We start from the raw sequence: 72,089 nt of genomic DNA, 5'->3' as shown, positions 1-72,089 counted from the left end.
ATTATGCAAGGACATTTTTCTTCGTGTTGTGGCGTGGGTCATAATGGAAAAAGTTTTTTTATTAGTCGATCAGGGAGGTCATAAACTCCAGCTAATGTGAGGGGAAGACGTCAGATTATGCACAGGCAGGTAATCTGACCTGACCTAACATGACTCATCCCTCTTAATGACGCGTTTACACAGCAAAATTGACCTCACAACCACACTACATGTCAAGCTGAGACACTTATGGTGTGGGGTGGGGGGTTGACGGGAAGCAAGAGAAATACAATGCACACGACCCAAAGACGGCACTTATGAGAGAGAGAGAGAGAGAGAGAGAGAGAGAGAGTTTACTCACGGGACTTCCTTTGTCGTAAGAGTAAGAACACACACACACACACACACACACACAATATTTAGTTCTTTACGGAATGTAATGCAGTTCACCTTAAATATAAGCAGATATATATTATCTACCTGGAATCTGAAGCGCCGAAGGTATCGGGTAGGTACGAATCACAGATAAAGAGGACAGGTGAGGATGGGTCAGAGTGGACGGTACATGAGTGTTAAGATATACAGGAACTGATAACCACACTGGGTAGTCTGGCTCAAACTAGGCAGCTATAAAATCTAACTTGGCCTAATCTCAGTTTCCCCTACAGATTCAGAATTGATAACATAACGAACTCTAACTAAACCATAAATGACCCAATCACGAATATTTAGGTGATGAACACAGTCAGTTCTGACCAGAAAGATAAAAAAAAACTTTTCAGCCTAAAAACTCAAACCAGATATATATATATATATATATATATATATATATATATATATATATATATATATATATGTATATAATTCTTTCTCAGCCAGTATGAATTAGAACATTTTTTGAACCCATAACAAATTAAGCAAGGGAAGGTACTTCTGGTGTAGTGTACTGTAATTACGTTTTCCCCTTCTTAATCCAGTACTTATGACTTTCCCCAGTGGAGGGGTTATTACCACGGTATTGTTCTTTCTCTCTCTCTCTCTCTCTCTCTCTCTCTCTCTCTCTCTCTCTCTCTCTCTCTCTCCATCTTGCTAAGGCAAAGGACCTGCCATGCAATATCCATAAAGGGGTCCTATCTGGTATATGGAAGGCCGTGAAACACTTAATCCAAGCTGGTGTATTCCTAGCCCTGACTCCAACCCCCTCACCCAGACACTCTGACTCCCATCCCCTTACCCACACCCTTTCACCCCGATCCCCTCACCCAAAGCCTCTCACTTCCACCTCTCCCTCTTCCATGATTCCTGGGTGATCCAACTGAATCTGCTTTCCCTTTAAACTCAGTCAGCATTGGAACTCTCTCTCTCTCTCTCTCTCTCTCTCTCTCTCTCTCTCTCTCTCTCTTTCTCAGGAACAAATATCATGGTAAGTCGTCCATGCATACTAATTCAGCAGCATCTATTCGTGCATCTTGTTTATATTGACATCTTGCTGTGTCCATGGCCACATCATGGCAACCCAGGCACAGGCACGATGCTGTCATCTTTATGTATATTTGTCTGTGTCTGCTTTGTTGCTAGTTTGTCTCTGTCTGTCTGTGTGCAATATATTCGCATTCGCTTATGTACTGTACTTATCAATACATCTGTCAGTTTATTTCTCTGTCTCGTAACATTCGTTTATGTACTTATCTATATTTCTGTCAGTGTATTTCTCTGTCCTTCCATGTATTCGTGATCATCTTTGTATAAGAAGCCATCATCAGCATCAGTCTGCCTGTCTGAATACATATCAAAACACTGACACACACATCACAATGGATACGCATGAAATACATGTTGATATTGCTTTGCAGATATTTATGTACAGGGCAGCAAGATAAACTCACTATGAGTAGATTTAGCGCGCGCGCACACACATACACACACACACACACACACACACACACACACACACACACACACACACACACACACACACACACACACACACACACACACACACACACACACACAAGTGGAAACTGTGGAGCGTGAACAAAAGTGAACTAATGTAAAAGCACCTGTTTATAAATTAAGGTGTCTAAAAAGCTACCCTGTCACAACTTTTCAAGTTCACTTAAAGTGCATCAGTGTGAACTAATGTATAAATACGCAAGTACGGATATTTACATCTCAACATCACACCACACATTTCTTTGTGGTCTAAGGATGACATTTCAAATTATACCCGGGGAGAGGTAAGGTCATGATATTTTGGTGTCACGTATTTGTACCTTTATATTATTTATATGATTAGCGTACTCTAAGGATCAGTAATAATCACAGCACCTTCAAAACTCCCAGACAGTTTTACCCTTTTGTTTTTGACACAGGTAATAACAAACTAAAATAGATAGGTTGAAGCAAATATCCTGACACCTGCAGTTATTACGTAAAATTACAATTTGCATTGGAAATATCATATACTTGGTTGTGGTGGTAATATTGGTCAGCCAGTCACATTTCACACTAGCTTGGTGGATCATGGCTGGAGTACGTCAGTGTTTATGTCCCAGTTGTCTGGTTACTGATTTTTAGTTATGATGGTAACTGTGGTAAAGTAGGCATGGGCTACCTATGTTTGGTTATTATGGTAACTAGGGTAAAGTAGACATGGGTTACTGATGTTTGGTTATAATGGTAACTGTGGTAAAGTACGTACGGGTTACTGATGTTTGGTTATAATGGTAACTGCACCAAATCAGGCTCGGGTTACTGATGTTTGGTTATACTGTAATGGTAACTGTGGTAAAGTAGGTACGGGTTACTGATGTTTGGTTATAATGGTAACTGTGGTAAAGCAGGCGCTGGTTACCTATGTTTGGTTATGAGAGTAACTGTGGTAAAGAAGGTACGGGTTACTGATGTTTGGTTATAATGGTAACTGTGGTAAAGTAGGTATGTGTTACTAATATTTGGTTATGATGGTAACTGTGGTAAAGCAGGCACGGGTTACTGATGTTTGGTTATGCTGTAATGGTAACTGTGGTAAAGCAGGCACGGGTTACTGATGTTTGGTTGTAATGGTAACTGTGGCAAAGCAGGCACAGGTTACTGATGTTTGGTTATGATGGTAACTGTGGTAAAGTAGGTATGTGTTACTAATATTTGGTTATGATGGTAACTGTGGTAAAGCAGGCTCGGGTTACTGATGTTTGGTTGTAATGGTAACTGTGGCAAAGCAGGCACGGGTTACTGATGTTTGGTTATGAAGGTAACTGTGGTAAAGTAGGCACGGGTTACTGATGTTTGGTTATGATGGTAACTGTGGTAAAGCAGGCACTGGTTACTCATGTTTGGTTATGATGGTAGCTGTGGTAAAGCAGGCACAGGTTACTGATGCTTATTGTGGTTAAACAGGCCTGGTGTATCACGCTGTTTATGTCCCAGCTGTTTGTTCCTACCGCCTCACTCGGAATTTAGTGCCGCTACAAACACGAAAAAAAAAAAAAAAAAACATTGTTGTTTTTACTCAGCATTTTCTTTTGTTTGACTTTTTACCTTGCCTAATTAAATTTCTTAGGAGTAATCTTTCCTCCTTTCTTGCCCAGCAAATTTTATCTTCCAACTAATGTTCATCTTCTCTGTATATCATTATCATTCTTTTTTCCTTCCTTTGATTTTCATTCATTGTTCATTCTTAAACTTACCAAACACAGGAACAACAAAAATCCCAGCTCGCTCCCGATTTCTGGGAACATATGAAAGGGCGAATTATTTTTTTTATTTAATTTTTTTGTATATCCGACTCCGGGCAAAGGCTTCAAGACTTATCCTCAAGGCCCAGTATTCCTCCTACACACCTCCACATGTCACCACTTCGGCGCTAACACCCACCGTCCATATTGAATGCATGCTAGAGGTGTCTCATACAGGACTGGTGTGTTAGAATTGTCGGGGGTATTTTTACGACATACCGGCGGGTCTCCTGGTAAGTTGGTAAAGTCTGCCTCACTAAATTCAAATCCTTAAACTGTTCCCTGCCCCAGCCGGGATTTGAACCTGGATCCATTAAGACTGCAGGCTGCCTCTCTACCGATTCGCCTGCCCCATTATACATCTGTATTTATGTCTGTTTCAACCTAACTACCAGTCTATCTGTCTAATTATATATAGTCGTCGCTGATCGAATAAACAAATGAAGCTGTTCCCCAAAAGTTCACAGATCTCCTCCACAATCATACCATCGCTAACCCACAACAACATACCGGTACAGGTGTTGACATAAACATATTTATTAATTACTGTACATTGGTGGTAATTAATTATCGACATTTTTCATGTTTATAGGTGAGCTTTGATCTGAAGGCTTTTCCATTCTGCAATTGAAACCCCAGTGAAACCATAAGTGTGTGTGTGTGTGTGTGTGTGTGTGTGCAATAATTATCCAACCTCAGTACCAACAGTACCAGCAAAACCTGCCCCAAAGAACGAGTAATTTGTAACATTACGAGTATTACATTATATTACTGTTACGTCCCCGTCACACACTGCCACAGGCTCCACCAGCAGTAGTTCAGTACAGGAAGGACGTTGCCCAACAAGTTGTTCTTCCAAGAGGCAGCCTTTCGGTGTACATTACACAAGATCAGCCCATGAGTCATAAACACTGGCTTCTTAATTAAGTTCACTGTCTTTATTTTCCAAATAATTACACTTAATGCTTGCCAACTTCACTGTTTTCACAAGCACTGGAGCTATACAATCTGCTCTAAATAACACTAAACTGACACTGAATTATACGCAAACTGATCTGAAACTCACTTAGTCCCATCTGCATCCTTATATAAGCTGTCTATGTACTAGAATTATCTACTACATTCTCGGAAAAGCAACAGTTGCCGACTTGGAGACATCTAAAATATCCAGAGTTTTCTTACGTTACATGACACTCTAAATGCTTTAGCATACAAACTATGATAAAAATACATAATTTAATAAACTGTCACATAAATATAACAATATAGAGAAAAAAGCATAAAATTCAATGCTAACTTTACAAAATACGTCCACTCACAAAATGGCAGGCTAACTGGCAACTCTGACACATAACTGAAAAATACAAGAAATACTGAGAACCTTCTGTACTTCCTATCTAGCAAATCTAGCTTCTCAACACTACCGCCTCCCTAGTCCTTTGTCGTCCCAACAGAACTATGAAATGTATACAAACATAAGCCTTAATCCAAACTAAATATTTCATTATACACAAAATAATCCCTCAACGTATCAGATCTTCTCCTATGCTGTGTCCAACGACGTCCCTACTCCTCCACACAGCCCACTCCTGGAATGTCTTGGTCCTCTTCCTGATTCACTTCTTCCTTCAGGAAACTGTCACCATCCGTAGTCCTCCTCAACATCCTCAGCTGTGGGTGAGCATTCTCAGAGACGTCCCAGCTGTACTGTCCTGGCCCATGGTACTGCCACAGACGATTCACATGTACCATATATGGACGAGACTTCATGCCTCCCCAAATCTGGTACATTACGTCTGATAGGCAGTCCAACACAGTGTAAGGCCCGTCAAAGGGGTCTGCAGCATCGTTGACTGTCCTTTCTTCCACTGAGGATTGCATAACCAAATTTCATCACCATCCCTGAAGCTCAGCTCACTTGCCTTGGCATCATATTTGTGCTTCATCACTTCACCTGAACACTTTAGAGCTTCTCACACTTGATGATGTACCTCATCCAGCCTGTCCTGATGATGCTTCTCATAGTGGGAGGTGTTTGTAGGTAGCTCCTCACCAGGTGGTCTTCTCGTACTGAGTCCCTGAAGTCATCCCAGTACAAGGACCAAGTTATACTTCATATTTTGTAATTTAATGCCAAACTTACTGTGAAATTACATCGCTGTCAGAGATTTATTGCTGGTACAGTACATTATTCTTCGATTCTGGGAACAATGGATGATCGTTTACTCGGTCATATATGAGTGTGTGTGTGTGTGGGTGGGTGGGTGGGTGTGTGCGTGTGAAGTAAAACACATCCCCACTCTATACAATTCCGAACGGGCGAAGTGACTGTGGCTGTCTACGTCGTACTACATACATACAAACTTACAAAAGAAATTCATTTAGTTTTTCCAAAGCTTTCTCTATGATAGGAAAAGATAGAAAATCACAAAAAAGAATGCTTAGAAAAATGGCGGACCAACAAGAAAGTAAAGCCGTTAGCACGAAACAAAGAAAACTTCAGAAGCGTAAGATGATTGGAGGAAGCCCATTGTGGAGAGTGATTAAGAAAACAAAAACTTGTTCAAGAGAAATGGAGAAATGAGAGGGGACAAAGATTATAGTTAATACGCAGCAAACACGCCATACTGAATTTATGGTCTGGGTAACAGTAAATCTGCATTAATGTGTGACTCAGTTACGCGCTGGGTCAGCGGGTATGACTGGCACTAGTGGGAATATGACACTGGAGAAGGGAAGGCACGAGTGGGAATATGACACTGGAGAAGGGAAGGCACGAGTGAGAATGACACTGGAGAAGGGAAGGCACGAGTGGGTTATATGACACTGGAGAAGGGAAGGCACGAGTGGGAATAACACTGGAGAAGGGAAGGCACGAGTGGGTTATATGACACTGGAGAAGGGAAGGCACGAGTGGGAATAACACTGGAGAAGGGAAGGCACGAGTGGGTTATATGACACTGGAGAAGGGAAGGCACGAGTGGGTTATATGACACTGGAGAAAGGAAGGCACGAGTGGGAATAACACTGGAGGAGGGAAGGCACGAGTGGGAATGACACTGGAGAAGGGAAGGCACGAGTGGGTTATATGACAATGGAGAAGGGAAAGCACGAGTGGGAATGACACTGGAGGAGAGAAGGCATGAGTGGGAATATGACACTGGTGGAGGGAAGGCACGAGTGGGAATATGACACTTGAGGAGAAAAGGCACGGATGGGAATATGACACTGGCGGAGGGAAGCCACGAGTGGGAATATGACACTGGTGGAGGGAAGCCACGAGTGGGAATATGACACTGGTGGAGGGAAGCCACGAGTGGGAATATGACACTGGAGGAGGGAAGGCACGAGTGGGAATATGACACTGGTGGAGGGAAGGCACGAGTGGGAATATGACACTGGAGGAGGGAAGGCACGAGTTGGAATGTGACACTGGTGGAGGGAAGGCACGAGTGGGAATATGACACTGGAGGAGGGAAGGCACGAGTGGGAATATGACACTGGAGGAGGGAAGGTACGAGTTGGAATGTGACACGCGAGGAGGAAAGGCACGAGTGGGAATATGACACGCGAGGAGGAAAGGCACGAGTGGGAATATGACAAGGGAGGAGGGAAGGCAGGCCAGAAAACAAGTAGTGCTAAAAATAAAAGTATGATTTCCTGTGGCATAGAGGTGGTAAAGGTACCTTTAATGAAATAGGGTGAGTGAGTTTATTACGGCTTGTGAAGAATCCATTACACACAGATATGTTAGTAGTTGCTGTGGTGTTGCTGCTAACGGTACCAAAGATATCACACACACGCACACACACACACACTCACACACACACACACACACACACACACACACACACACACACACACACACACACACACACACACACACACACACACACACACACACACACACACACACACAAGGTTGCTGTAAATTACACTGGGGGTTGCTGGCATCATCGATGTACAGTGATTTTACGATTATGGTAAATACTACTTTATTTCATGCATCAATACTCTGCGGTATCAAACTCACTCCCTTTTACCTTTTCCCTCCCCTCCCGTCTCACCTTTTCAGTTTCTCACGAGAAAAAAAGAAAAAGAGAAAAATGAAGATCATTCTGTAGTCTACACACGTTTACATTCGTCCACATCCTATTACGTACACATGCAATCATGTGCACATATTACAAGGAATGATTTGGTGCTAACAGTTCTGTTTATCTATTGCTCTACGCCTTAATCCCGTAAGAGGTGGCCACAAACAAATCGCCTTCATGTTGCCCTGTCCCCTGCCATTACAATGCACTGCTCCCAGCTCAAAGCTCCCTCTCTAAATTCAATGCCCTGCTCCCAGCTCAAAGCCCCCTCTCTCATATACCTCTCCACTCCATCCCTCCACCTCATCCTTGGCCTCTCCCTCCCTTTCCCCCTCCTCCACCTCACTCACATACACTCTTCTAGTCAGTCTCTCGTTCTCCATCCTCCCCACATGGTCAAAACACCACAATATGTTTCTCCTAACGCATCTTATCACAACTATATCCACGACACAACGCTCCTTCACTTCCTCATTTGTCAGTCTGTCTCTCCATATGACTCCACATGCTCCTCTCATCTCATACCCACAGTCTTGACCTGTGTCCCTTCAACAAGGTCCAAGCTTTACATCCATACGTTAGAGGTGGTATCGCAGTACTGTCATACAGTAACTTTTTCACTTCCATGTTCACTTCCCTGTTTCTTATCACTGCTTTCAAGGAACCAGCAACCTTTCTTCCTGGTTGTGCTCTTTCAAGCTCTTAACTCTCTAAATTCCCAGCCTTAAATTCACACGACCCAAGTACTTAAACCACTCACATTTACCATTTCCTTATCCAACCTCACAGTACATTCACTTACCTGATTTCTCTCGAAGACGATAACTTTACTCTTCCCTACATTACCTTTAGATTGGGTTCTTACACACCCTCCCAAACTCATTCACGAAGCATTGCAGCTTCCCTTCGTCTTCAATTAACAACAGTTTCATCTGCAAACAACAGTACAGTGAGTTTCTACACACTGCCCGCTCTCATTAGGGCCACTCCAACATCCACTGCCCTACCTTGTATCTTTTTTATAACCCCATACATATACAGATTGAACAACCATGGAGACATAAAACATCCCTGTTTCAACCAAACCTTCAAACAGAAAAATTCACCCAATTCACCGTCCACACGCACTGCAGCCTTAACACCCTCATACATACTCTTCACGGCCTTCAACATCTTCCCATTTGCTCCATATATTCTTAATACTTTCCACGGTCTTTGTCTATCCCTGTCATGTGCTTTCTCCAAATCCATGAAATCAGCATACAACTTTTTTCCCCTGTCTAAAACCTTTTCCACCAAAGACCTAAAAATGAATACCAGATCTACACAACCTCTTCCCTTCCTATAACCTTCCTATTTTACTCCAACTAATTCCTCTGTTATTTCCCTAACTCTGTCAGTAAGTATCCTACCATATACTTTTCTTTTTACACTAAGAACACAAATGCTCCTACGATTACCACACACTTCATTTTTCTCAATTCCTTTGCACAGAGGAATAATTATACCTGACTTCCAATCCTCCAAGACTTTACCTTCCTCCCAGAATAATCTGCACATCTTCCACATCCATTCATCTACTACCTCTCCCCTTTGTTTAAGCGTTTCATCACACACTCCATCAATTCCTGGGGGTTTCCCCATTTTGACGTTCTTAATTGCTTCCATAACTTCCATCCTACTGGTTTCTTCTTCTCTTTTCACATCCGTCCTTCTCCCAGCCATTTCCCAGCCACTTATACCCTCATTACTTTCATTGTCTATGTTCAACAATTCCTTAAAGTGTTCTCTCCATCTGCCCACTTTTCTCTCCTCTCTCCATTAGTAATCTTCCATTTTTATCTTTCACTCCCCTACTAGCTTCTTTAACACCCTGTCTAACTCTCTTTACCTCTTACCGGAACATTTTCTTACATTCCCTCCACTTTACATTCAAATTCCTTCCAAATTCCTCATTCACTGTCTTCTTACTCTAATATTATCAACTCTCTCTTCCTCCCTACATATACATATATCTCTCTTCCGTATCACAACTTTCGCCACACCCCTGTCTCTCCCCATTCCCTATATGCTTTCTTTTGTGCCACAGCCTGTCTCATCTCTTCATTCCACCTTGCACCCACTTCCATCTTCTCTTCACAGCACACAGCACCTCACATGCTGCGCCGATTTCTTCAGTGAATAACTTGCTCACACCTGCCGCGTCCCCTATCTGCTTCATATCGTATTTACCCAATTGCTCATCAACTTCTCTCTTATATTCTGCATTTTTTCCATCCTCTCGTAACCTTTCCACCCTCCTTGTAAGAACTATTTCCTGCTGTCCTTCCCTTCTTCTATTCCTCCACTTCATCTCAATCTTCACTTTCACCACCACCAAGTGGTGGTCAGAAAGTCCATTCCCCCAACCTCTGTATGCTCTTGCATCCATTATACACCTTCTCATTCTATCATCCACACACACATAAGCAGTTATTGCCTTCCTTTCATTCGGTTCACCACCCACCTTTTTCATCACTCGGCACGTATACCTGTGGATCATTTTGTATCTGAAGAGGGTATTGGCTATCACCAACGCCCTCCCGGCACAAATGTCCACTAGAGCACTGTCATTCTCATCCACTTCTGCAGGCACAACCTACTCACCAACTACTTCATCCACCTTCACATTTCCTATTATTCCATTCACATCTCCAATCAAAAAGACTCTCATTCCTTTCAGACATTTCCATGCATGCTACTACATTTGTCCAGAACTCTTCTTTCACACTGTTTGCATGATCTTGTGTTGGCACATAAACACAATTGCTCACATTTGTAGTCCAGCTTTCAATCTTACGCACACAATTGTTGAGCCAGCTGATCCTTACTGTCTTATATCCACCTTCAATCTCTTGTGCATGACAATACACACTCCTTCTTTTCCCCTCTCATTCTCACCCACTCCCGCGCATATACCCCATCCATACTCCCATTCTCTCACACTCTCACCTCACCATTTAGTTTCAGTTAATCTACATACATCCATTTTTGCACCGTCAAGCACCTGGACAGTCTTTCACTTCATCATTTGCACCCGTTACATTCCATGTCGCAATCCGTACCACGTCCTTTGTTCGGTCCTTACTCGTCACCCGTTGGCCATTCCTGGTCCGAGGCTTCTTGTTCGTATTTTTAGTTGATTGTTTTCCGGAGAGGGACACTATCCCTCCGCCAACCCACTTGTCACGTAAGGAACACATGTTGGTTAGTTATAAGGTACTAACAGTTACTAGTGATATTTAGCTACTTATATATTATCTCTTCTTCCTCGTTCCACATTCGTCATGAAACTGAATTTCAATTTTATCGCAATCATTGCATCCCATAAAATTCCTTAGTTTTTCTTATTTTGAGGGTTTCAGAGCTCAAAAGATGGACATTTAGCAGTTACATGCAGATATATTAATACCGCTGAAATAAGTCACGAGACGGGTGAAATACATTGTAGGGGGAGAACTTTAGTGAGAAGTATGTAACTCGGCAGAAACTCATTTCTGTAAGCGGAATGGGTGAAGCAGATACCTGTGAGAAAAAAATATATATATATTGCCAGATGGAAGAAACTACCAAATGAATGAATTAGCCACTAAATTTGTGTTTTTCTCTATTTCTTTCAGCTTACGTAAAACGTCTCACAGCGAAAGGGCTAGACAAAATCTTTTATTAACCTCCGCATAACGATGATATTTTACCTCCATCATGCTGCTCACAGACGATTATATTCAGCTTTGGGGAACCTCGTCTATCCGGCAGTGAAAGGATGAAATTACTCTGTGAGTGAAAGATTAGTTTTAAAAATGAAACACCAAGTAAACTACATGGTTGGCTGAATGATATGGGTGTTTAAGGCGGTTAATTCCAGTTGCTTTACTATTTGAAAAAGAGAGGATGACTGTGAAATGTGGACTCCTGTGAGCGTAGATACCCCAATCTCTCTCTCTCTCTCTCTCTCTCTCTCTCTCGTACCTTATTATCCAAAGCATCGGCCATTCTCGTAAAGTTATTAAAAGGCAAATATATCAGAAAGATCAGGTAAAATTGAATGAGTAAAGAGTGAAAGGGAAAAATGAGTGAAAATAAAACTAAGACGATAAGAGACAATCGACAGAACAAATAATTTAATAAGAATAACAGGAGGAGTAAGTGATATGGAAGAAGGGGTGGAGAAGGAAGACTTATATACGCAATAAGGTGTAGTAACAGGGCTTATTATGAAGGTAGTGGCAGAAAGAAAACGGGATATAAATGGATGAGAGAGAGAGAGAGAGAGAGAGTTTCACCTTTTTGTTTAAAGTGAGTAGGACATCAAAACCTCACGGTTCGGTGTATCTGTCCTTAAAGTCTGTAATTCTGTCTGTCTGTCTGTCTGTTTGCTTGGAAACTTCGCAGCGAACTGCGCTTCACCGTTTCAGTCAAGGATAGACCTACCCCCTCCATTGCTATCTCCCCCTTCCCCACCAAAACGAAAGCAGTGGAGCTTGGATAGAACCCACAAATAAAGGAAGGAAGAAAGAAAGAAAACTAAGTTTAATATGAATGAATATGAAAGGGTAGAAATAAGAGTGAAATGAGAGGGTGGGCTGGTTAAGACTGAAGGTCTGCCAACACCATATCGTCAGTATCTTGGGTGGCACGACAAACTGTGACTGACAGAAAGAAAAAGAAATGAACTACCAAAGAATTAATATGACAGGCCGAACCCATGATGAACATAAAAAAGGAATGAGAAAATTGATGAAAGGAAGCCCATAATGAGAGTGGCTACTGGATAAAATTAAATGTCCACCTACACAACATCCTCGCGCTTTCCACTGATCGCTTAGGGAACGATGAAGTAAAAGTAATATGAGGCTCTGTTCGTCTTGGATCACTGAATATAATTGGTTGTAAACACACACACACACACACACACACACACACACACACACACACACACACACACACACACACACACACACACACACACACACACACACACACACACCTAATCTCTACGTTGTCGGTAGCAGTGTGCATAACATTACTTCGGAGTGACTTAAATGCATTTTCCCAGACAACAATTTGGGTGGGAACAAAAAACTGCCAGGGAGTTGGCAGAAAACGAACAGACCAAAATATACGACAATGGACTCGACTGCAGCAACCTTGACCTTTAAAAGTACTGAACAACTATATGTATCAAAGACAGAGGAGTGTGTAAGTACGGGTATAGTAGAAATCCTGGGGAAAATTTAGGCAGGACAAAAAAGATTTTACTGCTATTACCAGGGAGACTATGATTGTGATTAACCAAACCTGCCATTCCACTGGTTGATAGGGAATGGTTGGTAGGTAGGTTGGCTGGTTGGTTGGTTGGTTGGCTGATTGGTTGGTTGGTTTATTGGGTGGTTGACTGGTTGGCTGAATTACTGCCTGGCCACAGCTGAGCCTTACGAGGTCTGTCCGAAGAGTATCCAGCCATTTGATGTAAATAGTCACCTTCAGATTACTCCCCTTGGGACTTCACACACTTCCCCCAGCGTCCCTTCCACTTTGGAAAAAAATCCTCTTTCAGGATGTCCACCAGCTGCCTCGTCGCATTCTCCTTAATCTCGTCCACGGTCTGAATTCTCCTTTTCAGTGGCGATTTTAGCTCTGGGAAAGGCCACAAGTTGCAGGGAGACAAATCTAGGCTGTAGAGGGACTGAGAGACCTGGGTGATGCGATGTTTTGCCAAAAAATAACCTGCACGAAACGTGAAGAATGGGCGTGTGCATTGTCATGATGAAACAGCCAGTCACCACTTGCCCACAGCTGTGGCCGTTTTCTTCTTACTGCATTCCTCAGCCAAGAGGAGCTTATTCGTGGTAAACAACACCTTCATGACCAAAAAATACCGCCAACATGGTCTTGACATTGCTCCGACTTTGCTGTGCCTTCTTTGGAAGTAGAGATGCTGGCGACTTCCACTGAGAAGACTGGGTTTTTGTTCCAGGGTCATAGCCATAGACCCACGACTTATCTCCGTTTATGACCTGTTTGAGGAAATGTGGGTCATTGTTTGCGGTTCGAAGCAAGTTCACTGCAACCACAGCACGAAATTCCTTCTACTCTTGTGACAAGAGCTGTGGAACGATTTTGCCTCCACACATTTCATACCAAGATCCTCCATCAAAATCTCTCTGTGCAATCCCTGGATCTTCTAATTCTCGAACTGTCAATCGCCTATTTTCGTTTATTGCAGCTCACACGCATTCAACACTTTCGGGTGTTCTGTTTGTTGAAAGCCTTCCAGAATGTTCACCACTTTCAACGGATTCCCGTCCATCCTTAAAGTATCTGTACCACAGTTTTATCTGGGATTCACTCACTGAACCATTCCCGAAAGCCTTCTGAAAATTTAAAATAGTTTCGGCGTATGAATGATCAAGTTTGTAGCAAAAGCTGATGCAGATTTGCTGATCTACTCGCTCGGTCATTGTGAATGTGATGGTCACACAGTTCCCAAACTCACTCAGCGGCGTCTGCCGGCCCACTTGGGTGTGGCTAGTCACGCAAGCACAGTACGGTCCCCTCTGAGTGCCTGTCAAGTTACAACAAGGCTACACGACCACTTCTCGAGTTGTTCACATTGGTTGGATACATTCTGAACAGACCTCGTATATTCACCCCAGTCCAGTTCAATAACACTCCGCCTTCATCAACAAACCCAATATTCACCACCTGGAGCGACTAGTAAGTGAAGACCAATGAAACAGGAAGGACGACTCTGAGCAAAAATTTTTGCTTTTTCTGGTTATGGATTAGGAAGCTCTGGTGCATTGCATGATATGTTTTTCTTAATTATTTCTGTCAGTATGGGTGCGTTACATAATTCAATATACTTAGGCTGTCAGAGACTCTGCCACACTCTCCCACACATTCGCTTGGACGTACACAATTCATGTTTTTCGATGTCCGTCACCCGATACCTCGCATTCAAAGCCTCAAGTACAACTGGTAATGCATGGACTCTAATTACACGAATGAATTCATCAAAGTGGCTGGCCAAATTTTTACATATACAGTATGTGTAACGAACTGGACAAAGCACTGTATAATATTACACCAAATAGATTCTTTATTCCTTCATGTCATGAAGTGTATGAAGCTGAAAGACCTCGTTCAGGGTTTTACGTTTTAACAAACAAAGATCATTTACATTAATGTTTTGAATTGCCACTCATTACAAAACAATAAGGAGTCTACCCTACACTGTTTTTGTTGTCCAGAATACCACATCAAAGTACATGAAATACCAATGTTCAGGCTCAGTTTACTGAAGTTACTAGTAATGATATTTAAGGCTGATTGCACAATATTGGCTGAAATAAAGTTACTGGACCAAAGTTCATTATTTCATATTATCAGCATGAATATTGTCATGGGTATTCTACTGACAGCACACAGTTGACCCACAGCATAAAGATGTGCAGTACAATACATTAATTACATAGAGTAATTTATCACCAACACTAGTTAATTATGTTTACAGATGAGCTTTGATCTGCAGGCCTTCTCAGCCCCTAAGTGAGCTCCTGTGTGTGTGTGTGTGTGTGTGTGTGTGTGTGTGTGTGTGTGTGTGTAGTTGTTGTTTTTCATGACTGCTGCCAACACGATATATCTCTTACATATTCGGCCATGAAAAGCATTAAATGATTGGTGGATTGGGGACACAAGTGTTCCCGTACGGTATATCAAACATACACACACTGGCTCCACCCACCCATCCTCCAAACCTATATCCAACCCCTTGAGTAATCAGCCAAATAGCAGTTTTTTCCTCCTCTGCTTTACTTCATATATATATATATATATATATATATATATATATTTATATATATATATATATATATATATATATATATATATATATATATATATATATATATATATATATAATTACATCGTCAGCATCACTTCAAGTAGCACTGTTTCTTTTTGTCTCGCCTGCGTTACTCCAAGTTGATTTTTTTCTTTTTTTTACTTCGTCTCAATTACTCCAAGTCGCATTTCTTTTTATCGCGAAAAAGAGAGTATTACTGCAAATTACTTAATATAAAATACAAAATGTCCACCATGCTTTTGGATGCCCATTTGCCTTGGCTAAAACAGTGAGGAGCTATAACGGAAAAAATGTAACATAAATGCTGTATACGAAAATACAGGTGAGAATGGATACATTCTCAAGACCTTCCTTCTCATTTTCGTTCCTCTTTTCCCCATCCTTCCTTCTTTCTCTTCCAACTTCTTCATTTTCTCTTTCCCAGCTGCTCCTCATTTTATCGTTCGAGTAACTATGCCGCCTCCTCTCTCTCTCTCTCTCTCTCTCTCTCTCTCTCTAATACCTTCCTTTTGTCATTCATCTCTCCCTCTTCTGTTTCTACTGTTTCCTAGTTTTTCAGTCTCTTCTACCATCCTCCACTATTTTCTTTTCTTTCTCCCATCCCTCTTCCTTTCATCTCTCTCCTTTCACCAATTTCTTTCTCTCTTCCTTAATACTTTTCATTCGCTCCTTACTCTTCCTTCCTTCACCCTTGCATCTTCCTCTCCATTCCCTCGTACACCATTTTAAGTCCAGTCTCTGCCAACTGCCACCTATAATTTCCTTTCCTCCTACCTATCTGTTACTCCTAATTTTATTTCTCGTCTCTTAAGTCTCACAGTCAAGTCTCTCTCCTCGTCTTTGCTTCCGCCTCCCTATCTTTCCTCATTTATTATCTCTTTCCAATTAGATTTCACATTCTCGTTTCTCTTTATATCTTTCCCTCCACCTTATTGTCTATCCTCTGTTATGTTCTTTCCATTATATCGTCCGTTCGTGGTCTGTTTAAATTTTCCTGGTCAGTGGACTTCATATTCGTCGTATAAATGTTTTGCTATGACCACCTCTCATCTTGTGCAAATGTTTTCATCGTGCCCTCCCTTCCATTGGCCCCTAACCTTCTCGCTCCCTCTCTTTCATTCTTGGCTCTCGCTATTTTGAACCTTTTGTTCAGTTGCACTCAGTCTCTTTTGCATTTCCCGTCTTTCCATCAACCTTTAATATAGTCAGCATTCTAACAGTCAGTTCCTTTCTCTTTCAAGCACTACGCAGGCCTTCCTCTCACAGCAGGTGTAGTTTTCATCATTCTTATTCCTCTAAAGTAATGATCTGTCTTTCTTACTTGCATAATCATTGGTTCTTATAGCCATACACTAAGGTACACAAAGTAAAGGCCACCATTTTCCTCTCGTAACAAAGATCCGTTCTCGTACAAAGAACTAGACATTGCAAGGTTCTGCGTATCTTTTCCTCGTCCCACCTTCAAAAAAAAAAAAAAAAATAGTTACGTTGTGACTCAACGTTCTGGAATTTTATAATAACGCCACTTGGAAATAATGCAAATGTAATCGAAGTGAGCGAGATGAAAGATATACCGAACTTGTAACACTGCAGTGACACGGAGGAGGAGGAGGACGAGGAGGAGGACGAGGACATAAGACAGAAAGAAGCAATACGAGGAAGAGACAGAATGAAAGTGTACAATAAAGTGCACATAAGCAAGAGGAAAGAGAGAAGAGAGGAGCGTCGGAATATAAAAGGAAGAAGGGAGTAACTGAGTTCGAAACGAATTAAGAAAAGAGTGTTCGTAGAATACTAAAGTAATGAGAGAGAAAGAGAGAGAGAGAGAGAGAGAGAGAGAGAGAGAGAGCGGCGAGGGGGGGGGGGGCAGGCATAAGTGAGATAGGAAACAGGTGACGTGAGTGGATGAGGAGGAGAGGCTGTTTAGACGGTGAAGAGGGAAGAAGCAGAGGAGAGGAGGGGAGGGAGTGATGGAGAGTGGAGATGAAAGGAGAGGATAAACGAAGTTAGGAGAGGAGGCAGACAGTGATGATAATGGGGGTGAGATGGTGAATCATTATGTTCGTAGTATAAAACAAGGAAGGAAATGAAGAAAAAGGTGGAGAGAGTTAAGAAAAAAGGGTGGATGAAAACGAATCGAAGTGAAAAGAAGAAGGCAAAAGTGGAGGAAAGAAGAAAAACAAAGACTATGATATTAGGAAACCAGGGAGCAGGGAAAGAGATAAAGAAAGAGTACTGTACAGAAGGAACGCAAGAGAGAAAAAATGGAAGAACATATGAGAGGAAAGAATATAGGAGGAAGAGAGGGAGGAGAATGAAAGAAAACTTATTACTGCACAAGATTTGAAAAGTCGAAGTTAACGGGAGAAGACATTAAAGAGATGATGAAACCAATGATACAGCAAAATTCAGATGAAAAATTCAAAGAGGTTATATGAACATATAAAATAGATAATTAAAAAGGTAATATAAATCAACTAGATTAATACAAGAAAAGGATGCTACAGAGAGACATTGGAGTAAAACGTCGTTAGAAACACTTAAATGGAGGAAAACGAAAAAGAACACTCAGTGAATGAAGACAGTGAATAATGATGAAATCAAACTAACTAGAAAACGAAGAAAAAATGCAAATTAGTAAAACTGACGAGGAACTAACATGGGCCACGGACGAGAGGAAAAAATGGAGTCAAATCAGAGAGTAGGATGGTTGAGACGGAGGGGATCACCACGCCATGCAAGGGTGTGTATTGGCTTCGTAAAAATAGCACTTCCCCTCCACACCACCTGCTCTTTATTCCATTACCTCATCCATTATTCTTTCATATCCCCACCTCTCTCCCCGAAGTTACCCCACCCCTCCCCTCCTCACCACCTGCCCTTTACTTCATCATCTCATCCATTATTCACAACCCTTACCTCCCCCTAACTTCCTGAACCATCCCCTCCCCACCATCCCTTTACCTCATCACCTCATCATTATCTTCACCATCCATCTTGCATCACATACGTAAGAACTAGAAGTGGTTTGTCACTCAACCTTGTTTCCGTGTTTGTGTGTGTGTGTGTGTGTGTGTGTGTGTGTGTGTGTGTGTTTGTGTGTGGCTTTTCCTTTTTCATGCTAGTCAGAATCTAAATAAAATCGAGATGTAAGGGTCCGAGGCTAGGCTACCGTCATGCAGCACATTTAACTCTATAAATGGGATGTCAATTAAATCCTTGCTTCCTCTGACGATTTTGTCCATTTCAAGATGGACCTTTCGTACTAAGGGAGTTATAAACTATTCCCACGAACGCCCTCCACACAAATACCTCTTTTTGTATTTTATTCCTGTCATCCCCACACATATAGTTTATACAGGTTCGGAATGACAACACATAGAGTTGTGCTACGCGTACGCACTGTGGAGGAAAAGAGATACCAAGCAAAATGTAAGTTTGATTGTGGAAGAGAAAAAGTGAGCGGGTTAAAGAAAACAAGAATATAGGATAAACATAAAGGAAAAGAGAAAATGGGGACAGAGAAAGAATGAGATATACTGGAGATGTCTCTAGAATACAACAGTTCAGACTGTGGGTTCTCTACGTAGCGGGATGTGAAGTTGTTACGGGCAGAGTAACTGGTGCACAGAGACACGGCCTGATTTGATAAAAAGAATAAAGATAAACTCAAATTTTTGTCTAATCAGTGGAAGCTTACAGTATATGAAAAATGTTTGGATAAGAAAAAAAAAATACTTTTTGTGCAGTAATGATAATCTAGTTTGTTGGAGGTAAGCTCCAGCTTAGTGCTCGCTATGTGCCATCTACTCGATTCACTGGAGCACTGTATTTACTGAGCTTTGTGAGTCACTTGCAGCAAACTTTACAGTAGCACACTCTAAGTAAATCCATATACCCTGCGCACATGGTAACCTACGTGTGAGGATATGAGGCGGCGCGGTGCGTTGTCCCAATGTGGCATCCAATATGCTAGTTGAAGTGCAAAGGCTGGCTATACGAGCAGCGAAGTGAATATAATTGGCCAATATAAAGATACACACACACACGTCCTATCAAGATCACTAGTTTTTTTTCTCCCTAGCGAGGAGGTGAATGACCATTGGTGAAAGACATGCTGATGGATAATATCGTCCAATAGTGTGTATATGTGTGTGAGTGTATGTGCCTGAAGCAACGCCAATATCTGCTCCATTGACCTTTCTCCAACGTTTTCCTACACTTCCCTCTTGCCAGGGGGTAAAGCAATTAGTGATCGCCACATACACCGAGTTAAAATGGTAGACGGATGGTACTGTACCACAGTAACACTACCCTACTGCGGTAATACCTAGAGAAACTTGTGGTGTGGTGAAATGAATCTCTAACTGTATAAAGCAGGGTAGTGTAGCATAATGTCTTGCTGTATGACGGTATTACAGGGACGCATCAGGTAATATTAACAATGCTTGACAGACATACAGACATGTAGTATGGTGTGGGGTGCTGGGGTGTACGGTAGTGTCATGTGGTGTGCTCGGAAAATTATTGGGTAGTCTAATATAATAGTACAGTATGGCATAGTATAGTATACTATAGCATAGTAAGGCATAGAATAACACAGTATAGCATAGTATAGCACAGTACTGTATGGTATAGCATAGTGTAGTACGGTATATTATAGTAGGTATGGTACAGTATGCTGTAGTGTAGTATAGCATAGCATGGTACAGCATATCACGTATGTTGTAGTATAATATAGTGTAGCACAGTATAGTACTGTATGGTGCGACGTGGACAGTATTACAGGATCAAAGTAGGCCATATCATTAGGGACGTGCTGTGTGCTATGATGCAACGTGGGGTGAGGTGGGGTGGGGTGTGGCGGGGTGGAGGTAAAGCAAGGTGCGGAGTACCGTACTTTTCTAACCAAAATTCTAATTACTATAAACAAGAGTAATGGCAGAGTGAAGGCAGGGAGGGACACAAGCAATGACCATGTCTGACCATAATTACCCCGGCATTCCGGACAACACGCAACAGATACGTAACGCAACTTCCCAGGAGCGTGCACGAAGGGCAACTATCACATCGGTACAATAAAGAATATTTAAGTTTTCATATATCATGCATAAGCAGTAATCTATTCTTCATAAATCGTTAAAAAAAGTAAATACATCACCCAAGCATATGACAAAGTAACAATAGAAAAAAATTTACTCTCCTATATGCATTAATAAGGCAAATAATTTTGTATGCACTATGCAATAACAATAATTTATCTTCGTCAGTCTGGCCTTAGCAATGGTACAACCACAGGCTGAAAGGATGAAAAGTACAACACAGAAAGAACACAAGAATAATATTATTTTCGAACCTCAGTAATCCATTCATTTGCATGAAATATAAAGAGATTATAAACAGCTACTCATTAGAATCTACATGCAATCTGAATGACCTCTCGTGCTTTATCTATTGCTCTCCTGCACGAAGCTGTGTGAAGAAGAGAGTTTTGGGGATGAGCCACAGGCGTCCGAGGTAATGAAGGTGCCAGACAACTTGGGTAATGCTTTGACAGCAGCCCTGGTAGGTGACAGGGTCAATGAGTCTTCACTAGAAGCTTCACTGGGTAGGGTTGGCTGTAATGACAATAAAAAAAAAAAAAAAGTAAATTGTCGCGGATAGGTTTGCCATATATATTTTAGCTCACTCCAGTGACCTTCACTGCCATTCTAATGAACTCTGTCACACTTAACCTTAGTAACAATGCAAAATTAAACTGAATTCTAATGCACGAGTTAAGTACCACATCCCCTTGAGAACGAGGACACCGTCAGCAGCATATTGGTTTCTGATATATCCCTCCGTCGACACCCACCAGCACCACCTTTAACTCTTTCACTGCAATGAATGATTAAATATCGCCCGATATATGGCGAAGCTTATTGTCTTCGTAAGTATTATTAATTTTTCTTGACATTTCTTTTCCTTAGATATTGATTATATTATACTGGAAGATATCCTAGGGTAACCCAAGTACTTGTGCCAAACATAAATGACCTTGACCTCTTTTTGAAAGTCATATACTCATCTGTGATGGAAAATATGCATATTTGAAATTGAAATATCTCAAGAACTAATTGAGATACAGCTATATGGTTGAAAAGTCTATGATAAAAAGTTTGCTGAGAATTGTGGCTGAATATTTTGCCATATAGCCTAATGGCAAGTACCGAATTCAAATTTACTCAGTGTTTTCTTTGTAACACGTTTTGGAGAAAGCCACAAAAGCTGTAAAGCTGTACCTTTACAGAAACATAACTATGGTCTCTCCTAATATCTGAAATGAATATGGTTACAGTTAAGCATACAGTTAGCCAGTTATTGAGACGAATGTAAAAATGTATCATACGTTCTTCCACATCTTTGTCTTCAGATCTTGTTGATATTACGCAAAAAGCTACCTTAGGTTAATTTAAGTACAGTATATTTTCCAAATATGAATTACCTTAAACTTCTTTTAAAGGCCACAGACCTGTCTCTGATGCCAAAATTTCATACCTTATATAACATAAATCGTTATAATTAAACTTCCTTAATGTGACTACACAACAAGGAAATAGGTAACTATACCCTGTTTTTTTTTTAATGAGGCGAAGGTGCACTTGACAGGTTGATGATGACTGGCTGAATGCAACATGTCCAAAAAATATTTGCTAACCCAAATTTCCCCCTCAGATATTTATTGTCAATTAATACTGCTAGATTATGAAATAATGTTGCATTCAACCAATAATCACCAACCTGTCAAATGAATCTTCGCCTCGATAAAAAAAACTGAGTATAGTTTGTAATTTTATTTTTTCTACCATCATACGATATTGTACGGGTTAGGAAAAAAATCGTAACGGAACTACGCTATTAAACTTGAATGTGTGAGTTCATATGGGGGGGGGGGATAGGAAAATCATGGTTCCTGAGATGAGGGTGGTTTGGGTAAGGAAAGATTGTGGTGTGTATGATGGCAAGTGAAGTTAACAAGGGTAGCCAGTTAGAGAGGAAACAGGGGGAGGAATGAGATGAATGTAGAGTATTAATTGTTAAGGGAGGCGATGTCAAAGTGAAAGAGTGAGAGGAATAGGGGTGAGAGGTACTGGGGTGGGAGAAAAGAGTGAGGGACATGTGGACAGAGGTGGAGGAATGAGATTTATGTGGGGCATAAGATGTGAAGGGAAGCGATAAGAAAGTGGAGTGGGAGGTTTTGGGGCGTAAGGAAAGGGTGAAAGTGGAGTGGGAGGTATTGGGGTGTAAGGAATGGGTGAAAGTGGAGTGGAAGGTATTGGGGTATGAAGAAATGGTGAAAGGGTATATATGAAGGGAAGAGAGGACAAGAAAGATTTGCTGATAATAGGTAGCTGTCATATATGAGAAACACCACAACACAGTACAACCAATAACTTGACATCTACCATTACTTTCCGTACATTTTACGTAAATGGCCAAAAACTAACTTTTTTACATGTCTAACCTGTCATTCATAAGATTTCTTCCTATCACTAAAAACTAAACATGTATACCGTAGAAATGAACTACCACAAGTAGTCATATCTCTCTCTCTCTCTCTCTCTCTCTCTCTTTCCAACGTGGCACCTCAAAACATATCAGACTTCATTTACCGTGGTAAGACTTGTATACACTTCTTATAGTGGTTTCTCTACATTGTCTCCTGTGGGAAATGATTGTTAGTTTTCCGGAAGTGGAACTTTACTTTGCTGGAGTGAATGGAAATATCAGAGATGAAGACAGTGGAAGGGAAGAAGGGAGAGGGACTACGAGAATAAGTTTATCTTATTTGTTTTTCCTCCCCCTGTTCATCTGATGTAAAAATAATAGAGAGGATGGGAGGGATGGTGATGGAGAGAGTCTGAGGGGAAAGTGGACAGTGAAGTAAAAGGGTAACATGGGGACGTGGAGGGAATTTGAGGAAGAAGGGAGTGAGAGATGGAGGTGCTTAAAGGCCATGGTAGGAAATGAAGAGGGGGAGAATGAACTGAAAGGAGTAATTTGTTGAATGGATGAATGGGAGTGAGTTTTACGGGGGAAAGTTTGCATGCAATGAGGAAGAATATGGAGAGTAAGTAATTGTTGGAGGAAAAGAGAGGATAGAGGAATACAAAAAGGAGAAATGTTGGGTCAAAGAGTGAAGAGTGTGGGGAGAGGAAGAAACTGTAAGAAAATGGAAGCATGAACACTGTGCAGAGAGGAGACTGGAAGAATGAGAGGATAGAGAAAAGATTATGGAGAGGAGGGGAGAGACCCTGGAAGAAAACATACAGTAGGACAGTTTCGAAAGGAGAGAAAAGCGTTTGACAATGGAAAAGGAAGATGTTTAGGAAAGTGAATGAGGTACAAAATGCAGCGATCGTCGTGGTTCATTACGAGGTAGATATTCACTGGATTTGACATGATCAGGCATTTCTCCCTTCTCCCCCTCCCCACTCCTCTCTCTCTCTCTCTCTCTCTCTCTCTCTCTCTCTCTGATGCAATACACCGTTCAGCATCAGACTCACGCCTCCTTCTCCCCCACTTCATCCCCCCTTCTGAGACTCTGGGGGATTATTATCACAAGCAATCAGGAGCATGGAAGGAGGCACGAGGAAACAAGGGCAAAGGGAAAGGAAAAGAAAGGAAGAAAAGGGAAGGGATGGGAATGGAGGAGAAGAGAAGAGAAGGGAAGGGATGGGAAGGGAAGGGAAGTGAAGGGAAGGGAAAGGAATGGAAGAGAAGGGAAAGGAATGGAAGGAAAGCAAAGGAAGGTGAAGGAAGGGAAGGAATGGGGAGAGAAGGAAAAAGAAGGGAAGGAATGGGGAGAGAAGAAAAAAGAAGGGAAGTGAAGGGACGGGAAGAGAAGAAGAGAAGAGAAGGGATGAGACGAGAAGGGAAGGGAAGGGAAAGGAAGAGAAGAGAAGGGAATGGAGTGGACGGGAAGGGAAGGGAAGGGAAGGGAAAGGAAGAGCAGAGAAGAGATGTAATGAGAAGACAGAAGAAGATTAGAGAAAAGATGAGAAGGGAAGAGAGGTGATGCGAAGGGAAGGGAAGAGAAGGGAGGAGAAAGGAAGATAAGGGAAGAAAAGGGAAGGGAAGGGGAATCAGAGAGGAGAGTGGCGAAGTTTACAGGGTCACGTGGGGGATTGTAGGGAAAAGGAAGAAGGAAAAAAGAAATAGGAGAAGCACAAGGTACGTGTTAGGAATGAAGCGAAAGAAGAAGGAAAGGAGAGAGTACAATAAAGAGAGACGTACGCTGGGTGGTAACCATATAACCAAATTTTGGCACCTGGTGGTTTAGTGGGTAATCATTGTGCTCCAATCGGATTGAGCCGGTGAAGGTTTATATCCAAGGGGTGGTTGGGGTTTGTTGCTCACGTAATGCCACTCAGGGATGAGTGAGGCTGGTCATTCTCATCTTAAATGTCAGAACCAACTGCTTAGCCTCGGGCTCCTACGCTCCTCATGGGGCAAAGTAGGATTTGATAATGGATGGATGGATGGAAAAAGTGCAGCAAGCAGATGTGAAGAAAGAAGGGAAGAATAGTAGAAAAGAAGGGGAGGGTGAGAAGGAGTATGGGAAGTAGGAAAAGGGAGGAGAGATAAAATGAGGCAGTAAATCAATAAGGTCACAGTAAGAAGTAGTATTATCTTAAAGTTAATAAGGCAACAATAATAATTTCACCTGGTATTATCATAAACTTAATAAGGTAGCTTTAACATGTGGTATTATAAAGTTAATAAACTGAAAATAACAAATAACACTCTTATAAAGGTAATAAGATAACAATAGCACGTGGTATCATAAAGTTAATAAGGGAAAAATAATACATGACATTACCATTGAGTTAATAACACGTTGTATTATCATAAAGTTAACAAGAGGGGCACTAAGTGGAAAGCATCTCTCCGACAAGGGCAACGTAATTTCCAACCCATTCTTCATAATGAGTTAGGTTTTCTCATCACTGATTAGCGTTTCACACAAAAAAAAAAAGTTTTCCGGATCCAGAGTCTGCCATACAATCCGGATCGGTCCCAAAAGTTAATCGGTTGTTCCCAGGGACATAGGCTATCTACCCACCAATTTTGGTTCAAATATTTCTTTTAGTTCTTGAATAATACTGCTAACAGACAAACGAACTAACAAACAAACAGGGGTGAAAACATACCATCCATGTCAGAGAGAATAAGGGAATTGACTTTAGCACCAGTCGAACAAGGCAGTACTCTGGAAGTGGATTGCAAGCTGGTGTCTGGGCGAACTGGGGCTCCTGTTTCATCAGCCCTCTGGACCTGTTCCTGACCATCTGCCTTTGCTGAATAAATTCAGCGTTTTCATTGACACAGAGAGTAGGCCAGCGTACTCTCATAATATCTCTACCTCCAACTGTCAACACCACGCTACATACACATTAGACAGTGAATCTTTTATTTACATCCCTCCTTAGTAATGGCCGCTGCATTATTATAAGTAAATTCGGTGGTATCTCGGGTTGCCATCACCAGCAGGGTAGGGTTCGCGGCACAGGGTCCTCGTGGTCACAATCAAGCGAGTGTGCCAACAGCGGTTCTTGCAAACACTGCTCATGCGCGACAGTTGACAAGTGCAGGTTCTGCCTTATATTTCACCAATATCCTTCGTCTTAGTACCGATCTGAATTCCATTCACTTTTTCCTCCAATCACTATCCCCTCTAGGCCAGTCCTTTACAGAAAGCAAAATCTTTCATACTACTGACATAATCCCATTTTGTTTTCCTGGTTACCATTTCACATACTTCCATAACACGGGTGGCACTTGTTGTTATATCAAATTTGGATTTGCAGTTGACACTCTTTTGAACTTAACTTTAGCTAATTTTGATTATTCATTATACAAACTAAATTATCTAAATATTACCAACATATCTGTGTAGTTTGTCGCTCCCTCAATGCTTCTTCTGAACCCAGGGTATTTGACTCCATATCCACACAGTTGACTAACCTTAGCTTCACCCTTAGCACTGAAATTATCGATTTGGGTGATTTTAACATCCACAATATAGAATGGTTATTGCATTCTGCCAGGACTGATGTTAACTCCATATCCGCACAGTTGACTAACCTTAGCCTCACCCTTAGCACTGAAATTACCGTTTTGGGTGATTTTAACATCCACAATGTAGAATGGTTATTGCATTCTTCCAGGACTGATGATACTGGTCTAGAATGCGAGCTGTTTGCAGCATCATTTAATCTCACGCAATTGGTAAAACAATGAGCCAAAATATCAGATAATCCTGACCATAACGCCTGTCTCGTGGACCTACTCCTGACAAATAATCCAGATCAGTACAGTATAGAAGTACTGTCACCACTTGGATCCTCCGACTACAATCTCATCAAAGCCTCATTAGTCAGTTTCCCTAAACCTCCCCTTCCTGAAACTGTCAGAGTGACGAGATGGCAATTTGATGCCCTGGGATGAATTTAGAAATTATCTTGCTTATATTCTATGGCAATCTTTATTCTCCAGTGACATCAATTCTACCCAGTTCGACATTAATGACTTAATGCAGTCTGGTACGGAAATGTTCATACCCAGTACGCACTTCACTAAATGACTGCACTCCCCAAATTGGTTTGACAGCAATTGTGCCAGAGCAACGACCCAAAAGTCTTTAGCATATAACTTTTACTTACAATAAAAAAGAATCGGAATAGTTCAGTCAATTTAAAATTGGTAGAAACACCATGCAGTTGCAGTAATAAGACTCGGTAAATCAAACTTTCTTCAGACCGAAGTATCCAAACTATTCATTATCATCTAAACCTGTGTTGCCCGATGAGGAGCGTAGGGTCCCGGGGCAAGGCAACTTGATCCTGACATTTAAGATGAGAGTGACCAACCTCACTCATCCCTGAGAGCAATTATCTATCTATCTATTGCCAGACGCCTCAATCCCGTTTGGGGTGGCCACAAACAAATCGCCTCCAAGTCGCCCTGTCCCCCGCCATTTCACTCCCCTGCTCCCAACTCACACCCCCCTCTCTCATATACCTCTCCACCCCATCTCTCCATCTCATCCTCGGCCTCCCCCTCCCTCTTTCCCCCTCCACCTCACTCACATACACTCTCTTCGTCAGTCTTTCACCCTCCATCCTCTCCACATGGCCAAACCACCTCAGTGTGTTCCTCATAACGCTTCCTGTCACATTACATGAGCAATAAACACCAATCACTCCTCCGATGTAAAATGGCACAGGTTCAATCCGGTTTGAGCACCTTAATTACCCGCTAAACCACCAGGCGCCATACTTTGGTTTCATGGTTGACACCCAGCGTAGTAAATGGTTCCCTGGTGTACAAGAAACCATTTGGCTTTTCACTTAGTGTAGAGTCACCCACCGACAGAGGACTGGAGAAAGAAGGAAAGAGGGAAATAAAAGGAAGGAAGGAAAGAAGGAAGGAGGAGAGGAAAGGGGAGCCTACCAAGGGCAACACTACTGTACATCGCGCTAGTGGATGGTGAGCATCCCCACCTACCACTAACATCCAAACTATTAAATAATCATAATGACAATAGAATATTCTGGTCAACTCTCAGTTCTTTCAGTAACTTTAACAAGTCGTCACCCATTCCCTCACTGAAATCTTCATATGGTAACACTATAAAAGACCTGCGTGATATAGCAAACACCTTTGCCGGTACATTTGACAGAAATTCTACCTTATAGGAAGTCAGCCCTAAAGTCCCTGACCTAGAACTTGACTCTCCCGAATATGCTCCACATAAGATACAGACAAGATCTCGTTATGTAAAATCACTCCTAGACAATTTACCAACCAACAAAGCTCTAGGTCCAGATAAAATCCCTCCAATTGTTTTAAAAAGGTGTTCCCAGGCCTTGCTCCTGTTCTGGCTAACTTATTCAGTCTATGCATATGTACATCTTCGTTCCCTAATTCTTGTGAAGAAGCCAATATCCACCCAAATCTGAAGAAAGGAAGTTCCTCTGACTCCTTTGATTTCAGACCAATAGCTATCACACCTTCTTTTGGTAAAGTATTTGAGATTGTAAATAATAAGGACAGTGTTAACCATCTTGAATCCAACAACTTAATTAGTGATAGATGGTAAGGTTTTCGCCATGAAAAATCCACTGTTGATATACTTAGTCTCCTGACTCATAGCATCCACCAATCAATTGACAAACATAAAAAAACTCATCCAGTAGCCCTGGATATTTCTAAAGGTTTTGACAGAGTGTGGCGCTGTTCCCTGTTATCCAAACTTCCTTGCCATGGCCTATCATCTTTTGTTTCTCTAATTTCCTCATATCTCAGCGACAGAAATGTAAGAGTAAAAATAGAAGATGTATAATCAAATTTCCACTCGATTAATACTGACGAGCCACAAGGAGCAGTTCTGACTCCAACCCTATTCCAAATTCATATTAATCATCTCTTATCTGTCACCCATAATCTCATCCATTCGCATGCAGATGACTCAACAACTCACAGTTCATTCACACATAAACACCCATTCACATACAGTAGTTTAATATCTCTAACTCGCAACTCAGTACTACAGTCTCCATAAGTGAAGACTTATCTAAGATCGCTGAATGGGGACAAAATAACATTGTCTTATTTACGCTAGGAAAACCACATGTGTATCATTTACTGACGGACAGATATTGCCTGATTCCTTTATTACCTTCAATACTGCATAAATTTTTATCTCTAAAAGTATTGAAATCCTCGGTGTGTGACAACAATGTACTTAGCTGGACCTCTCATGTTAAATCACTTGCTAAAACTGCTTCAAAGAAACTCGGATTATTGTCGAGAGTCCATAAATTCTTCACTGACGAGCAGTTAGCTATATTTTACAAGACTCACGTGCGCTCTCAGCTGGAATATTTCTCTCTCTTGTAAATTGGATGTGGAGAGGTTGCACTAAAACAACTGAACAAAATTCTGAACAAAGCTGTTAGAATTATTAATAACCCTACTGTTACAAATGACCTACCTCCCTTACAAACTAGAAGAAATGTTGCCTCCCTTGCTTATTTTAAAAGATACTTTTACGGTACATGGTCAGGCGAAGTTGCATCCATTGTGCCACCCCTCCACGCATTCCACCGCGCAACACGGGCATCTGGTAGCGTTCATGACTGTACTGTCACACTGCCATATTGTAGAACTTCTGTCTTTCAGAATTCTTTTATTCTCCGAACTGCATCTCTTTGGAACTCGCTTCCCCAGAGAGGTTTCCCCCCAGACCTCAGCCTACGGCGTTCAAGTCCAACTTTAAAGATTTTTTATGAATGGTGGACACCTGTAATCTAGTGTATGTGTTATTATATTATTCATTTCCTTTTCCTTCCTCTGACTGTTATTTAAATAAAAATAGGGTAGCCGTAACACATTATATTACAAAGTTAAAAATGTCACGATAGCACGTGGTATTATCATCCAGTTAATAAGGTAACAACAGCACGTGGTATCAGAAAGTTAAGGCGCCGTGCTGATTCACCAAACGGTACCACATCAAAGCAATGGATGGAAGGAAAGACGAGAAAATATTCACAAGACGACCGAAAGGAGGCTAAGTATGTGACAGAAATGGAGAAAGTGAAAGCCGCTGAGAAAGGTATGAGAGGGGAGCGAAGGATGAAGGGGCAAGAAAATGCTAGAGAAATAGCGGATAAAAGGGAGGGTAGGAGGGAAAACTCCTGACAGGATAAAGGTGACAGCAAGTGAATAAGGAAGAAAAATTTAAAGGAAGTAAAAAAGCGAAATATCAAGTAAAATGGTGGAAAATAATCAAAACAAGAAGAGGGGGGGGGGAAGAAGGAAAGATTGACGTTTTAAGGGAAGGATGGAAATAAAATATTTAGAGGAAAAACTGAAGGAACGGCGATAAGATACAAAAAAGATAAAAATAGAAAGATAAACAAGGACGGAAAGATAAGAATGAGGAAAAATGGAAGGAAGGAAGGAAGGAGGAAATGCATGAGGGACATTTTTTACTTTGTTTTGCAAAGCCGAGGCAAATATTGATGAGGTGCAGGGTCCGGGGAGGAAGATCAAGAGGTTAAGGAGACAGGGACGGGGGAGAAGCAAGGAAGGAGTGAGGGAAAGGAGGAGGGCGTGAGAAGAAACAGTAAGATGAAGAAGGAGGGGAAAGACAAGACAAAGGACTCCTTTGATAGCCACATTCATCCTTTCATTATTATAAAGGAAATGAAATAATCATTTACTTGAAAAGTACTTACACGGCTCCTCTCTGGTTCACAGGCCTTCCCAGTACAGCCAACTGCCCAGTGTTCTGCCCTGCACCTCAGTCATATTTTCGGCTATTTCAAAGTGTCGCAGGTACACCATTGACTGGTAGGCTACTCTTGCGCTGTGTGTCTCCGTATGTATGCAAACATGTATGTATGTAAGCATGTATGCAAGCATGTATGTATGTAAGCATGTTAAGTAATGCTTGCCTTGCACCTGCGTCATATTTACGTCTATCCTGGCATGACGTAGGTACGCGATCGACTAGTACTTTTTCAGTGTTTATTCTTGTGTGTGTGTGTGTGTGTGTGTGTGTGTGTGTGTGTGTGTGTGTGTGTGTGTGTGTGTGTGTGTGTGTGTGTGTGTGTGTTGTTTATCTTGTCCCTGTGTCATATTTACGGCTAATACAGCACGACGTTGGCACGCAATCAAAAAGGAATTTTATTCTCTCTCTCTCTCTCTCTCTCTCTCTTACTAAACCCTTTTGTTCTGTATTTGTTTTTCGTTACACTTTTCACAGTACAAGGTATTTTTTTTATTTCTGTTCTTTTAACGCCACTTTATTTTTATATCTCCACCTCTTTTTTTTTCCAGGATGCCTTCGATTAATCTCTCTCTCTCTCTCTCTCTCTCTCTCTCTCTCACACACACACACACACACACACACACACACACACACACACACATACCAGCTGAGGGTTATGGACCTGCGTTCGAATGACTGAAGAAAAGTTTGAAAAAAAGGGAACACAGGAGAGGAAAGGAAGGAAATGAGAAAATATGGGGAAGGCAGGGCCAACAACAGAGCGGGGAGAGGAAAGAAGAAGGGAGGAGGAAACATAAAGGGAAAATGAGGCGAGGAGAGCAAGGATAGAGATGCAGGAGGAGAAAGGAGGGAGTGAAAGGTGGGAGACAGGAGATTGTTCAGATGGAAGCAGGTACACAGAGATAAGTGGAGGGCTGGAGGAAGAAATATGAGAGGAAAATGAGAAAGTAATGTGAGGGAGGAGAATTGGAGGAGGGGAGGGAGTAGTGGGGATAAGGCGAGGATGTTATATGATACATTACGGGGTGGGGGGGGGGCAGTGCGAGAAAGAAGGAAAATTATTAGGTGTGCGAAAGGAGAGAGGAAAAAAAATGATTTCTAGGAAATAAAGGGAAAGAGAACGCATAGAAAAAGAATGAAAGAAACAATGAAATGACGAAGAATAGACTGAAAGGAAAAAATATATATATAGGGAAGAGAAAATGGTACATAAACAGGATAATATGGATAGAATTATGGCCGCACTTTGAGCGAGAAGGACTTGAGAATAAAAATATAATGAAAAGGGAACGACTACACGAGAACGGCAGAAAAGGCTGGAGATGAGTGGGAAGAAAATGAAATTAGGTGGAGAATGTGAGAAAATGAGTAGGAGAGAGGGAAATGAAATGAGTGATTGGAAAAAATGAGAAAACAACTTTAGTTCAAAATGGGATGAGGGAAGTAAGAAAAAAATGAAATAGCTTGGAGAGTTTGGAAAGGAGATGAAACAGAGAAAAGGAAAGAGACGGGAATGGACAAAATTTTAATAATAATTGAGATATTAGGAAATCAATGAGAGGCAGAAACAAAACAGTAACGTAGACGTAGACAGTAATGTAGAAATACTAGCCTGAAGGAAATTAAAAACTGAAACAATCAGTGAAAGCAAAAGGAAACTTGAAACAAAGCTATCGAGAACAAAATAAGATACATAGTCAAAAATTCAATACAACAATTTCATCAACACAATGAGGAAGAAAAAAAACGAAACTTGAGACGAACAAAAGAACGAAGAATTAAAAGAATATAACAAATAATTAACAAAATTACCTTTAAAAAATACAAACCTAAATGTAATTAAAGTTTAGGTTATCCAGTATCATTGTCATTAAAAAAATAATCTGTTTGTGTGTGTGCGTGCGTGCATATGTGTGTGTGTGTGTGTGTGTGTGTGTGTGTGTGTGTGTGTGTGTGTGTGTGTGTGTGTGTGTGTGTGTGTGTGTGTGTGTGTGTGTGTGTGTGTGTGTGTGTGTGTGTGTGTGTGTGTGTGTGTGTGTGTGTGTGTATGCAGCTTTTGAATGCGTCAGATTGCTCTCGTGGTTTATGCTTTTCAGGTGTGTGTGTGTGTGTGTGCTTCCACCATTTAAAACAATTAGTTATCCATTCACTCTCTCTCTCTCTCTCTCTCTCTCTCTCTCTCTCTCTCTCTCTCTCTCTCTCAATAAACCCCACTCCCCAATACACACAACTGGCAAGTCGATATGTTTTGTTTCAACGCCACACATTTTCCAGTCGTACTGCACGCCATTCACTCTGTAAAGAAGGACTCCAACTCCCCACCCAGTTGTCACGAAACTTCTCTATATGAAACTGCTGGGGACACATTGCACTGTTTCGTGCTTGATTATAGGGTAAGAGGGAATCCTATAGGGCTGTATCCTATTCTCACTGTCTCATGTTACTGCGTCACTGTTACCGTTCTCTCTCTCTCTCTCTCTCTCTCTCTCTCTCTCTCTCTCTCAACACAAATGTTGCACATCCACTAGGTCCCAAAAAGTCACCATAAGAGGTAAAATTTCAATCTTATTTTTCTTCTTAAGTTTCTCTTTTTCCCAGTACCCACCCACAGTGTCCCGAGAGAGAGAAAAAAAAGCGATGAAAGGTTAGGACACATCTTCGGCGGAAAACTGATACCACCACCAGCCTTGGTTTATGATATTTTCATTAGTTTCCGTTTTGTGGGGGTGGGCGGGGGGAGGAAACTGAGGGATAAAGAGAGGGAGGGAAGAACAGGCGAGAGGGAACGGGGAGATAATAGGACTATAAGAGAGAGAGAGAGAGAGAGAGAGAGGTCCTCACCTGTTGTGTGTGTGTGTGTGTGTGTGTTTGTTTTACCAATTGTTTTTGTGTGATTTTTTAATGTGTGTTACCAATTGTTTTTGTGTGATATTTAATGTGTGTGTGTGTGCGTCATTTTCTCACCCTCTGTAGCTTCTCTGCAGTTGCACCATTTATCTATTTTTGTCGCGTATTCGCAGGTGGCATAATTGATTAATCTGGCTGAATTAATCACACACACACACACACACACACACAGATGTATGTACAGGCATTGCAACACACTATAACACGACAGACCGCACAGAACACCCCCCCCCCCTCTCTCTCTCTCTGACCTCACCTGCCGTCACAGCACTCACAGTAATTGGTATCATTTCCCTGATGCTCACAATCACCACATTCATTTAGATCAGTGGCAAATAGCCTGCATAATTGTGAATCTACATGTGCAGAAAAAGGGACAAGACAGCAGACAGACCTGAAGGCAGATACACTAAAATTACATGAATAAAAAAAAAAAAAAAAAAAAAAAAGAGGAAAGACATCACACATTGCAGTCTGAAATCAGGAGAGCGATATTTTCACAAAGTTCATTATTTCGAAACCAAAGTAACGATGACCCACCAAAATCAAGGAAGAAGGTTAACAACAGTGATCATCTACACGGCGCCTCAGTTAACGAAGTCACACGGAGCAATAATTTAGTCTAACGACACTACGCGACGTCAGGTATCTCTTATCAAGGGTAAGGAAATGCCACTTAAACTAAAGAAGCAAGTTTTTAAAAATTGTGCAGAGTAACGCGTTGAATGAGTCGTCGCAGAGAACAGGTGGGTGAGCCATGAAGGTGTGTGGTGGTGTGGCGGCGGAAAGTAAATATATGCACTTGGAAGTCAATTGTGGTGGGTGAGGCTGGACTTTGTGAGTCATCAGGAATCGGGGACAAATTGCACTGTTAGGTAAATGGAAGAGTGGGGAGAGGAGAAGGTTTCACAGAATTGGATATAGGTCGAGAGTAATCCAGAGCTACTGAGAACAGTTTGAGGGAATGGGAAAATGTAGAAGGGAAACGACTTAGGAAGAGGAGAAAGGCAGCTATCAAAATGAAGAACTATTTTGAACGTAAATATCTATAACAAATAAGGGTAAAAAGTCAAGAGGTACGGAAAGAGTGAAACGAAGCAAAAAAATGGTGGAAATGAAGGAAGGGGACTGTCATGCTAACGAACAAATTTGTGTGTGATTGGTAATGAGGAACAGTTTAAAAAGTTGGGAGAGAGGAGGACTGCAGGAGGTAGACAAGAGGGGAGATGGATGGCAATGACAGAATTGAATATTTGTGTATGGGGATAATGAACACAGAGAACGAGAAGTGAATTATGGAGGAAGGATGAAAAAGGAAGATAATGGATTAATGGAACTAAAATTGATGAAGAACAATAATTAATCACAGTTTTTAATGTGATATAAATGAAAGAGTGGGAACACAGCTAAGGGACAGTTATATATCCATGTTCACTGGTATATCTCTCAGTATTATAATTATGTCTATCTATTTGTCTACATTGCTGTCTATCCATTAACCATATTTACTATAGCTTCCAAAACATGTATATACGTTTTCTCCCGTCCGTTGACATAATTTTTGTGTTTCTTAATATTATGATGTGCATTTATTTGTTTATTCTTGCTACCTTCAATCATTTTATTTAGCAATGAAGATATTTTTGGAAACCATTTTTAGTCTGTACAGCCTCGTCATTATCAACCACTTCATTACAACACTGCTGTTCTGTGCCTGAATAAAGTAGCCCAGTAGTGGCAAGAATAATTGTAAAGTAGGTCACCAGATTAAAGGGGGTGGTTAGACGGGGTTACTGTTGCCTAAATCTCTCTCTCTCTCTCTCTCTCTCTCTCTCTCTCTCTCTCTCTCTCTCTCTCTCTCTCTCTCTCATCTTAGCTGCTTTTTTTTCTATGACCGTGTTTCCCATGTAACTCCTTCCCTCCCCTGACTGCAGTAATGGCAGCGCTTATCAACTGCTTCTGATGAATTCCTGCATTAGTGGAATTACCGGGAGACGGGCCGCTAATTCTGCTGGGTTGGATTACACAAGATTGGTTTATGTGTTGTGGGTTAGGGAAAAATACTGTACAATCCGCCGCCTGTAGTTCATCTTCACCCTCACACTTACTTTACCATCACTCTCATCTTCATTTATCACATCAACACTCTGACCTTCACCCTCACTGATCACACTTACCATCACCCTCACCATCATCCTCACCTGCACCTTCACTTGTCACACTCACATTCATCCTCACTCTCACTCTCAGTTAACAGATTTAACTTCACTTATACCTTCAATTACCACATGTTCCTCCTCACCATCTCCGTCAAACAACGACAGCATTCATTGCGTTGTTATGATATAAAAACTCTTAGAACCCGTGAATATGAGGCAGCTGAGGTCACCTTCGTGAGTGTAGACTTGTCACAATATGGTGTTGTCACAATATGGTGTGGTCACAACATGGTGTTTTGCCTGAAAGACCCGCACAACGCGGCCTGAACGTGTATAGCAGAGTTGCCAGCCTATGACAAGGATTTGTAAGCCTCCTTCTACTATTTATTATTTTTCATTAACTCATCACCAGGTTTCAATCACCATCACCACCACCACCAATCATGCCTGTTCACGCAGTCATTGACACACCAACACATATACCTTCCCCAGCTCGTGTGTGTGTGTGTGTGTGTGTGTGTGTGTGTGTGTGTGTGTGTGTGTGTAAAGAGAGAGACGACACCATCATGTTCCTCCTCTGCCTGGCCATCTTTTCATGCTACACACGCAGCCACCAGCCAAAAATGTGCAGTGTTGAAATGTTTTTCTCTTTTTTATTATCACCTTTCCTTGCCCTTTTATTCCTTGTGACAACACAATTATACCTTAAAATGTGTTATTGATTCACAGGGGAGAGAGAGAGAGAGAGAGAGAGAGAGAGAGAGAGAGAGATCATATACATTAGCCTGACATCGTGATAAATATGAAAGAAAAATTAACGCAAGAATAAAAAAAAATCTAATACTATAGAAATTCAAGATGCCATTTCATCCATCCATCCATCCATCATCCAATCCTAGGTTGCCCCATGAGGAGCGTAGGAGCCCTGGGCAAGGCAAGTTGGTCCTGGCATTTAAGATGAGAGTGATGCCATTTCAAACAAAAATAATAATAGAATAAATCCAACAATACAGAACTCAGGCAAGACAATAAAGAACATAAATTTCTTACTGGTATCTAGGTACCTTTCCAGTTCTTTTACATGATTACGTGCGGCGCTTTGTTGCATTGCCAAATACATACTGGATTCTACCTTCCTTACATTTATTTGAAAAATTTCTCTTACTTTACTCTGTATCGCCTGTCTTTCTTTTTCTTATGGGATCACACACACACACACACACACACACACACACACACACACACACACACACACACACACACACACACACACACACACACACACACACGCTTCCTTCCGCTCTATCCCTCTGAAGCACATATTCTCTCTCTCTCTCTCTCTCTCTCTCTCTCTCTCTCTCTCTCTCTCTCTCTCTGGTGTAGGTACTCGTACAATGGCAGCAGTTCCACCCAACGGCCTTCTCCTCCCTTTACCCCCACGCCTCTCCTCCCCTCCCCTCCCCTCACCAACTCTCAGGAGGGCTGTTGGATCGGAGTATCTTGTGGTGGTGGTGATGGGGAGGGGTGATGATGAAGTTGGATGGGAATGAGGTGGGGATGTAAGAGGTATTACCCCTGTAGCCTAATATTCTACCGTATATTATCACTGTCCTTCCTTCAGACAAATGGAGGCGTTGGTTGCAGCTTTTACTGGCCACTTAATTATCAAGGTTCTTTCCTGGGCTCAAAAAATCGTTTGGATGTAGCACCAGTAACCATAAAAATGCGTCATCGGTGTGAAGGGTTTAAGTGATGGTGGTGGTGCGGTGTATAGGGCAACTCAGTCACCTACAGTGGACATTACCAAACACCTCATGGGGGTGCTGGAGGGGTGGGGGCTCAGGGAAATACTAAGCCTGAAATCAAAGTATGAAACCTGAGAACGGAAGCAGCTGACTGAGAGAGAGAGAGAGAGAGAGAGAGAGAGAGAGAGAGAGAGAGAGAGAGAGAATCCCACTTTTATCAGTCTGCGACGCACGGGGCTGAATAATTAGACTTGAGCAGGAATGATATCCATTTTTTTTTCTTTTAGGTAGCAGGTGGTAAAGGTTGTACAAGTTTGGATGAAATCATGTGCGTGTGTGTGTGTGCGTGTGTGTGTAGGATATCACATCGATGACCTGAAAGATAAAATTATTAAAGGTACAATTAAGGTACAAGTCAAAACAAGAAGCTTAAACAGATGACAAAAAAATTTTGAAACCACAGAAAAATAAAACAAATTATGGGTATAAATAATAGTAAATTTTGTTGAAGAGTGAGCAGGAAACGGAAGAAAATTGGAGAGGAAAAAAAATAAAGGAAATCGACAATGAACAAAGAATTTATAAAATGAAAATGATGTACAGAAGAACGAAATAAACGAGGATACTTGTTAAAATTAAGGGCCGACCAACACGACATGGCGGGCCTTTCATTTACCTCTTGGGGTACAATAATGTGGAGTTAAGTGTGACTCAGTACGCCCTTGACCAAAAGGCAGGAGTGGCCTCTGTGGAAAAAAAGAAACTGGGGAAGGAGGTGCAGACAATTATAAAACTCTGAAATAAAAAGTACTATTGGCCACGCCACAGAGAAGACAAATCAACGTATCGTTCATGAGGCCACGCGGAACTGTACTAAGAATAATAGTAAAATAGATTGTATCGTAACTTTTCTTACGCAAAAACCACCAACCACTTTTGTTGTCAAAAAACTCATAATTCCCGAGTTATGCAAAGTGAGGGTGATGGGTTTGGGATGTCCTTCTCTGACTTACGTCCCATAAGAGACCAATGAGTTTGGCTTTATATCTCCCTCAGCCAATGTGTACCTGATAAACAGACCCAAGATGACAAATGACTTACTATGCAAACCATAGTCTCCACTTTCTCCTGCAGGCAATAAATTCCAATCCAACACACCAGGTATTAAAGGATAGTGTGGGTGTTGGGTGTGTGTCTGGAAATATCCATAAGTGGGTACTATAACGTATAGAGTACAGTGGCTGTTTATCGGCATATACATTTTTTGGTCTTAACTTCTAACAACCCCCTTTCTCTTTTTCACGATTTTATTTCCCTGCTTTCCTTAATGCCATCCTTTCACTTTCTCAGCACGTCACTCTTCTAAACCAAACACCTCTTTTCATTCCCTAGCACTTGGCAATCCCCTTCCGGCCTTCCCCAACATTCATTTCTCCCTCCCATAGCTTTAGCTCACCCGTCCACTGGCTTCTGAAGACACTTTCCTTGCCCTCTCTTTCTCAACATTATTCTTTCCCCAGCATTTCATTTCTCTTCATTCCTCAAACTTCTTTCTTCATTTGCATCTGATTGTTGCAGATACACATTTTGTTGGTGTTAAAACACACACACACACACACACACACACACACACACACACACACACACACACACACAAACCATTTTGCTCCATATTTGTTAGTTTTCTTTGCCAGGAGGTGGTGGCTCAATCGGTAGAGAGTTGGCCTGCAGTCCTAACAGACCCTGGTTCAAATCCCCGCTGGGGCAGGGAACAGTTTTAGGATTTGAATTTCACAAATTCAGACTTTACTCTTCTGCCAGAAGACTAGCCGACATGTCGTAAAAATACCCCCGCTTATACCAATACACCAGTCCTGTATGAGAGAGCCCTAGCATGTATTCAATATGGACGGTGGGTTTTGGCGCCGAAGTGGTGACATGTAGAGGTGTGCAGTACGTAGGAGGACTACTGAGCCTTGAAAGCAGGCTGTGAACCCTATGTCCAGAGTTGGTCACACACAAAAAAAAAAAAAATAGTTATGTTCCATAATTAGTGATGGATTGTATCCTTAATAGCATTATACTTGGTGGATGCTGTTTTACTGATTTATTCCTCATAAAATGAACGGCTCTTATTCAGTCATAAAACTTTGAAAAAAAAAAAAAAAATGGGTCAGTGCGTTTTACGTGCGCATCATCAGCTTCTTCTACACCAGCTGTTTTAGTTTTATTTTCGTGAATAGTTGCCAGGTATTTTATGTGTTTAAACTGGCAACAGTTTCTGTGATAGCAGTTTAGTTGGAAACAACTATTTTTTTCTTATATTTTTTACACCTGTATGTTATATCAATTACCGGTGTTCAAAAATGAAGCCCTCTCCCCACTAAACACACACACACACACACACACACACACACACACACACACACACACACACACACACACACATTCCTCTTGATGAGGTATATATTAGAAGCAATGCCAGTTAACACTGTGTCAGATCAATATTTCCACACAGTAAAATATATATCAACCACCACAGTAGACTGAAACAAAATAAGAATTTATTAGTAAGGTACTGTACTGAATTAAAATATGTCTGGAAATGTTTTATTCTTTTACTGGAAATGTGTAATTCATTTTAAAAGGGACTACAGTTTAATGCTGTATAGTGCGCTTTTCATTTATCTGTGCAACACAAAAATATTTTAATTTTTTTACTGATTACTGTTTAATAATCGAGTCTCTCTCTCTCTCTCTCTTTATATATATATATATATATATATATATATATATATATATATATATATATATATATATATATATATATGTGGTAATAAAATACATGAAATAAATACTGAATGTGTGAGAAAACCGGAAATAAAGAGTAAATGACTGAAAGAGTACGGCTAAAAAAGTAGGAGAGAGAAACTTATGACAGTGGTTAATGATTTTATGAAAATTTACAAGATCGATTTAGTTTATAACAAAAACTGTAGAGGAATGAGTGACTGGAAATGAGGAAGAGACACAGTAAGAAACATAAGGGTGAAAGAACAGTTAATGAACAAAAAGTAGAAAGGTTAAAAAAGATAACAGAAACGGAAAAACTTGAAAAGGGAAAGGAGAACAGAGGAGAGAGGAAAGAAATGAATGCAAAAGGAAGGGTAGAGAAGTTTAAGTAGACTAAATAATAAGGAGAGAGAAGAGATCAAGGGAGTTTTGAGTAAAACAAGACAGAACATGGAGGAAAAAAAGGGAAAGGGAAAAGAACTGCCTAAGAAACAAAGGAGGGTGAGGGAAGAAGCAAGATTGTTGGAGAGAACGTGAGGAAGGGAAAGAGAACTGGAGAAAATGCAGAGCGGAAAATGTTGATTCAAAGAAGGATGAAGAAAGTGGGGAAGAAAGCCACTAGGAAAGATGGGGAGTGAAGAAGGCGGAGAGAAAGAAAGGGAGGAAAACAGAGGTTGAAAAGTGTATGGAGATAAATTTTGCTAAAAAGAAAGGTGAAGCTAATAACGAAGGTTGAGTAAAGGATAGAATGGGGATGGAGTGAAGGTTTTTCATATACAGAGCTGGTGTTTTTATTTCAATGGTAACAACCATTTTTAAAGACCTTGAGCTGGACATGGGAACTGTCAATCTATTGGTTTATTGACCTATCTCTCCATACTTAGCTGCAAATATATATGTATCCATTTATCTGTATCTATCAGTACCTATCTAGTACTGCATAACTAGTGAGGGGAAGAATAGTACCGGTAGCACTCCTGAACTGAATATCCTAGTAAGTAATATAAATTACTGTGAAGGCAAAATAAATGACCAGACTGGTGAAGCAAATTACTGTCTGTGTGAACTAGTTATTATGAGGCTGAAATCAGTTACTTGGTACTTGAGGGGAAGAACAGGGTGAAAAAGTTCCTAAGTGTTAAACATACAATTATGCTAAAAAAGAAGTAAAATAAAATAAATATTGTTCATTACTAGGCTGGTGATATAAGAACGGCCCTTCAGTGCTTCAAAGAAATACAATATGGATGAATGTGGAAATTACTCTAACAAATAAGGCAAACATATCTCTGAACATATGCACCAAATAACATGGGTAGTTGACTAGACTGCTGGGTTGGCAGGGTAAGGTACTGTGAAAATTTAGCTGTATCTGGGAGGCTGGATGATTGTGAAATATGGCAACGTGTTCACGTAGACTCTCTCTCTCTCTCTCTCTCTCTCTCTCTCTCTCATGGCAAAGTGGCTACCGCTCTCTCATTTCACAGTCACTCCCTCTGACTTCTGTGTCTCACGCTGTTTGCTTTTTCCTGTGGACAGAGGCATTTTTACCGTCTTCCTGTCTGTTCATAGTCGCCTGACCTTCTTTCTCTCCGTTTTGCACACGGAGAAACATACATACACATACCACAGTCATATACTCACATACGTATACACATACAGAAGTCATATACGTGCATACAGTACACATCCACACACCGGAGTCACATACACACATACACGTAAGCACACAATTACAAATAGAGCCAAAACATAATTGGTAAATTTTGAGAGAAGTGCGAGGAGAAATTAAAAAAAAAAAAAAAAGGAGAGAGAGACAGAGAGAAGGAGGACAGGTGGAAAAGGAAGAGACAATGAAATAGGAAGTGGAAGAATGTAAGAAAGAGTGTGGGAGAAGTATCATTATAAAAGACAGAAATTAAGTGAAAGAAATACAAAGGACAATAGATACAAGGGGAAGATAATAAAGGTGCGTGTGAGGGAAATGGTAGTGTGGGTCACGTATTAAAAGGAAGAAAAAGTGGAGTAAAAGTGTAGAGAGGCAGGAACGTGTGTGTGTTGAAGGGTGAGAGAGAGAGAGAGAGAGAGAGAGAGAGAGAGAGAGAGAGAGAGAAGGTAAATGATGAAAAGGCAATTCAGGTCCACAAGCTATCAAATAAGGAATAGGAAAATTACATACAACAAGGACGAAGAAGGGAGGAAAAAGGAGAAGTAAAAAAAATCAAAACCCGCAGGAACAGCAACGTCAATTTATCAGTGAACCTGGTGGGTGAAGGAGGTGACAGGCTAACTATTCATGTTGGGCACGACAGATTTTTGTCTAATGTCAAGGGTAAGTTCTTGCAGTATCAACATGTTAATGTTAGATGTGTGTGTGTGTGTGTGTGTGTGTGTGTGTGTGTGTGTGTGTGTGTGTGTGTGTGTGTGCTTACCTTACATGTATAAATAAGCCTTGTTTATAAAAAAAAAAAGAGACATTTCACAATATATACATAACGGGTGTAACAGTAAAATACATAACACAAATTCCCACACATAAATGTGTGTATTGCAGTGCTGCCGCCGCAGCCACTGTACTGTGGAGACAAATACCTGACATTCCGTGAACTGGTGTACAACATGAGCAGCTTTTAATGAATGTAACTATACTAATAATTTAGAAATGTGACCCTGTTACTGTACCTCCCCCCCCCTCTCTCTTTGTCTGTGTGTGTGTGTGTGTGTGTGTGTGTGTCTCTCTCTCTCTCTCTCTCTCTCTCTCTCTCTCTCTCTCTGCTTAAAATGACCACTTACTTTCACAGTACTATTAAAAATAAAGCTAATACATTGGAATGTTGCCGCCACAGCCACTGTACTGCGGAAAAAATACTTGACATTCCATGAACTGGTGTCCAGCATGAGCTGCTTTTAATTAATGTAACTGTACTAATATTTTAGAAATGTGACCCTGTTACTATACTCTCTCTCTCTCTCTCTCTGTCTCTGTCTCTGTCTCTCTCTCTCTGCTTAAAATGATCACTTACTTTTACACAACTATTAAACAATAAAGGTCATAGCATGCAGACTAAAAAAAAAAAAGAGAACTAACGAACTAGACTGAAAAAGTAACATAAGAGAAAACAAATGAAGACACGCGACGGAGGAAGTCAGTCAAAGATGATGAAGGTACGATAAAACAGAAAACCAGTTAAGAAAAACTGCACATGAGGAAAAAGAGAGAGGAACAAATGTATGGTATGGCAAAAAAAAAAAAAAATAAAAAAGTCAAATGAGAGGGTAAGGTGGTAAAGACTGAGAGTCGGTCTCCACGCCATGCAAAGTTGTGCACTGGTTTGGTAACAATAACACTGCGTTAATGTGCCATCTCAAAAGCCCTTGGCCACACGATACCACTGGCCGCCAAGCATAAAACAAACTGCCGCTGGGAAGCAAGTAAATAATAACAAAAACTATAAACAAATAATCATTTTGTGGATAACAGAGGAAAAAAAGGAGGGACCTTAATCCACGTGAGTGAATGAATTTTGATACTATACTAAAATCTCCATTTTAGCCACTCCTGGGTGGTTGTTTTACTTCTACACTAGTAGGCATTACATTTCATATTCCAATAGACAGACTGAGAGGAAAGAGTACCGGGGTTAACACTGAATAAAGGAGGGGCATTATACCTGTATTTCCTAAGCAAATATTATGGCCACGTGCGCCGCCGTCAGCCTGGTGTTTCCCAAGACAAAGGAAGAAGGGAGATGAATATGGAACTTCCGTTTCTTTTTCTTACCCAAACAAATCTATTTCCTTTACGTCTCCCCCAACCACTGTGTACCTCATAAATGCGGTTGAGGGAGATGAATAAGGCACTTCCATATTTGTTCTCATACCTAAACAAGCATCTTTCCTTTACATCTCCCCCACCCACTGTGTACCTCATAAGTAAGGCGAATATTAATGAATGATATATTGTGTAAAACATTTCACCCATAATTTCTTCACCGTCCATTATATGTCAAGCCATTTCATCCGTGTGTGTGTGTGTGTGTGTGTGTGTGTGTGTGTGTGTGTGTGTGTGTGTGAACCCCTTCAGCCATAGGACGTACATCTATTTCATATTTTCTTCTTGCTATCTCCAGACGTTTTTATTGATAATGGAACAAGCTTTGCTCCCTGGAAGAGTTAGATACACCTCTTATTAACCCCCAGAAATCCAGTGGTCCCACTTAATCTGAAAAAGATCATGTAGTGATGGCAAGAATATAATATAAAAGCTGTCCACTGATTCAAGTGACTAAAACAACCCTTACATGGCTTCAAGACTGGTTGGGAAGGCAGGCAGGCATAAATATCTGTGACCATTAAACGCTGTATGAATGACCTTACGTTACTCACAAATAATGTTTACAACTATTCAGGGGATACCACATACAGACTACAGTACATACTACATAACCATCAGCGTTATATTTACCAGGTATTAAACACAAAGAATGACACATGTTGAAAAGAGGGTAGGTGGAGCAATGTGATATTAAATAAAGACTGATAGGTAAAAAGACAGGGAAGTGGTACAGAGTGGAATTAAGGAGTGTGAAGAAGTGAAAGAAGGTGAACTCACAAAGGGAAATTAAGTGAAAGTAATGTGATGAATGGGAGAAAGAAGGAGGGATGCAATAGTACATACTGAAAGTGAGGAGACAAGATGGCAGGGCGAGGAGGAAGAAGGGAAGGGGACAAAGAAAGAATAGATCAGGGCAGGTGTGGGAACAGTATCGTACAAGTGGAGAGGGAAATCAAAAGAAAGATTATTAGAACTTGTAGAAAACTATCTGGACGTTGCTACTCCTCACCTTGCCCTAGGGTGAGAAAGGAGGTCTGGATGGTGATGAGAAAACTATAAAATTATAGGTGGGTAGAGTCCAAAGAGGGAACTGAAGAGAAAGGGAGGGTAGATGTAGAGAGATGGGAAGATTAGGAAACTGAAGGGGTGGACAGGGAAAGGAAAAGAGAATGAGCTGTGCCGAGAGGTAAGAGGAGGCAAGAGAGATGGTAAAGTTTCGTTTCGTTTCGTTTACAGAGGCTCCAACATGCTAGCATGCGTCGGTGTTGGTCGTCTATTGGCGGCTTTCCATGCTGCTCGATCTCTGGCAGCCTCCTTATTCAGTCTTTTATTCGTGAGGTGACACTCTGTGACCACGTCCCAAGTCTTGATCGGTCTGCCTCTCGCAACCCTGCCTTGCAACCCTACCTCGCAAACCCTACCTCCAACGTTTAAACGTCTCAATTTCTGCACCCAAGACAAAAGAGTGAAGTGGGTGAAAGTGAATGTAACAAGGGAAAGGAGAAAAACGAAGGAAAGAGTACGAAATGCAAGTGATGGAGAGGAAGGAAAATGAACACAAGTGGAGTACAAATGCACCTCACCCCACCCCATCCCCAACTCACCACCCCTCGCGGCTCATCACCCTTTTCCATGTCAGCTTTACCATGTCACCCATCACTGCCAAGGACTGGTAGATTTTCCTTCCAGTTATGACGAAAGAATTACCCACCGGATTCCATAATTAGCAAAACTAGGAGAGAAATTTTTCAAGTTAAAGGGACCGAAATCATGAGGTGCCAGAGCAGAAAGAGAGAGAAAAAAAATGAAGCTTCGTAAAAATGAAAGATTTGCTAATCTCGAGCTTCCGACTTCCCTCCCTCTCTCCCTCCCTCGCTTACTTACTCCCTCACTCCCTCACTCACTCACTAACTCACCCACTCACTCACTCCCTTACTGATACAAGAGAAAATCACATCGTAGTCAACTGTCAACAGATATTTGGCTTGACATGTCCTGTGTATTCTCACTCACTCACTCACTCACTTCTTAACTCATCAACTCACTCACTTGCTCGCCGATACAAGAGAAAATCACATTGTAGTCAACTGTCAATAGATATTTGGCCTGACATATCCTTTGTAATCGAGATTCACTGCTTACTTTTCCTTTTCTCTCTTGCAATTTTCCCTTCTTTTCTTATCTCCCTTTCCATTCTCTATCTCTCCCTTTCTAATTATCATTCTTTCAATCTTTCTTGTCTTCTTTGCCTTTCTTATTTTTCTTTCCAAACTCTTGTTTTATCCTCTCCATACTCTATTCACGCATCTCCTTCCTGACTCCCTCCCTTCTACTCTCTCTCTGCCTCTCCCTTCTCTCGCTCCTCTCATTCTCCTCCCAGTGTTTCCTCTCTTCATTCCAACCGAAGCACATCCTTCCACTCAGCTCATGTCCACATACAAATTTCATTCATTCCATCCTTGTGCGGTTAATTTTGTGATTCTTTACTTTTATACACACACACACACACACACACACACACACACACACACACACACACACACACACACGCAAGCACGCGCGCGTCCTCTCTCTCTCTCTCTCTTTTTCCTCCTCCTCCTCTTCCTCTTCCTCCTTCTTTTCCTTCTCCTCCACCACTTATAGGCTTTCCTCACTCACATTCAGCCACTCAACTACACATTCAGTTATTCTCTCACCCACCACTCCTTTTATTAAATCAGAATACACACAAGAGAGAAAGAGACAGATTTAACAAAATTCTCACAATGACGTGAAGCTGGCTGGATCCTGGACGAGAGTTAAGAGTCACTATCTGGGGCAGAAAGAGAAGCAAAGGAACGTTACTGGTACGAGTTGCGGACTGAAGATGGAGGGTGTCGGGAGACGAGGATAGAGAAGTGCCACGTTGCAAAAGGGTGTAATAATGTAAATAAGGGTGAGTAGACGATGAGGTGAGAGAGAGAGAGAGAGAGAGAGAGAGAGAGAGAGAGAGAGAGAGAGAGAGAGAGAGAGAGAGAGAGAGAGAGAGAGAGAGAGAGAGAGAGAACCGATTGAAAAAGTAAAAAGTAGGATAGACATGGTGGGAAAAAAAAAATGCAGGAGGGAGGGTGAGAAAACTTGCAGAAGTGGGAGGAGCAAAGAGGAGAAAATAGAGAAGGTATACCGCAGTATCAACAAAGGATCTTTAACATATTCTTGCCACTTTGTTCAATGTCACCCTGAACGTCCCTCTTGGCAGCCAACACTGTTGAGGGAGGCGAAGAAGGAGCAAAGAAGGCCACGGTGAGTCTCGCTCAAGCAGGTAATTAGTGCCCTTGTGATAGCATCTGTGCCAGTGTCAGCCTCAATTAGGTATGTAATTAGTGGCCCTGGTGGCGTGATAAGGGCCAGGGTGAGCCTCAATTAGGTATATAATTAATGCTCCTGGTGATAGGATCAGGCGAAAGTGAGCCTCAATTAGTAGGTCATTATTGCTCCTGGCGGTGGGATAATTGTCGAATGTTTTGATATGAAGCACATCAAACACTAAGTGGCTTATGATTATTGATGACCCTTCCATGTCTTCACCAATCTGGCTTTCTTTTGGATCTTATTTTAATTACTTTCACTGGCAATTGAATTATTGATCTCAGAGTCATGGCATCTAATTCCAATAGTTGCAGTGAATATTATGAAGTGTGGAATATCGCCAAAACAATATACTACGCTTACCAAGAGTCCGACTGGCAAGTCATAAAAACACTCACTTAGAATGATAATATTTTCTTAAGTTACCAATTCGGATTTTTAAAACTCTTATTTGTTTCTAAGTATTTCTACAACGCCGCAGGATTTCAACAACAGTACTTTTCTGTGGTTGGGACCCACAAAGAATTGATATTCCTGGCACTGTTGTTGAATTGAGGACGTTTGTATTTTTGTAAACTCTGCTTCAGGCAAGACTTCCTACAACACACGATCACATTGAATTTACAACTGAGACTGCCACGGTGTATTGCCGTACATATACTGTTTGTGAATGTTATATTAGTTATACCGGATATAGTCGTATGACTGTTCAGAAGTCTTTGTGGTGGAATATCTGTCAAAAAAGAATTTTTATGGTTCTTTTCAATTTTACAATTGATATTTCTTTGATTTCCCCACCACAAAATATTTTGGTTTCCAGTTCTCCAGTACATGTAGTCAGTTACTCCTCTTCTCCTAAACTTGCCTAAAATTTGGAATTCATTAACTCTTTCTCCTCCAATATTCAACACATTCAGTTCCACTTCTAACTCGGACCTCCAAATGAAGTACTGTCAGTGTTGCATCAATCAATCAATCAATCAATCAATCAGTCAATCAATTCCTGTGGCACCCCACGGGATGCATACGGCCTCGATGAACTCTCTCCGCCAATGTTTATCTCTTGCCATCTTCTTCAGGTCCCGCCAACACTCCTCTCCTGCATCTCTTTTCATTGTTCTCAACCAGCTTTCCCTCGGCCTACCTCTACCTCTTCTTCCTCTAGCAGTCCACTCTGGCACATTCTGTATTAAACTGCCTTCTTTTCTATATATGTGCCCCAGCCACTTCCAGTGAGACAGTCTTACATATTCATCAACTGGTTCCACTTTCGTAAAATCCCTTACTCGTTCATTTGTAACTCTGTCTTGCCACTTTATCCCAAAGATCCTTCTCAGTATTTTATTCTCAAATCCTAATACTTTCTGATCTGTTGCAATTGTTCTGTACCATGACTCATGCCCATAAATTAAAACTGGTCTAACCATGTACTTGTAAATTTTTACTTTAGTATGTACCGAAAGCATATTATTATTCCAAACAGATTTCAACATTCCAACAGCTCGCCAAGCCAGTCTAATCCTCTCCTCAGTTTCATTATTTAATGATCCATTAGATGATACAATCTTTCCCAGATATTTAAAGTTTTCTACATTCTTCACCACATTATTCCCAATTACACAATCAGTTTGGTTCTCCACGTTCATATTAATAATTTCAGTCTTTCCACAACTTAATACCAATCCCACTTTTTCTCCTTCCTACACCAGACAATCAATCACCCTCTGCACCTCATAAATACTTCCGCAAATCAGTACAATATCATCAGCATAGTCCAAATCCATCAGCTTCTTATTTTCTTTCCAGTTAATTCCTGCAACCTTTCTCATAACATAATCCATAACCAAAACAAACAGCAATGGCGAAAGAACTCCTCCTTGAATCACTTCTGACCTCACTTCAAATGAATCACTCAAAGAACCACCCACCATTACCTTACAAAAGTACCTTCATCCAGGTTTCTAATAATATTTACAAATTTTTCTGGTATACCATAGAATCTCATAATTTTCAACATAGCTCAACGTGAAACACAATCAAACGTCTTTTCAAAATCCACAAAACACATACTAAGTGGCATTTTCATCTCATTAGCTTGTTGCATTAGATGCCTTACAGTAAAAAGCTGATCATTACAACCTCGACTCTTTCTAAATCCTGCTTGTTCTTCTCTTAAAATTTTATCAACTACTGGCTCTATTCTGTTCAACAAGAGTTTGGAAAAGACTTTTGCAACTACAGGTGTCAAAGTTATCCCCCTCCAATTGCCACACACACTTAAATCTCCCTGTTTTGGTATTTTATAATCACTCCATTTATCTACTCTTCTGCAATTCCACCATTATCCCAAGCCACATTAAAAAGTTTCAAAAGCGCTTTCATCAACTCATCATTTCCCTCCTTAAGCATTTCAGGAAATATTCCATCCTCTCCTGGGGCCTTAAAATTCTTTAATTCCTTTACAGATTTTGCTACCTCTTCCAAGGTTATATCCCCTGTTTCTATCTGCAAATCTCTCTCGGCTGGCAAAATGTCCTCTTCAGCTGGGATTGGTCTATTTAGAACAGATTTAAAATGCTCTTTCCACCTTCCTTTTATATCCAAATCTTTAGTCATCAAGTTACCATTTCTATCTAGCAATTCAGAAAAGGAAAGAAGCGAAGTTAAGAAGTGAAGAACATGTTGATGGCCAGGCAGTTGAAGTACTTAGAGCAAAGTACTGGAGTTTACATTCTGAAATAAAAAGACTCGTTAGACGTGATATGAGGAGGCTATATGATGAAAAGGCAACAGAGACAGAAATTAAATTAAGTAAAAATGACTGTAGGTGGTGGCGACCATCATCCATTCACTTGATGTAATGCTGCCTACTTCTTCTTAAGCCTTTATCATTCTTTTTCTGTGCATTCTCTCGTCTCTTCCTATTTCTCCCATCTTTCCTGTCACTTCTCATTGCTTTTCTTTCCTTTACAGGTGGCTTTACATTGAGTGACAAGCCAAATGGTTTCCTGTAAGCCAAGAAACCATGTACAACGCTGGATGGTAACCATATATACCCAAACCATAAGTGTTCCCTATGTATCAACAAGTGGGTTGGTGGAGGGGTAGTGCCCCTCCCCGTGAAACAAATACCACCCCTTACGGGATTATGGCGTCTGGCAATAGATAGATAGAAAAATGACGGTCAGAGCACAACAGCAGCGTATCAGGCCATAAAGGAGTTAACTGCGGCTGAAAAGAGAAAGAAGGAAATACCTTTACGAGATAGAAATGGTAGTGTTGCGTCACTAGATACATTCTTCTCATCTACCTGGTGTGACTAAACTCCATTGTTGTGAATCAGCTGCAGAAGCTTGAGAACCACTCTGCTCTTACTAAATGGCTGATTTGGAGCTTTGTCCATCCATCTACCATATACTGCATCTATCTATCTATTTACGGAATCTATCTCTATCTATGATATTGATCTATCTATCTATCTATATATATACCGGAATCTATTTATTTATCTGTCTCTATCGATCTCTTACTTAACATCGCATCTTGTGAGGGGTGGGCCCAACAAAAAAGACAACCAGGTATATCTTCGGTACTCAGTATAAGATCCCTCCTCCCACTACACACTACCATCCTTCATAGACTCCCCGGCCATGTACTTTGTTCACCTTTTCATCTCCCACTCACCTCACTCATATAGCAGTATTCTCTCTCACGTCCTCTACATATGGCTTATCTATCTTGATGTGTTTTTCATGTCTGCCTTAACCTTCAAACTACATTGCTTATACTTGTACACAGTTTCATCAGTTTCTCTCCACTAGTTCCACCCATAATTCTGTCTTGTTCCTGTAATCATAACAGTCAATGATTCTGGCAAAACATAACTTATACTTGTCTGTTAAAACACACAAAGTTCGGTTTATTTACTGCTTTAAAACAAAGGGTCTTTTCTAAGTTTTCCGGTCACAAACTTTCACGAAACTACCCTCTTGTTTTCGGAAACGCATTTTCCGAAAATTTTTTACTATTATCTTTCTTACTGTTACCAGATCTTTCTCTGAACAGATAACGTTTCCTTCGACAATAATACTCATGATAACTTATGCATCCTATACTGTCTCCGTGGATTTCATGCGCCTTCCTGTTGGATCACTGCGAGTTAAAATATATTCTCATATTTCTCTTCTCTCATATTCCGCGGTCGAATCTCTTCACCTTAGTGTTGCAGCGCTGACTACTGCTATTAACCAAACTTGCTATAACTTTTCCTTTATATTAATTTTTAAGCCAACAATCGAGCTTCATATTTAACTAGCAGTAGCATTTGCTTTTAATCGGTAAACTAAAAAGTGTGTAATCGATCATAGTTCAAAATAGCATTACCATCTCCCTGCCATTCCAGGCACAATATACCACCAGATAGTTCTTTCCCAGTTTGAAATATAGCAGTTGCACAACACATAAAATGCATCATTGGCCATATCCAGTGAACCACATAATCGTGGTAACGACATAAAGCGTTGTTATACTTGTATTCTCACACCAGCACAACATTTTAATACAACAGAGATGGACAGGTAGTGTTGACACACAGACTACGCAGATTAATTTATAGGTACAGATAGACAGATAGGTAGACACGTATTATTTAGAGGCAGACTCTCATCCCTTTTTTTATCCAACTCTCTAATGCAAGAGTTAACCGTTACTCCCAGTCCTTCATTTATGCAGCAGGTCAGCTCTGGAACTTACTCTCTCTGCCTGTATTTCCTACTTCCTATAATCTCCGGTCTTTCAAACGTGTGTCCAGGCATCTCGAAAGGAATAGATCTTGAATTTGGCTCTGTTCTGTATTGTTTTTGTTTGTTTCTCGGAAGGAACGGTTTTGCTGGCTCCTGGCCTTTGGTTCCTTCGTCGTTGCGTTAAAAAAAAAAAAAAGACAAAATATAAAATAGAGAGATACAGATACTCGTTCAGATATCCAGGAAGACTGACAGAGGCAAATGCATGCATACGCTGATAGGTAAGGTAGGTGCTGCTCAAAACATCTCGGATTCTAATCCACAAACAGAATAGGCGGAAGACACAAAAGTGAACCGAAAACGGCCTCTATAAACACAGTGTATTCTAAATTAATTAAGATTCGCCATATATATGGAGAAGCTTATTGTTTTGGTTATTATTATTATTATTATTACTATTATTATTATTATTAATATTATCATTATTATTTCTTTCTTCGATGCACTTCTTTTTTCTTAGATCTTGATGATGTTATAAAGGAAGGTGCTCTAAGGTAACCCAAGTACTTGTGCCAAATCTAAATGACTTTGACCAATTTTTGAAGGTCAAATACTAATTTTTGGCCCCAAAACTGCATATTTGAAAATGAAATATCTCATAAGCTACTTGAGATACAGCTATGTGGTTGAGAATCCTATGATAAAAAAGTTTGCTGAGAATTTTGGCTGAATATTTTGCCATTTAGTCTAGTGGAAGGCCTAATCCAAATCTGTCCAGTGTTTTCTTTGTAATATATTTTAGAGAAAACCACAAAGCTGTAAAGCTGCATAGCTGTGGTCTCTCTCAATACCTGACTGGAATATGGTTACAGTTAAGCATACAGTTAGCCAGTTATTCAGACAAATGTAAAATGTACCCATGCTTCCAAAGGCAATCAATACCACAAACAGGTATGGCGAAGCTTCCATACTATGACTACATGATAAGTGCATAGTTATTATCATAATGTTAACAAGATATATGACAATTATAAGGCCACTATCAACTTTGCACACGACCAGATTCACAGCGTCAAAGCCACACCACCAGGCATACGATCACACAACAAAACGCATGAGAAAGGAAGGAAAGGAAAGGAGGAGAAAGGGAGGAGCTAAGGATATGGGTGGGGGGGGGGAGTGCAAGTCTGCAGATCAGGGAGGGAGATGGGAGGATAATGGACAGAAGTTATTTACGGACAGGGAAAAGTGAGGGGAAAGAGGGAAGGAGAGGGGAAGGAGAGACAGATATGAGGGTCAGAGTTAGTAGAGAAGGAAGGAGGGGCGAAGAAAAGGCATAGTTGGCCGGGGAAGCAAGACTCGCGGTAAACTTTCGTAAGAGGAACGTGCTGGTAGACTCCATACAACAGTTTACAATTCTACATGGGTTTACAGTCAGCAGTGTGTGTGGGGGGAGAGGGAGGCTGTGACATCAGTGGAAGCATATGGAAAGGAAGACAGAACAAAAAAGGACGACAAACAAGGAGATGGAAAGTTAAAATGGAGAAGTATGGTACATGACCGAGGAAGCCTTGCAATGGCGGGAGGATGTGGTAAACGTTGTCACGGCAACACAAAATGATCTGTGGCCAACAGGGGGAGATAAAAAAGAGATAAGGCCGAGAACTGCAGCGCTGAATCCTCCGTACAGTGTTCGACCCCAAGCTGGCAAGTGAATGGGAGGAACAGGGAAAGTAAAGTTTAGACAGGAAAAGAATAATATAGGGAGGAGGTTAAAAAAACGAGAGGTAAGAGTTTGGAAGAGAGGGGACACCAAAGCACTCTAGCTGCTCACTCCACGCCTCACTGATCTTCACATAATATCTCAAGCACTTGTTCACTGGTCGTCAGAGATATTCAATCGCCAACTTTCCCGTGACGCAGATTACTTCCAGGGTCCAGGCCGTTTTTACCGCCAGTTATCACGAAAAATGTCACAGCAACTTATTTAATTGGCTGACTTCGAAGGAGAATTTTAATTCAATGGCCCGAGGTCGTGAAGGAAAGGGAGAAAATGCTTGAAGAAATTGAAAATATGTCAAGTATCGACGGTAATGTTTTACAAGTGGACCCACACCAATTTTTTTTTCCATAAGGATTTCAGAGTGCAGTGTTTTATAGTGTTTTCATTTGTATCTGATATACATTCATTTCCGGCGGAAATCTCGCGTTTTCGAAATTCTCTCCCCCTCCCACCCAGCCGAGCAGACCAGGGCAGGAAGTTGGAAAAAACGAAGAAAACGAATAATTTCCATCATAAATGATTATCAGAATCAAATGAAGAACACTATAAAACACTGCATTCTGAAATTCTCATGAACACCAGAATCAATGGGAATTACCGAAATCTACCCTACTTCGCCCAACCTAGAATAAACGTAACGTAAAGTAACTTGAATAAACCTTGAAATTACCAAGTTTCGCCTAGAATTTACCTAACCAAACCCAATCTGGAATTAACCTAACCAAATTTAACCTAGAATTAACCTAAACCAACCTAACCTAGAATTAACCTAACCTAACCTAGAATTAACTTAACCTAACCTAGAATTAACCTAACTTAACCTAACCTAGAATTAACCTAACCTAACCTAACCTAGAATTAACCTAACCTAACCTAACCTAGAATTAACCTAACCTACCCTACCCTAGAATTAACCTAACCTAACCTAACCTAGAATTAACCTATCTATCTATATACCTAGGCTGCTTCCCCCAAGGAAAGGGAGGTAGCCGAGACAGGGCGACACACTCCGCATTTACTCATCCATTCAAACACATTCATTCGCATCTTAGACCCAAAGGGGCGAACAGACAGATCCTCACCGCACCACACCGCACAAGGGTCAACTGCGCAATGCAATCAGTGACATCCACAGCAGGGCCCGACAGCAGAACTGGTTTACCCCTGCCACATCTTAACAGACCCATCCCCTTACCCGCACCTGACCTGACTAGCTGATCAGATCAAATGCGGGAGAATATCCCCTCAGGGCTGCGTCATCACATAATCATTCACAATTTCTCTCCATTTATTTCTGTCACGCACAGCCACTCTTCCTTGCTCAACAGACATCCCTCTCGCATCCAGCGCTCCCTTCACACTGTCCATCCATCCTATTCGTGGTCTTCCTCTCAGCCTTACACCTCTCACATCAGATCTAGTTATCTTTTTCACCAATCGCTCATTATCCATTCTCTCCATATGCCCAAACCATCACAACACCCTCTGCTCAACTCTACCAGCCATCTCCCGAACAACTCCAGTTCTCCTTCGCACTTCATCATTTCGCACCCGATCCATACGCATCACTCCACACATACTCCTCAGACACCTCATCTCCGTTACATTCAAACTTTTCCTCTCTGCTACACCCATATTCCATGTTTCAGCCCCATATAATGCAGTCGGTACCACAACACCCTCACACAGCCTTCTCTTTACATCCATTCTAAACAAACGACATTTAAACACTTTTTTCATTCCTCCCATCACCTTTCCTACTTCATTTATTCTAAACTTCACTTCTGCATCAATTCTTCCATCCACAGCAACATGTGACCCTAGATATTTAAAACAATCTACCTCCTCAAGCAACTCACCATTCAAAAGTATATTCATCCCCCTACCATCTATCAATCTCGTACACTTCATCACTTTACTCTTATTCTCATTTACTTTCAATTTCCTCCTTTCACACACCCTTCCAAACTCCTCTACCAACTGTCTCAATCTCTCCTCTGAATCAGTCACCAGAGTAGTATCATCTGCAAACAGCAGCTGCTTCAGATTCCACTCTCCACCATCAACATTTACCAGACTCAGACCACCTAAAACTCTTGCATTCACCTCCCTTACAACACCATCCATGTAAATATTAAACAACCAAGGCGACCTCACACATCCCTGTCGCAGCCCCACTCTCACGGGAAACCAATCACTCACAGCATTTCCCACTCTTACACACGCTCTACTATTTACATAAAAACTTTTCACCCCTTTTAGTAACCTACCGTCAAGTCCATACAATCTTAAAACAGTCCACAAAGCCTCCCTACCAATTCTATCATACGCTTTCTCTAAATCCATAAATGCCCAAAACACATCCTTACCTTTCGCTAAATACTTTTCACACACTTGTCTCACAGCAAACACCTGATCCACGTATCCCCTCCCTCTCCTAAAGCCACACTGCTCATCACCAATCACTCCCTCTGTACCCTCTCTAACTCTCATAATTAACACTCTACCATACACTTTGCCTACAACACTCAACAGACTTATACCCCTAAAGCTAGTACATTCATACTTATCACCCTTGCCATTATACAACGGGACCACACAAGCACTTGCCCAGTCAATTGGCACCATACCTTTCTCAAAGCACACATTCAACAATCTTACTAACCAGTTAACAATAGTCACTCCACCACCCTTCAGGCATTCCACAGCACACCCATCCATACCTGCAGCTTTCCCTGTTTTCATCTCCTTTACTGCCTTCTCCACTTCCTCCTTCGTGATCAAAGAATCATTCAACTCTCCCAACACATTTATTCCTTGCACCCTTCCATCTGCTACAATCTCAGCCACCCTTTCCTCCTCTACATTTAACAATCTTTCAAAATACTCTGCCCATCTCTTCCTTACTGCATCCATCTCAATTAACATCCTTCCATCCTCTGCTTTTACTCGTTCTTCCTTCCCAGACTCTCCCTTTCGCACCCTTTTCACCTCCTTCCAAAACATTGTCTTATTCTGTTGAAAATTCTGTCAGTCGCCTACCCCACCTCTCATCTGCTGCCACTTTAGCATCACGCACAGCCCTTCTCGCTCTATTCCTCTTTTCCTTATACCTTTCATATGACATCTCATCCTTCCTCTGCAGCCACACTTCATATGCACGTCTCTTCTCAGCCACAGCCATACTTACTTCCTCGCACCACCATTCACTTCCTTTTCTTACACCACCACCCACACGTCTCACACCACACACCTCTTCTGCATGCCCCACCACAGCACTCTTGAACAACTGCCATTCCTCCTCCACGCTGCCATTTTCCCGATCTTTCACTGCGTTCCACTCATCTTTCAATTTCTCCTGATACTCTATCTTTTTCTCTCTTTTATCCAACTCACTCACTTTCAAAACCTCCCTGCCACACCTAACCCTCCTAGCTCTCACCCATCTCTTACCTACTCTTAACTTTCCCTCCACCATGTAGTGGTCAGACATACCTCCACCCTCCCCTCTCAGAACTCTCACATCCAACAATCTTCCTATTACATTCCTAGACACAACCACATAGTCCATCAAAGCTCTATCAACAACCCTTCCACCCTCCTGTCTCACCCATGTATACTTATGAATATCTTTCTTCTCAAACAGCGTATTCCCAATCACCATCTCTCGCTCAACACACATCGCTATCATTCGTTCCCCATTTTCACTTCTTCCAGGCACACCATGCATACCAACTACGCCTTGAACTGCTACATTTCCCACTCTAGCATTCAGATCTCCCATCATTACCACATTCACATTCGCTCCAAAACTCTGCAGACACTCATCAACATCATTCCAGAAAGACTCCCTCTTGTTCATCCCCTTCACTACCAGGCCCATATGCACTCACAAACACCCACAACTCACGTTCAAATTTCGCTTTCACCCACATCAGTCTCGATGACACCTCCTTCCATTCAATCACACATTGCTTTACTTCCGGACTCACTAACAAGGCCACACCTTCTCTTGCCCTTCCTCTATCAACACCTGACGATCTTCCATTCACACTTCCAAACATAGATTCCCCCTTCCCTTTCATCTTCGTTTCACTCAAAGCTAACACATCCAGCTTTCTTCTCACAAACATTCTCCCAATCTCCTCCCTTTTTGCCTCAATCGTACTACATCCACGCACATTCATAGACCCAATCTTCAGGGTACGGGGATAACTCTATCCCCCATTCCTTTCTCTGGCCTGTCTCTTTTTAGGAACTAAAAAAACAGAGGAGGGGGTCCCTAGTCCCCTCACCCCGCCCCTTTTAGTCGCCTTTTACGACACGCAGGGAATACGGTGGCAGTATTCTTCCTAACACAACCTGGCCGCAGAGTAGTAGTACCACCCCATAGTGGGACCAGGTTATGTACCCCCCGCCACAGGTTGCTTACCGAATAACTGCGCGTCCTCATCCGATGAGTCATCAACGGGTGTTGGTGATGTGTGTGGCGGCATCTCCAAAGGAGTTTCTCCTCACGAAAAGTTAAGTCAGTATCGTGAGTAGGATACTTAGGAGGATTCAGTGGTGAAACTTGGGAACGCCGCAAAAATTCAATTGCGCTAATGTCTTTTTCATAAAAGACTGACCCCCCACTGTCAAGGCTGAAACAGGACTTTAAAAATTCAAATTTGAATTTGCTGCATCATGACGTGGTCTATGAAGTACGCTATTGGGTGACAGCTGTGACTAATCTGAATCTGACTGGATGATAAATGTTTGCCAAAATGGCTAGCTTCTGACGCAGGCACAGTGAAAACTCACCGGTCATTTTCGCATGGTCTACACAGAGGACACACCTTCCCACGACATAAAGTTCTCAAGAATTAGGGAAAAATATTAAAAATCAGTATCTCGGAAACTAAACACCTCCGCTGGGTGAGACCTATATAGAAATCAGCTACACAACACGATCTACAGTATAAAGTGAGTGCGATTCATTGCCGTTTTGTGGGTCCACTTGTAAAATAATACCGTATCGATTCCCCCCTTCTCTTATTATCAATTATTGGCCTGGTGGTAGTTACGCAAATGGGTTTAAAATGAACAAACGGTAATGGGTTTTGAGGAGAGAAAAGTGTTTAGGCTCAGTTTTTCCAAAGTATACTGTCCAAAGTTTAAGAGTAGAAACTGAGGCAAAAGAGACAAGAAGGGTGACAGGGGAAGCCACAACACAGTAATATTGAGGCAGAAGAGACAAGAAGGGTGACAAGAGCAGGCATAGCGTAGATATACTGAGGCAGAAAAACAAGAAGGGTGGCACGGGAAGGCACAGAGTAGATATACTGAGGCAGAAGACAAGAAGAGTGGCAAGGGAAGGCACAGAGTAGACATACTGAGGCAGAAGAGACAAGAAGGGTGGCAAGGGAAGGCACAAAGTAGATATACTGAGGCAGAAGACAAGAAAGGCTACAGGGGAAGGCACAGAGTAGAAATACTAAAAGTGAAAGATTTTTAAGGCCGACGGCACAGATGTGTATATATATCCCATTGGAGCCTAGTGTCCTCAATATTGGACAAAGCTGGAAATTTTCAAGTCTTAATAAAGTAGGTAATCCCCTGGTAGGGACCTATGAGCTTCGCGACTATGAGCCGATAGGCGGAGGGCGGTACGCTTAGTACCCGCCCAGGGCAATGCCTCGCCCAGTAACTCTGGGATTCAATGGGATATGCTTTTTTTGATGACACACGATCAGAGCCAGTACTTAATGAGTTTTGTTAATATTAATTGCAATCGCTGCCCCTAATGATGACCTAAGGAAGTCATTTAGGTATCTGACGGGAAAGGTAATTGATTCTCTACTGACTGGTAGAGAATCAATTGTGTGTGAGAGAGAGAGAGAGAGAGAGAGAGAGAGAGAGAGAGAGAGAGAGAGGGGGGGGGTTGAAAGTCATACACATCGGACAGACATGTATTTGTAGCAAGGGGACAGGTTTAGACGGAGGGAAGGGATGGGAGGGAGAGGGAAGGGGAATGTATGGAGAGAGGAAAGGGGAAAGACGAGGAGGGAAGGGACTGATATCGAGCGAGGGAATGCGAGGGAGAAGGAGGAAGGGAGCTAAGGTGAACGAAGGGAAGGGAAGGGAGGAGGAGAGAGGGAGCTGATCTGGAGGGAGGGAAGGGAAGGGAAGGAGGGAGGTGGAAGGGAGCTGATGTGGAGGGAGGGAAGGGGAGGGAGCAGGAGGGAGGAGGCTGATGTGAAGGGCTGGAAGGGAATGGATGGGGCAGATGTAGAGGGAGGGAAGGGAAAGGAGGAGGAGAGAGGGGGCTGCTGTGGAGGGAGAGCAGGTGAGAGAGGGAGAGTACGGGAGGTGAAGGCAGTTTAGGGCAGTGTGTTGATGGCGTTTATACTAACTTCATCCTGGCTAAGTTTGTCACCTGCCAGGTTGAGAGGACGGTAGATCTCTGTCTGCCTGTCTGTCTGTCTGTCTCTCATGCACTCACCTCACCACCACACTTTCCCTAACCCGAACGTCCAACTGTAGTACGGGTATATCCAAGGAGTGGTGCATCTGAGAGCCTTAATATCAACAAAACCTTCCCTGATGACATTACACACGCACACATACACACACACACACACACACACACACACACACACACACACACACACACACACACACACACACACACACACACACACACACACACACACACACACACACACACACAAAAGAAGCTAAAATATTGTGCTTGAAATGAAAGCTAATCTTACAATATCTTACAAGTTTCCAACTGTAACATTATCAAATCTGAGAAATTTGATAAAAACTGTGTGTGTGTGTGTGTGTGTGTGTGTGTGTGTGTGTGTGTGTGTGTGTGTGTAAAACCCCTTCTCTCCTATCCACACCTTGGGTCCATCCCATACAAGGAAAGTGGAAAGTCAGAGAGGTAGACAAAAAAACTGGTTTTGCAGAAATGGGTGGTGGCCATTTAACCGAACCATACGTGCTCCCTACGTGTCAACAGGTGGGTTGGTGGGGGGTTGGTGCCCCTCCTCGTAAAACCAATAACTCAAAGTCAAATGGCCACCCCTTGCGGGATTGTGGCGTCTGGCAATGGATGGATGGATGGATATTCTCGAACACACGTAGAAGTTTCGGGGGGGGGGAGGGGCCGGGCCCTCGTGGACCCCCCTGGCTGCGCCACTGATAACTGGGATGGTGCTGTGTCTGTGGCCGTCCATTCTGGCTCTGGTGCCAGTAGATTGTGGTGGCGAACAGCTTGGCGGAGGCGGGGAGCCTCTGAGAGAAGCAGGTGTTCATGGCGTGGGTCACTGTTTTTTGCCGAACCGTCGGAGTTGGTGAGCATGAGAAACTGTGATAGACAGAGGGTTCAGATGGGTGACGTTCAAGCCGAGCATGATTCTCACTGTCCTTTTCTGAATTTTTTTCGGGTTTGTTTCATCGTGTAATTTCAAGGCATGAGTACCAGACTGTAGAGGCGTAGTTTAGTTGGGGAAAGATGTACATAGCGCACAGATGTGTAAGGTCTTGGGCAGGAGACACTTGATTTCTTCAATGTGGATAGCATGTGCAGTCTGTAGGAGGCCCTAGTAACGCTTGTATTTGTGTGGGTGTCCCGGTGGAGTATGTCACCAATGAGGATGCCCAATAGTTCGGTGTGCCCTACTTCTGGGGTGTGGTCTCCAAGTTTGAGTGTTGGGGGTGGTGTAGGTGCTCTGGCTAGATCAAAATGACTACTGGTTTGCTGTTGTTAATGGTAATGTGTCTGTCATGTGTCCAGGCCTGAAGAGTGTCGAGATTGTTTTAAAGGATAGTGTAATTTGGTGCAGTATTATCGATGCTTGTTGCTATGGTGGAGTCGTCATTGTACTTCCAACGTTGTACATAAAATTATTCTGTGCATGGGACGAGTTGTGTATGCCGGAAATAAATTTATGAGAGTTCAGCCCACTGTAAGGGTGAGAAAAGAATGTCCTGAAAAAAAATATTTTATAAAATGCTCGGTGTCTGCGCTTCAATTAAAATTACGCTAAATACCTGACACAGCTTACAAAGTTAAACCTCACATCATCTTGCAAGTAAAAACGTAATACGCCGTACACCCTTGAGGGAGAGAACACACACACACACACACACACACACACAGTAACTATGCTACAATTTTAAACATTCACCTGCAGTCATGTCGCTTAAAGTCGTGTCTTGTTCTTCATTATCCTTTTGAAGTAAATGTGAACTGTTTCTATATTAGATTCTTAACTAGCCCAGCTTTGACGACGAATATTCTGATATTTTATCGCAAGTTTCATTTGTTTTTTTCTTTTTCTTTCTTCGTGTTCTTATGTTCATTTCATCGTCATGCGTTGATGATTTTTTTTTCCCAACGGTGAAGTGCACGTGTTGTTATTTTTCTTGATTTTTGTATTATTTTCAGTTCTTTTGTTTGCGATCCCCGACTCCTTTCACCATTTGTAATGTGTTCTCTATCGTCTCTCTATTTTTCAGTCCCATAATTGATCAGTTCCCTTGCTCTTTATTCTTCCCGTTCAGGTGTTGGATAAATGACCCAGCCACAGCAGTAAAACAGTTCAAAAAGTGTTGTGTGCTTTATCATATCCTCCTTCACTGGTCATGAGTTGTAGGAAAAACTCTCTTGTTATTGTCTTCTTGTTTCAGTTTTCCACTTGTCATCGCTGACAGCTTTGATGTTTCTCTTTTTTTTTTTTTCTTTTTTTAATAACCATTTGTGCTCATTCATTTACATTCTTTCTCGTTCTCTCTGGACGAAGTTGTTCACTAAACAATGAATCAATATAGTTTTTCCTTTTCTTATCTGTTAATGTCGTCGGTATGGAGGTCTCACCGAAGATGAATAAATGCGTCCGGCGGCAGCAGGAATAAATCAGGAAAATTGTCATTGAGTTGGAGCTATGATTTCAATCGTTTGTATTTCATCTTGCGCTTTTCCCTGCACTTCATCATCGTCGCTTTATAACTACAAACTGATTCCCGTTTCATTCGTGCCTAATGTTTTCTCGTGTATATGCACTCCTCATGTCTCCGCCAAACTTTTTCTTTTCCGTTGTTCTACGAGATTGGTCTTTTGGTTGTTTTTCTTGTCAGTCTTATTTAATGTGGAACATCCTTTTTCTTTTAACATAATGATTTAGTTAATAAGTTTTCTCTTTGATTCTTAACATTGCATGTTATTTTGTCCATTTTTTCCCCATTTTGACTGTTTTAGGTTTTCTCTCATCCTTCCTTTTACCTTTCCTTTATCCTCTGCAAATTTTGTGTATCAACAGATCGTTCTTTTTCCTCTCTCTCTCTCTCTCTCTCTCTCTCTCTCTCTCTCTCTCTCTCTCTTCTCTCTCTCTCTCTCTCTCTCTCTCTCTCTCTCTCTCTCTCTCTCTCTCTCTCTCTCTCTCTCTCTCTCTCTCTCTCTCTCTCTCTCTCTCTCTCTCTCTCTCTCTCTCTCTCTCTCCGTTCCACTTTCTTTTCGTATACTTTTTTCGCCTCTTATGTTCTTTCTCCCACTCATTTCTCCATTTATTTTTTCATATTCATTCATCTCCTTACCCTGTCCCTTTTCCTCCATTTTCTTCCTTCTGGGTTCCTGGCTTTTCCTTTTCCTTTAACTCCTTTTCTCCACGCCTTCCTTTCCTCTTCCTCTCATGCCTTCCTTCTCATAACGTCAAGAAAATTATAATAATTTTTAATAATTTTAGGAGACTCAGCCTTTCTTTCTTCATCGCTGAAACATTAATACTTTGTGTGTGGGGAGGAGGGGACAGTGATTGTTTCATCCAACAAACACACACACACACACACACACACAAGTAATCGAAAGCACAGACTTTGCCTTGCAATGGACTAACGACTTTTGTTCCTCTGCTTTCCTCATATCTCAGCAAAGAAAAGATAAAAATAGATAATGTATATTCCAATTTACAATCAATTAACGCCAGCGTGTCACAAGAATCAGTTCTGGCACCAACACCATTCATAGTTCATATTAATGATCTCGTATCAGATGTCACCGTTCGTTCGTTCGTTCAAAGATTCCCTGCACGTATAGTGCAGGCTGTACAGTAGCCCGGTCAGTGGGTTATGGGCTGGTTAAAAAACAGTAAGTGGCGAGGACAGGACTGGGGATTGCCCAGCACACACGTCCTGTCTCCTGACTGGCTTTGTGGTGTGTGTGAGATGTCACACAATCCCATCCATTTATAGGCAGATGCCTGAACAGTTCACAGGTAATTCACACTCAAACACCCATTCATAAAGTTTAATATCTCTAACTCTCAAGTCAGTACATCCATCTCCATAAATCAAGACTTAACTTAGATCACTGAAGGGGGAAAAAATGACCTGGTCTCAATTAATGCTAGTAAAACCAAGTATATACAATTTACTAATAGACAGATATTGCCAGATTTCTATATTACCTTCATTGGTACTAATATTCCCATCTCCAAAAGTATTGAAACTCTCGGTGTTTCACTTAACAATGCCCTCATATGGTCCTCTCATGTCAGATTGCTTGCCTAAACCGCTTCAAAGAAACTTGGATTATTGTAGAGTCTGTAACTTCTTCACTGACGATCAGTTAGCTATATTTTACAAGACTCGTGTGCACTCTCAGCTGGAACATTGCTGACTCTTGTGGAATGGATGTGGAAAGGTTGCACTAAAACAACTAGACAAAAATCTGAAGAAAGCTGTTAGAATTCATACTAACCCTGCTATTACAAACAAACTACCTCCCTTACAAGTAAGAAGGAATGTTTCCTCCCTTCCATTATTTTACAAATACTTTAATGACAAAATTTAATGCTCAGACGAAGTTGCATCCATTGTGCCACCTCTCCATGCCTTCCCTCGTGCTACACGGGCATCTGGAAGCGCTCATGACTGGAATATCACACAGCCATATTGGGGAACTTCTACCTATCAGAATTCATATATTTCCCGAACTGCATCTCTCTGGAACTCGCTTCCCCGGAGTTGTTTCCCCCCAAACTTCAACCTACAGCTGTTCAAGTCCAACTGTTATGGACTTTTTATGAAAGGAGGACACCAGTAATCTGGTGTATGGATTATTTTTTTATTTGTTTTTTTTCTTTCTCTGTTCTGTTATTAAAAACATACAGACAGACATATACCTACATTTTCCTACAGTCCACACATACACTGATACTGTTCAAACACAAGTAAACATTCACAGATACATACCCTACTGAGACGCGAACTTATTAATGCACCCAGACAAACTGAATATGACACATGTAAGCAAACACACATGGCAAGAGAGAGAGAGAGAGAGAGAGAGAGAGTTTGGTATTTGACTGTGTTGGAATTCAAGAGTTCAAACATCGTTCTTTGCTGCCAGTCGCGATTCTCTCTCTCTCTCTCTCTCTCTCTCTCTCTCTCTCTCTCTCTCTCTCTCTCTCTCTCTCTCTCTCTCTCTCTCTCTCTCTCTCTCTCACACACACACACACACACACACACACACACAAACAAACACACACACACACTTTTTATTTAACTCAAAGAAGCAGTTTTGTTTTTACTGCTAGAAACCCTGTGGTAAAAAAAAAAAAATACACAGGCCTGGAATAAAATACCACTTTCCAGTGTATTAGAAGGTTTGGAAGCTATATTTATTTCTGTCGGGTCCCAGAATTGCTTGCAGCTCTTCTCAGATGCTTTGAAGTGCACGAAACTTTACCGTATATTGTGAAAGTGGTCTGAAGTGACGGTGCTGGAGAGGAAAGTAATAGTTATCATTATAAACCTTTGGCAGTCAACTTCCAGCAAAAGGCCTCTTCTCCACTCAAGCCTGTTACTTGTTAGCCTGTTGAGTTTAAGTCTTGGGTATTTGTATATTCCACCCTTACATTATATTACTTGTTAGCCCGGTGTGTTTAAGTCCCAGATATTTCCATATTTCATCGTTACATCATGTTACTTGTTACCTTTTCCTTTGCCTCCATCTCTCAGCTGCTTCTCTGTTAGTATATCTAACCATGTCACTTGTTCTACTGGAGACGTGACCCACCCAATGCTACTTGTTTATAACAATTGTAGTGACAGTAAGTCCCGACCATAACCACATCTACTGTACTTTTTATGACAACTTTAGTGACAGTAGGACTCGACTCTTTGGTAGGTGGAGGAGCTCACCATCCACTCAATGTCGTGCTGCTGCTTTGGGTGTCTGCCCTCTCCTCTCTTCCTTCCTTCCTCTTCTTTCTTTCTTTGCTTCATTCTTTCCTCCTCCTGCTAACAGGTGGCTTTACACCCCCTCTTCTGTCTTTCTTTTCTTCATTCTTCATTCTTCCTTCTGCCTATGGCTGACTCTACACTGAGTAACAAGCCAAATGTTTCCTGTATACAAGGAAACTATTTACTACGCTGGATGGAAACAATATGACCAAAAGTATGGCGCCTGGTGGTTTAGTGAGCAATTAAGGCGCTTCAGTCGGACTGAGCCAGGTGCAGGTTTATATCCAAGAAGTGGCTGGGGTTTATTGCTCATGTAATGCCACTCAAGGATGAGTGAGGCTGGTCACTCTCATTTTAAATGTAAGAAGCAACTTGCCTAGCCCTGGGCTCCTACGCTCCTCATGGGGCAACATAGAATTGGATGATGGATGGATGGATGGAAAACTCGACTATGACCATATCATCTGCTGTCCATTTCATGACAACTGCAGCGCCAGTAAGACTTGACCATGAGAAGGAGGAGAATTTAAAAGAGGAAAGTGAAAAATGAGAAGGAGGAAAAGATGGACAGAACGAGGCTTTAAAGATGCTGGGTTGTGGATACAAGAGGAGATGAAAGGAAGAGGAAGAGGGAAGGAGACAGAAGCGAAAAAGATAAAGAGAGTAATAGGAGTAGAAGAGGTGAAAGAGAGGAGGGAGAGTCATAAAAGGTAGTATAGGGAACGGAAGAAGAGGGAGAGATAAATAGGGGGAGAGGTATGAAAAAAGGAGGAGAAAGGGTAAGATAACGTGAACGAACGAAAGATGGGCAGGAGGTAAAGAAAAGCAGAGAACAATTCATTGAGAGAGAGAGAGAGAGGGGTGGGGTAGACACATTATTATCCCTTATTACATTATCCTTTCTTTAATGTACGAATTTGTGTCGTAAGTTTGTAATAATCTTTTGTATAACTGAAACTCTTTTACATCATAACACACAAACCAGTAGCATGTCCTAGTTTTCCCTCACATTTACTCGTATTTTTGTGCCAACTGTGCTCCCATGCATAATTAATCAGTCATAATCCATACGTAGTTAAGTTCGAATAATATGTGAAAAAACTGCACTGTTGGATATGATTCACCTGTTTTTCCACCAGTTCTCTCTAAATATCGTATTTGTTGTTTCAAAATATTATATATAAATACAACAATGTCTTACTCTCGTAATACAGTTAGTGTATGTTAATGAAATACATGTATATAAATCAACCCTTTCAGTACCATTACGCCATTTATAATCATTGTTGTTCTGTCCCTTCTGAAATCCTTTACGTATAAATTATACTGATGTCTAATCACTGTTGTCCTTGAAATAGTAACATCACGCACCCATCTGTGTTGCTGAGGAGAAAGTTCATGTGGGAAAAATGTACTAACCTAATAATAAAAAGGCACACTACAGACACACGACTTAATTTGGTATTCACTGCTACCATCCTTCAAAGTTTAACGCATCAAATTTAATGAGAAACTAAGAAAGCACTAAGCAAGAATAATCAACGTGTGCTCTATGATTGTTATATTATCAATGACGCATTAAATTATCAAAGTATGTCACCAAAGACGTCATTACATCTCGGATGAAAACAATACAATCTTGGAACTCCAAACTGTCAGTAAATATTTGAATCGGTCATCAGTCATAGCTTCTGCAAAACATGATATCCCCAACGTCATGGTCAAAGGTCACCAGACGAATTAGAAAAATAAGTAATGTAGTGAAAGTGAAGTAATACACGGTAGTGGCAAGAAGAAAATGTGTGTGTGTGTGTGTGTGTGTGTGTGAGAGAGAGAGAGAGAGAGAGAGAGAGAGAGAGAGAGAGAGTCACAAATTCTAACTGTATATATATATATATATATATATATATATATATATATATATATACTGTATAGTAAATTGAGCAGCACAGTTTTGCTGTACTTGTTAGAAGCTGGAGGTACTGGTGTAAGAAAATGAAAATAGACGAAAACGAAAAAGTGCAAGAGATTTGGAATGTATAGAGAAAATAACTCTAAGGAAATGCTAGACCTTCTTCAGATAATAAATCCTTTCGGCTAATTTAATCCAGTTAAACAAATAAAAGTACTGTACAAATGAAATGGAGATATAAGAAATACTCCGATGTTTCGGCAGAAATGTTTTGAGTAATTGATATGTTAATTCGTACCGGATATGATGATCCGATTTTTGTTAACTTGGCCTAAAATTACCATCTTTCTCTTTAATTGTGACCTTTAACAATAGATAACACTAGAATATGATGCTAGTCAGGAAAAGGTGTTATGAACAGGATTAAGAACTGTTGTTTTCTCTTCTCTGCCTTAGTGATACTTGAACTGTAAAAAGAAAAATATCTGAGTCATGTTAGAGTAAATAGAATATGATCAGTGAGTAAATTCATAATAGATAAATATATAAATGAATTAATAAGATAAAAGCTAATTATAAATATACACAAAAAATGGTGCAGCTAAATATCACTAACACTCCTCAGGAACACCTGGGTCTGACAGACCCGTGTGAGTGTGTGTGTGTGTGTGTGTGTGTGTGTGTGTGTGTGTGTGTGTTCTAGTTCAGTAACTTCTACGTACGTGCGATGCTTATTCTTCTCAATGGCTCCTTAATTTTTTGTGCTCATGCAAGGTTTCTGAGGGTTACTTATGGCTCTCTCTGTTTTTGTTTTATATCCCCCAGAATTTGCATTTCGGGTCTGTGAGACCCATGTGTACCTGAGGAGGTGGTGGGATCCACTCGTCCCATCATGAAGGACCTTCATTCCTCAAGATGTGATACAAGTGTTAGGCTCAAAATTTTCTTTTTCAAGTTTGGCTACTGGCAAAAACGTTTGTATTTTTTGTCATTTTTTTTTTTCAAATTTTTTATTAATATATAGAGATAAGTGAAGCAGAGCTTATTTGCATTATTTTCAAATGATAAGCCCTTATTAACTGCAAGAGATTCAGGAATTCATTAAATGAAACATGTGTAAAAATACAGCATTTTTATATGCCTGGGTCTGACAGACCTAGGTGTTCCTGACATGAACACAGACCAGTAGGCTGGCTGTTGCTGAGCAAGGTAGTTAATTGAAAAATGTGTAGTGTTTGAATAATGTGAGATTTTCATTGTCTTCTTGCCCATAACCTCGTTTTTAAAATGACATTGTGTAAGTTTGTGTTATTATATGCTAGAGAAAAAGATAATAAAATGGGAAAACAAAGTTCTACTTTCGTCGCGAGGTTCGGGCAATAAGAGACTCGCAGAGGGATATCATGTAAATTGGTCTCTTTGTCAATACTTCAAAAGATTTGTATTAAATGGCTGAATGTGTGTGTGTGTATGTGTGTGTGTGTGTGTGTGTGTGTGTGTGTGTGTGTGTGTGCAAGAATGCAGAATGTCACTTGGAGCACCGGGAAGTCTTTCACCGCTTTCCATTTGCTTGAGTGGACATTTCCACGGATATTGGATGTCGGATTTTTCCTTTAGGAGAGAGAGAGAGAGAGAGAGAGAGAGAGAGAGAGAGAGAGAGAGAGAGAGTGATGATGGCGATGATGATCATGATGCAGAACATTAAAAGAGGAATGATAAATGGAAAACATAAAAGAGAAAGTAAGGAAGGGGAAAGTCAGAAATAACATGGCAGGTGAGAGGGAAGGGAAAATTAAAGGAGAAACATTGAAGATAGGAAGAAAAGGGGAATGTAAAGGGGAGAGTCGGTAGTGTGTGTGTGTGTGTGTGTGTGTGTGTGTGTGAAATAATACCTTTTTGAAGTAAGAAAGAAGGAACCAAAGGCCAGGAGCCCGCAAGGTTCCATCCTTTCAAAAAAAAAAAGAAAAAAAAGATAAAGAGCCAAATTCAAGAGCCATTAATTTCGAGCTGCCTGGATACATTGCGTTTGAAAGACTGGAGATCAGAGGCAGTATGAAATTCACACAGCGGGAGACAGTTCCAGAGTTGACCTGGTGCATACGTGAAGGATTTGGAGCAACGGTGCTCTTTAATTAGACAGTTGGACAGAAAGGCAATGAGAGTTTGTTGATTGACGAGTGCTACGCGCCCTCCGTAGTGGTAGACGGATGAAAGCAGACGGTTCAGAAGAGCAGTGATCATTAAAGTAGCTACAGAGGAGAGATAAAGATGCACCAGTGCGAGGAAGAGACAGAGGTTGTAGGAAGCCAGTAAGAGGAGTAATAAGACGAAAAGCCTTTGATCCATCTTTGATGAAAAGAGTAGCGTGTGGGGAGCCTTCCCACATTATGAGAGTTGTACTCTACATAGGGGGGAACAAAAACTGTGTATATAGTCAACAACTGTGCAGAGATAAAGAAGGTAGGGAGTCAGCTTAGCACACCTAATCCCTTGGAGGCAGATTTTATAAGAGAGGTAGTACGACCTTTCCAAGATCAAACCCGCGAGAATGAAACCCCAAGTATGTTTAAAGATGATGCAGGATTGAGCTGGACATTGTTAAAAATAGATGATACTCCTGTGGAACATCTTGTGTGGTTAAAAGACGTAAGCCTGAGTTTTTGATGCATTAAAAACAACAAGATTAATTTTACCCCAATCAGAGATATGAGCCAAGTCAGACATTATGTGTGTCATAGCTTCATTCCATTTTGTTGAAGTAAGTGCTGAGATGGACACCGTGGGAATGGAATGGAAAGGTGAAGGGTGGAGTCATCAGTGAATGAGTGGATAGGGTAGGATGTACAGCTTAGGGCACTGATAAGTAAAAGAGAGTTATTGATTGGACAGAGCCCTAAAGAACACCGCTATTGATAGCCCTAGGAGAAGAATGGTGCCCGTCTACAGCAGCAGCTATAGAATGACCAGAAAGGAAGCTAGAGAAGAGGAGAAAACTTAAGAGGGGAGCTTGTAAATTAAAGATTTATACCACACTCGATCGAAAGCCATTGAAACGTGAAGTGCAATGGCAAAGTTTTCGCCAAGGTCCCGAAAGGAGGATGACCAGGTGTCTGAAACTTAGGTGAGGAGATCTCCAGTGGAGAGTCCCTGGTGGAACCCATATTGATGATCTGAAAGAAAGTTGTGATAGGAAAAGTGCTTTAAACTGTTTTTGTTAATATAAATAAAACTGCCAAGGATGAGTGACGGAGGGAGGAAAGATGAAAGCAATGACAACCTCTGGCATAATTCCACACACATTCTCGACATCAACAGTGGATTATTATGGAATATCAAAGGGAGTCTGTTGATGTAGAAATATAACACAGGAGAGGAAGGAATATTACAGCTGTCTGAGTGCAAGTACCAGAATCCAAATAGCTTATATTAAAAAAGGAGTAGCGTAAAATATCCTTCCATCATAAGGAATGTCAAGAGTATTTACAACACACTCTACTCCAATCCATTTAGCACAAAGTCTATGATAATTACTTAAAAAAAAAAAAAAAATTATTTACTACGCGGTG

Source organism: Coenobita brevimanus, chromosome 17, assembly GCF_032717465.1.
Source record: "Coenobita brevimanus isolate Jiangsu-jjx chromosome 17, ASM3271746v2, whole genome shotgun sequence".
In the NCBI taxonomy this organism is placed as follows: Eukaryota; Metazoa; Arthropoda; class Malacostraca; order Decapoda; family Coenobitidae; genus Coenobita; species Coenobita brevimanus.
The sequence above is the reverse complement of the archived record's forward strand: the minus strand, read 5'-3'. Positions refer to the sequence as shown.